The 72,089-nt window shown below is 34.1% G+C and overlaps 7 protein-coding genes across 13 annotated transcripts in view; 2 read left to right on the top strand and 5 right to left on the bottom strand.

The window, feature by feature from the left end:
• The window catches only part of LOC130809877 (cationic amino acid transporter 9, chloroplastic), an 11,301-nt gene extending 4,134 nt beyond the window's left edge, over positions 1-7,167 (top strand). Inside the window, exons 2-8 of the mRNA XM_057675722.1 lie at positions 4,177-4,586; positions 4,696-4,872; positions 4,967-5,188; positions 5,385-5,561; positions 5,650-5,886; positions 6,051-6,140; positions 6,658-7,167. Coding sequence (XP_057531705.1) covers positions 4,177-4,586; positions 4,696-4,872; positions 4,967-5,188; positions 5,385-5,561; positions 5,650-5,886; positions 6,051-6,140; positions 6,658-6,807 — 1,463 coding nt within the window. The 3' untranslated portion in view covers positions 6,808-7,167. The remainder of the gene's footprint in view (positions 1-4,176; positions 4,587-4,695; positions 4,873-4,966; positions 5,189-5,384; positions 5,562-5,649; positions 5,887-6,050; positions 6,141-6,657) is intronic.
• A 5,583-nt stretch (positions 7,168-12,750) lies between these two features.
• LOC130809875 (uncharacterized) lies at positions 12,751-17,651 on the bottom strand. Of its 3 annotated transcripts, XM_057675720.1 has the most exons (3): positions 17,122-17,651; positions 15,796-15,969; positions 12,751-14,740 (listed from the first exon to the last, which is right to left on the bottom strand). In XM_057675720.1, exons 1-3 carry the CDS (start codon positions 17,129-17,131, stop codon positions 14,508-14,510), a joined length of 417 nt encoding a protein of 138 aa, XP_057531703.1. In that variant the 5' UTR covers positions 17,132-17,651; the 3' UTR covers positions 12,751-14,507. The 3 variants fall into 3 exon arrangements, with proteins under 3 accessions (XP_057531703.1, XP_057531702.1, XP_057531701.1); XM_057675719.1 differs by lacking the exon at positions 17,122-17,651 and having other exon boundaries at positions 12,751-15,703; positions 15,796-17,079; XM_057675718.1 differs by lacking the exon at positions 17,122-17,651 and having other exon boundaries at positions 15,796-17,079.
• A 148-nt stretch (positions 17,652-17,799) lies between these two features.
• Positions 17,800-24,434, bottom strand: LOC130809876 (actin-related protein 2/3 complex subunit 5A). The gene is made up of 4 exons (XM_057675721.1): positions 24,236-24,434; positions 24,056-24,128; positions 23,851-23,951; positions 17,800-18,258 (listed from the first exon to the last, which is right to left on the bottom strand). The coding sequence occupies exons 1-4, from the start codon at positions 24,331-24,333 to the stop codon at positions 18,123-18,125; spliced, it is 408 nt and encodes a 135-aa protein (XP_057531704.1). The 5' UTR covers positions 24,334-24,434; the 3' UTR covers positions 17,800-18,122.
• Positions 24,435-43,877: 19,443 nt separating this feature from the next.
• On the bottom strand, positions 43,878-44,772 carry LOC130810832 (uncharacterized). Its single transcript, XM_057676956.1, has 2 exons — positions 44,425-44,772; positions 43,878-44,351 (listed from the first exon to the last, which is right to left on the bottom strand). The coding sequence occupies exons 1-2, from the start codon at positions 44,770-44,772 to the stop codon at positions 43,878-43,880; spliced, it is 822 nt and encodes a 273-aa protein (XP_057532939.1).
• A 92-nt stretch (positions 44,773-44,864) lies between these two features.
• Positions 44,865-46,339, bottom strand: LOC130810831 (protein ALP1-like). The gene is made up of 3 exons (XM_057676955.1): positions 45,809-46,339; positions 45,500-45,722; positions 44,865-45,419 (listed from the first exon to the last, which is right to left on the bottom strand). Exons 1-3 carry the CDS (start codon positions 46,337-46,339, stop codon positions 44,947-44,949), a joined length of 1,227 nt encoding a protein of 408 aa, XP_057532938.1. The 3' UTR covers positions 44,865-44,946.
• Positions 46,340-58,772: 12,433 nt separating this feature from the next.
• Positions 58,773-62,472, top strand: LOC130809873 (uncharacterized). The gene has a single exon (XM_057675712.1). The coding sequence runs from the start codon at positions 59,110-59,112 to the stop codon at positions 62,242-62,244; it is 3,135 nt and encodes a 1,044-aa protein (XP_057531695.1). The 5' UTR covers positions 58,773-59,109; the 3' UTR covers positions 62,245-62,472.
• Positions 62,352-68,963, bottom strand: LOC130809874 (uncharacterized). Of its 5 annotated transcripts, none has more exons than XM_057675715.1 (2): positions 68,659-68,962; positions 62,352-64,016 (listed from the first exon to the last, which is right to left on the bottom strand). In XM_057675715.1, exon 1 carries the CDS (start codon positions 68,864-68,866, stop codon positions 68,663-68,665), a length of 204 nt encoding a protein of 67 aa, XP_057531698.1. In that variant the 5' UTR covers positions 68,867-68,962; the 3' UTR covers positions 62,352-64,016; positions 68,659-68,662. The 5 variants fall into 5 exon arrangements, with proteins under 5 accessions (XP_057531698.1, XP_057531697.1, XP_057531696.1 ...); XM_057675714.1 differs by having other exon boundaries at positions 62,352-64,011; positions 68,659-68,960; XM_057675713.1 differs by having other exon boundaries at positions 62,352-64,038; positions 68,659-68,957.
• Between the last annotated feature and the right edge of the window lie 3,126 nt (positions 68,964-72,089).

Below are 72,089 nucleotides of genomic sequence, written 5' to 3'. Positions count from 1 at the left end.
ATTTGTGTGAATATAAATTAAAGTCTTTCGATGTTTGAGTCTTTAATCAATTTCTCTTAATTGTTTGTATGGAACCAAAAGAACACCAATTTCTTTAACAATAAGAAGAAGATGCAAGTTGTGAAAGAAGCTTATATGCAAAGCTTCAACAGTGGAGCCGATGATCCATAATTAATCCACCAAGACAATGGATCTTCATATTCCCTTGTTGCCATTATATGGGGTTCAATACATATACCCAGCCTTCTTGCAAATGCCCATATTTTAAGAATGCTTGGCACATCTTTTCTTTGTCCTTAAAAATTCTTTGCAAGCATGTAACTCTATTTGTTGAAATCTCTTTATCCTCATTGGGAGCAACTCTACTGGTTATATCACCTCCATCTTGTAGCCATTCTCATGATAAAATTCAAGAACCAAAGAATGTGCCAAACACTGAAGAGATGTGTTGCTCTTGTTCCACCCATCCACTATCACTTGGTGAACAAGATAAAAAAATTCAAATGGTCTATGAGCACATCTAACCCTTTATGATCAAAAATTCTTTTTTCACTTCCTTTATCCCATATGTCATAAACTAAGTGTAAAACACAAATATTGATATCAACTTCCCTTGTAAAATTCATTATTGGTCCAGTATAGCAAAGAAGGTAATTAATTGATCCCAAAATGCATGCTAACCAACAAATTCTTATGAATCTTCGATACCGAAAGTAAGAATGACAACGTGAAATTGTGTCTTACCCATGTGCAATCCGACGTATCGAGGACATATCCGGCAGCGGTATCCATACCAGCCGTATCGAACACCAGCAAGTGACATGGAATGAAACCAAACTTCCATAATGATGGTGAAAACTGAAGAATATAGGAATGATGAAATTGCCAAGGGTCGTAATAGTTTATAGCAATTTAATATTTTTAAAAATGAATTTGTTTTTTTGACACCTTACGTATTTACATTACATAGTAGTATTAAGAAACTCTTTTGCAATGGTAGTGCAAGTGAAATTATTTAAGCAATGCCAAGGGTTCAAAACTTCTCAACAATACTCAGCATATTTCTTTATGGGGTTTCATATACAACCCAATGTTCCACATTGACTCGTCACTGTTCAAGAGTACCCTAGAAGATACAAGGTAAAAAACAAGAGATGTATCTATGTAACGTAAGGAACTTGAAGATTGATGAACTTGTATTGCTATTGATACAAAAACATCACAACAGTAATCAAAGGCCCTAAGGATGACAAATTGCATGCCAAACACCAATTAATAGGACCTTCCACTCTCACACTATGTTTGGATCTCATTTTTGGAAGGAAAGGAAGGGAGAAGGAAGGGAGTGCAGGGAAGAGAAGTTGAGAGCATGGAAGATTACTTTGTTTTCCTTTCAAATCTTTCCAATATTGAAAGGATTTATTTTGTATATGCTACTATAGTTAGTGGTGGTTACATAAGCCACAATGTTGACGATGAAAAATGTAAGTCACCAAGAGAGGTGACATTTGATGTTGGGGATAAATTCGGTCCTGAGGGGGAGATAATACATACAAGAACAATATCATCCTGTGGTGATCAGCTTGATAGATTAGGAGGGCAAAGCACTACCAAGCATTAATGAGGGCATGGATGAGAAAGCAAGGGAGCACACATGCCAACTGTTGGAAGCAAGAAAGTGCGAAGAAGAAACTGGAACAAAGGCCAACTCAATCGACCATCAAGCTGCTCAATTGAGCAGAATTGCATGCATCATACACTAAGTTTTTATGATGCACGCGGTGCTCCTTGGGTCGATCCAACAAGTCTGTCAGAACTTCTTGCTTTGTGTTGCATGCGCGAATCATTTTTTGATTCTTAGGTTTACCTTCTCCAACCTTAAGTCTATAAAAAGGGTCGTAAGGGTTAGAAGAAGCAAGTCAAAGAGTACAAGAAGTATATTTGGGTTGTTGAACCTTGTGAGAGAAAGATGTATTGTATTTTGAGAGAAACTTCATAGGAGTTTATGTAAGCTCAAGAGAGCGAGTTTACATAGAGAGATTTTGTATTGTAATTATTAATTTACACTAAGAAATACAAATCTTTGTTCTTACATGTGTTCTTAGTTCTATTTTGCTCTTGTTTTCTCATCCTTTGAGTATCTAAATCCACAAAAAAGTGGTTAGGATATAGTTATCATTTGTTATATACAGTCACCTTATAAAGTACTAGTCTATTAAGGATATGAATATATGACATGGTATTCCTTGAGATGATGTAATTAAATTGAATCAATCCTTTGATTGTCTTGAAATCAGCAAAGTACATGGAAATTTGATGACATTTTCATGTATGACAAACCATAATTTATTGCCCTCTCTTAATTGTGTTAATAATAATTATCTAAAACCATACCCTCATTTTTGGTGTAAGCTTGAAGGTTTGTGCTTTGTAAACTCTTAACATTTTCTTAAGTTCTGCATAATGGAAGTGTTGACACATGATCGAACTCTCATTCAATGCAACAAAACAATAAATCAATTCTAATGCAAAACTATTTTGTGTCTAACTAATTTCTTTTGAAAAGCTTAAGGTTTTAGTCACAAAAGTTTATTACAAAAACAATTTTGTTACGAAACCCTATTTGCTGCCATAGTACCATGTGTTAGTGTTGATATAGCTTCTTGAAACAGCCCCACTTTTTATATCCATCTAGACGCATGTGCAAAGGATCGTGTTTTAGTAAAGTGCACCTTTTTTCCATATTTTAATCGAATTTAATATCTACCTCACTATTCTTGCTGGATCCATTGTCTTTGTTTCGATAGGGCTAAAGATATATAGTTTTTTGATTTTAGATTATAGTGGACTAAAGTAAATGATTCATTAAATCATGTGCACTTCTTACTTGTGTGAAATTGCACTTAATCTTTGCTACTAAGGGTTAGGCGGAAACAACCCCTTTATTAGTCTTATCACTAAAAGGGGTAAGATTGCGTACATCCGATCTCCTAAACCACACCATGGGTGGGAGCTACTTAATGGCATTGGGGCAATGGAACGTTGTTGCTTGTTGTTTCCAAGCACACTCTTTGACATAATTATAGACTATAAACCTTGAAACGAAAAAAAGTTTTTGCAATCACTATATGGAGTACATATCCTCATTTAATTTGATTTTTGACTATTGGATGTATAGACGTGAACTCAACTTTTATTTCTTTGTTTTTATAAATTTGTAGAAGTAATAGTTGGAGTAAGAGTAACCATTGCAATGAAACATTATTTCAAATGTTCTAAGTGATGATGTTTTATTTGGTTCGTATACATTAATACTTTCCATGCCCCTTATTAACATGACATAATAGCATCATCCATACTGAATTTTGCTTCCCATTATTCTAATACCAAGAATAATAAAAAAAAGTATATGTACTAGGTGATGGACAATATGTTATAGTAATGAAATATGCTATCATGCTAAATAAAGTAGTCAATAGAACTCAATGGTGGTACCATGTCAAATGACATACTTATCTACTTAAGAATTGGTAGAATGCCAACAAAAAGGTGAGGTGAGCTTTTAGTGTTTGGTCAGATTACTTTGTGGTTTGGCTACTGGGCATGGGTGGAAGAGGTGGTGATATTAGGCAGAGAACAGCCATGTCAGAGCTCTTGAGAACATGCTTGATTAGTATAGTATATGCAATATGCTAATGTGCTAAATAAAGTAGTCAATATAACTCAATAAGGACTTCCAAGTCCAACATGAAGTATGTTGTAGGTGCTAGGAAATTGTCTCTTATAATCCAATGCACCACAATATTAATCACATCTGGTTACTAAACCAATCACTATAATAAAATCCTATTTCAGGTTTTAAACTTTTTTTTAAATTTTTTTTATACTAATATGTGTTGTTATTCATGAATTTTCCTTTTTTTTTTTCTTGAACGAATGTGCATGTTTGATTGACGCTACTTTCTTTGAGCATGTAAATTGAATTGTAGTGGTTTCAAGGGGCTTTTATGATTACTGGCAGACGGACAAGGGTTTGGCTGGAATAGACTTAATAACAGTGATTGTGTTCTCACATGAGCAGTCATATATAGTACAAGAATGATGCTATTTAAGAAATTCAGGCTATGTATTTTTTGTAGAGCACAAAGCTTACTTGAATTTCATTTACTAATGCAGCGGTTATACTTTGCTTTATACTTGCTGGAGCATCATGTATACTCAATGCTCTCTGTTATGCTGAGCTATCATCTCGTTTTCCTGCTATTGTTGGAGGGGCATATTTGTATGCATACTCGGCTTTCAATGAGCTCACTGCCTTCTTGGTTTTTGCTCAACTGATGCTTGACTATCACATTGGGGCAGCTAGTATTGCAAGGAGCTTGGCCAGCTACTTCATTGCTTTACTAGAACTGATTCCCGCTATTAAGGGAAATATTCCAAGCTGGATAGGACATGGCACTGATGACTTTTTGGGTTTTTTCTCCATCAACATTTTAGCTCCTATCCTGTTGTTCATCCTTACTGTAGTTTTATGTTGGGGTGTTGGAGAATCTTCCATTGTGAACAAATTCATGACTGTCACAAAGGTACCATCTTATCTGACAGATGAACGTGTTTAGTTGATCATCGTTCTGATGACAATGAGTAAAAAAAGGCAATTGCAATTGACGCAAGTGTATTTATCGTTTGCTGTAGGTTGTTATTGTGATCGTTGTTATCATTGCTGGGGCTTTTAAGGTTGATGTATCAAATTGGGATCCTTTCGCACCTAACGGTTATGGTGCAGTTTTAACAGGAGCAACTGTTGTATTTTTTGCTTATGTTGGATTTGATGCTGTAGCTAATTCTGCTGAAGAGTCTAAAAACCCAAAGGTAATTCTTACAAAAAAGATGGATTTTAGGGCTACACTTATTTAGATATATGTATATTCTTGAATAATCTGATGTTTGGTCAATCCTTTGGAAGGATTTGCCATTGGGAATTATTGGAAGCCTTCTCATCTGCATAGTTTTATATATCGGAGTTTGCTTGGTGATCATCGGAATGGTTCCTTACAATCTTCTTGGTGAAGATGCTCCACTGGCCTCAGCATTTGCTTCCAAAGGCCTGAAATTTGTCACTGTTCTGATCAGTGTTGGTGCTGTTGCTGGGCTTACAACTACTCTTCTGGTCGGACTCTATGTTCAGGTCAATGGATGTAATATGCATAATAATAATACAGTTTTTTCATAGCAGTTACCATAGATAAAATGGATGCTACTGGCTCTTTTATGCCGTGTATGTCCTTTATCATTGGAAAGGAATATTAATGATTGATAAAAAAAGGACATTGGTCATCAACTATTAAACTAAATTAAATCTATCATTTGGCACTCATGGACAGTCTCGCTTATACCTTAGCCTTGGAAGGGACGGCTTATTACCTAAAATTCTTGCTAAAGTGAATCCCAAGCGGCACACTCCTATGAATTCTCAGATCTGGGTTGGACTTATTGCTGCTGTTATGTCAGGGCTATTCAACGTGCATGTGCTTTCTCACATTCTTTCAGTTGGGACGTTGGTATGTCACAATTTAATTATTATACATAAATTTTCAATATTATGTTCATCGCTGAATTTTCTTGGATTCTAAATTTATCTTGTTTCAGACAGGCTATTCTGTTGTGGCAGCCTGTGTTTTATCCCTCCGATTCGAAGAAAACTCCCCAAATGATGCATCAGCTAGATGGTGCTCTAAATGGGCTGAAGGTGTAATTTGGCTGGTTGTGTTAGCTTGTTGTGGTTTTGGTGCAGGAGTGCTGTATCGTTTTGGTGCTTCATACTTCTTTTTGATCATACCGTTGGTCATTGCTCTAGTTGCTTTAGTGGCTCTTTACATCCGCCAAGTATGGATTCTTATTCTTTTTTATTCAGTTTTCTTTAGCTTCAATACATATTAGCATCAGTTATTGTTTGCACCACCAACAATCCCCTTGTGAATAGCATTATAAATTTGAGCTTAATTCCTAGTCTCCATGTTATTTTATGCATCTTTGTTTTCTTTTTCAAGGTTTATTCAGATCCTCCTGGGTTTTCCTGTCCAGCAGTCCCCTTCTTGCCAGCTCTCTGCATATTTTGCAACATATTCTTGTTTGCTCAGGTTCGATGCGTCTTTTTCTAATTGCATGTTCTCATGGCTTCATTTGGTAGGTGGTAATAAATCATAAAATTGATGAGTCGTATGTAACTTGTCAAAAAATGCCTCATATCAGTGTTCATGATGTTTCATGTCCATCCCTAAAATATCTTCTTTTTTTTTTTCTGCATTTTCGCTGCCACCCTTGACTCGTAAGTAATTAATGAAGATTAACACATGTTTAATGTTGAAGCTCTATAACCATTGACATCGGTTTGGGACCTTTCTTAATCCTTACAAACGTGCACCAACAAATCCATTATTCTATTATGTAATTTTATGATCAAACTTCCATTACCATGGAAATGACATGATACGTTTAAAAATTTACACATAAATCATTCTCATTACCACCAAATAATACCGATAACCAAACAGACCATAAGCGCCATATGTAAACGCCTGTATAGAAATTGAAAAAGAAATATTAAGTCCACCTAAATGCTCCAATCCTGATAATGTTAGAAATCCTATTTTGCAGCTGCATTATGAAGCATGGGTGAGATTTATTGTTTTCAGTCTAATTACAGTGGGCATATATGCTTTCTACGGCCAGTTTCATGCCAAACCGTGTTCAGATGAAACAATGGTCTACCATAGGACCTCTCCAGGGAGTCCACATCTACGGTAAATTTTTGGCAAGTACTGATACGTGCATGCACTACATACGACAAAGCATATTGAATTCTTATGCCACTTGATTCTTGCAAATTATTGTTGATTGTCGGAGTATAAATGCATGATTTCATGCAAATATTTACTTGAATAGGTGTGTGCGATCAATGTTCTCCTACAGTTTCAAAGTCCCATATTCTGATCCTTTTGAAGGAGACTGTTGTACATTATAATCAGTAATCTTTGTATTGTTAAGTTGTTCTATCAGTCTTCTACTTGTAACAATAATCATTTATGTTTGGATCCTATACTCGGTGGCTTCTTCTTGTTAAGTTGTTCTAAGACCATTCCAAGGAGAAACCAATTTATGTGCTTAGAATGGGATCTTTCTCAATAGAAAAGCAAGTATCACTTTTCGAAAAGGTATTGAGTTTGATTCTCACATAGTCCTCTTCTTTTCTTAGTCTATGTGTAATCATATAAAAAAAAAAAAAAAAAAGAATTTATGTGCCACCTCCTTGGAGTCGATGCTCATTCAAGTTAAAGATCAAATTTTAAGTCTTAAGCACCAAACAATCAACAAAATTTGGTAGTTTTACCAAAAGAAGTTGAGGCTGGAAGCCTCCAAAATGGATATCTTGTCACACTTTGTCTTAAGCTGACACTGTTATATTAGAAAACTTGATGAAATGACTCTTGCCATTTGTTGCAAAGACTTTCATCATATGCTCAACTTTGCCATCTTGGCTGAGGAGGTTCACATTTCTTATTGTCGTGGAATACAAACTTGAAGAAGGAAGAATTCGGTGATGAAAATTCTCTCACTCTCTCTCTCTCTCTATATATATATATATATATATATATATATATATTGGCAGAATTAGGTGAAAATAACTAAAGTAATATAAACTGAAAATCAAATTGAGATGTACATACTGTAGCAAAAGGTGTACATACTATCTGATAGGGTATACATATTTTTGTAAAGGAAAATTTTCATATTATTTTCAAAAATGTCATCGGAAGATATACATCTTTTAAGCATATATATAAACCTTTTAGAAAATGTCCAATTATTTATAAAATTGCCACTGATATATGTACACCATTTAAATTTTATGTACATTTGTTTTTAGTTTTCATCACTTTAATTGATATCACACACACACACACACACACACACACACACACACATATACATACATACATACATACATACATACATACATACATACATACATACATATATATATATATATATATATATATATATATATATATATATATATATATATATATATATATATATATATATATATATATATATATATATATATATATAGGATCAAATTAGAAGGATTTTAAAATGAGAAGGGTGAGAAGGATTTTTGTTTGATTTTGTTTGGTTACTATATATACAAAAAAGGATACTATGTTATAAATTAAGAATATTTTAAAAATTATTTCATAGTTACCTTTCTGTGTAACATAATTACTTTTAAAATTATAAGTTTTTGGCTTAATCGTGACCATAGATTTGTTTTATTTTAGTGAAATCAAATGTGTAGAGTCCTTCTTACCCTTCTCATTTTCAACCCCTTTTCAATGTATCCCTCCCATATATATACATAGGAAGAAGTTCAAGTGAAAACCATCCTTATATGAGAACTGTAGAACCAATCAGCCTAATATGGTCAAGTTTCAGTGAGAACCAAGCTTATATGAGAACCGTGAAAATCAATCTCCCTGATAAAAATATGTTACTTTTTCTATAGAAAACGTGTTACTTTTGGTACAAAAAAATATTACTTTTGTTTTTAGAAAAGGCTGGTACTTATTAGCAAAAAAAGTGATAGTTTTAGAAAAAATAAATTTTTTTCAAAAAAACAAACATATTACAAAATAACACGTTTTTTCCGAAAAGTAACACCTTTTTATGTAAAAAGGAACACTTTTTTATGAGTTTTTTTTAGACTTTTTTTACTTAAAGTAACACTTTTTTGCCTAATAATATCATAAAAAACAGTAACACATTTTTAGTAATGAGTAACATCTTTTTAGTAAAAAAAAACACTTCTTTGTAAAGCAGATTGGTTCTTACGGTTTTCATTTAAGGATGGTTCTAAAGAGCTTGCCAAATACCTAAGGAGCTCCTTCGGGTAGCTTTGTTCCTGCACCACAAAGGCCTCCAAAAGGACTTAACATTTCGCCCAATCATATTTCGATATGCAGATTGGAGGTTAAACTTTCCATTCACAATATAACTATATAGCTCACTCTTATCATTAACCAAACCTCTACTTTCAACAATTTTTCAAAGCAACAAAGAGTTTCTAATTATAAGGTTATTTTTTATTTTAATTGTTTTTGTAAAATAAATAAGGTATAATTAATAGTTTAATGATTAAAATGTACCAGTATTAAAGTTATCAAAAAATTTTTTTTTTTTAATAAAATTGTGTTTGAAAAATCTAAGTTTCTAAAATTGACTTTTTTCTTACTATTATTATTCATTAATAAATAAAGTTTAATTAAAAATCAAAATTTTCATACTCAATTACTAAAAAATTTAAACGGAAAAGCATGATATATAAAAGTGACACATGGCACATTCTTTTGTTGTTTTAATAGAATATATGATGCTTGTATGATAAATAAGGCATAATTAATAGTATAATCATTAAAATTTACGAAAATCAAAGTAACCAAAAATATTTTTTTCTTAAAAAAATTGTATTTGAAAAATCAAAGTTTCTAGAATTGACTTTTTTCTTACTATTATTATTCATTAAATAAAGTTTAATTAAAAATCATATTTTCCATACTCAATTACTAAAAAGTTTAGGCGGGAAAGCATGATATGTAAAAGTAATATGTGGCACATTTTTTTTGTTGTTTTAGTAGAATGTATGATTTTCCTTTGATTAGACTTTTGTGAGTAGTTGAATTCATGTCTTGCAAGACTATGTATTGAGAAAGATTTGGTTGAATCTCTTGATTTAACACTGTTATAAGTGCTTTCGCATCGAGAAATACTCGTTAGTGAATTTTTATTTGATTTTTTTTATTATGTATAGTTGCATACTATTTTTTTTCTTTTATGACAATATAAATATCAAATTTTTTAATGTACACATTATAGTAAGGGGTCCATAACTAATCTTTCGCCCTAAACTCCTAAAAACTTAGATCAGTCCTGTCAACATGCGACAAATTGAAATAATTAAGTTTTTTTAGAAATTCCCAATCTAAGCTCCAAAAAAAACATTCCAAAACTAAGTGTCACGGTAAGTCATTATCCAAGAGAACGATTATAGACCCTAATAGGCTATAGGTTGGGCTTCAAGGGAAAACGATGCCAGAGATAACGATTTACTTCAACCTAAAAGCGTTGGTCCAATCGGCGATTTCATTTGTTTGACTATTGCATATAAATAGACAAGGATTTATATGCAATAGTCAAACAAATGAAATCGTCGATTGGACCAAAACTTTTAGGTTGAAGTAAATCGTTATCTCTGGCATCGTTTTCCCTTGAAGCCCAACCTACAGCCCATTGAAAATTTGAATAAAATAAGATGTTTTAACAACTTAATTCCAAAAATAAGTTTCGTGAAAACTTAATTCCCAAAATAAGCGTCCGTACATCCAAACCTAGCCTTGGAGTAAGTCACTGTTACTGACAGCGACTTAAAAAAAAATTATTTAACAGCGACTTAATGTGTTTTAAGTTTCCAGTTCTTAATTACTTTCTCATTCCAACCTACGAGATTAAGGAGTTGACCAGTTAACTTTAAAGTCGCTGTTACTAACAGCGACTTAAGGAGTTGACTGGTCAACTTTCTAAGTCGCTGTTAGTAATAGCGACTTATGGCTTTTATTTTTTTTATTTTTTTTTGTCTTTCGTTGTTAGTAACAGCGATTTACTCCAAGGCTAGGTTTGGATGTACGGACGCTTATTTTGGGAATTAAGTTTTCACGAAGCTTATTTTTGAAATTAAGTTGTTAAATAATCTTATTTTATTCAAATTTTCTTGGGTCCATAATCGTTGTCTTGGACAACGAATTTACCGTAACACTTAGTTTTGGAATTTTTTTCGGAGCTTAGATTGGGAATTTGTAAAAAAATCTTAATTATTTTAATTTACCTTACTATAATGTATACATTAAAAAATTTGATATTTATATTGTCATAAAAGAAAAAAAAAATGTATGCAACTATACATAAAAAAAAATCAAACAAAAATTCACTAACGAGTATTTCTCGATGCAAAAGCACTAATAACAGTGTTAAATCAAGAGATTCAACTAGAGCTGTTCAAAAAGTGACCCGACCCGAAAATCCGATCCGAAACCGAAAGTAAACTGATCCGAAAATGTGTTCCTTTTTAGGTTTATCGAATCGATATTACCCGACCTGAAGCTATACCCGAACCGGTTGACAACCGAAAATGAGAAAACTGAACCCGAGCTGTAACCGATTTTTCTAACCGACACGTAACTATTAACCGAGATTACCCAAACTTAATAGTGACCGACTCGAATCATGCTCAAAACTGAACTCGATCCGGCTAAAACCGACTTAAGCCGAACGAAGTTTAGATCGAACTGCTGTAAATCTGAGCCAATTTTTTTACATAGAAGTATGATTGACTCATATTCAATCATCTTATTAGTTATTCTAATAAAGTCATAAATATTTTAATAAAATAAATTTTATAAATACAAGGTTTCATATATTTAGAGTTAATAATCAATGGTCAATACTTATTAACTACTTTTAATCAAATTATATGAAAATTGATAGAACTTTATAATTTTAATTTCCGGTCAAACAAGTATAAGTAACAATGTAATAATGATCACTAATTGATTTGCATTTTCACTATTTTGCTTTAAGTAAATGAACCTTATCATCAATTAAAAAATGACTAACAACTTAATCTGATACTGACTCGATCAATAGTAATTAGTAATTCGTAATTCGTAGCCGAATTCTACTTGAAAAATACTCGAACCCAATCTGAATCCGGTAAAACCAAACCAATTATTAACCGATGACAACCCGAGACCGATTGAAACTCGACACGAACTTCAACCGACACCGAGCTGATGTTAACCCGATAGCTCGAATAACCGATCTTGAACCGAACCGTGACTAACTGACCCGACCCAAGTATGACCCGTTGCAACACGCATTCGAAATATAACCGATCTGAAATATAACCGAATCGAATGACACCCGTTCGAAACCGATCTGATTACCCGAATGAACATCTCTAGATTCAACCAAATCTTTCTCAATATATAGTCTTGCAAGACATGAATTAAAAATTAAATTGAACTACTCACAAAAGTCTAATCAAAGGAAAATCATACATTCTACTAAAACAACAAAAAAATGTGTCACATGTTACTTTTAAATATCATGCTTTCCCGCCTAAACTTTTCAGTAATTGAGTATGGAAAAATATAATTTTTAATTAAAATTTATTAATGAATAATAATAGTAAAAAAAACAGTCAATTCTAGAAACTTTGATTTTTCAAATACAATTTTTTTAAGAAAAAAATATTTTTGGTAACTTTGATTTTCGTAAATTTTAATGATTAAACTATTAATTATACCTTATTTATCATACAATCATCATATATTCTATTAAAACAACAAAAGAATGTGCCATGTGTCACTTTTATATATCATGCTTTTCGTTTAAATTTATTAGTAATTGAGTATGAAAATTTTGATTTTTAATTAAACTTTATTTCTTAATGAAAAATAGTAATAAGAAAAAAGTCAATTTTAGAAACTTTGATTTTTCAGATACAATTTTATTAAGAAAATATTTTTTTTTGGTAACTTTGATTCAAGTTAATCATTAAACTATTAATTATACCTTATTTATTATACAAAAACAATTAAAATAAAAAATTTATTTGTTAACAAAAAATAACCTTAGAATAAGAAACTCTTGGATGCTTTGAAAGATTGTTGAAAGTAGAGGTTTGGTTAATAATAAGAGTGATTTGAATAGTTATGTTGTGAATGGGAAGTTTAACCTCCAAACTGCATATCAAAATATGATTGGGCGAAATATTAAGCCCTTTTGGAGGCCTCTGTGGTGCAGGAATAGAGCTACCCCAAGGAGCTCCTTATGTCTTTGGCAAGCTCTTTAGGACAAGCTCCCTACTATTGATCAACTCAGAAAATAGGGAATGACTTGGGACCCTTTATCAAGTTTCTAGATCTGAAAGTTTATTAATAAGTCTAGGGACCATATTTTAGTAAGTGTAGTTTCACGAAGGCTATCCAGGCTGCTCTCCTTCACTTCATTTTTGGTATTCAGTGGCGTGGGGACATTAAGCTTGACATGGAGTACATGAGCAGGATAAGTAAGCGCAAAAGTATGTGGTCTACCATCATCTCTATGTGTTGGTCTGAGTTGGTTTTTCATGTCTGGATGCAGAAGAACATTAGAATTTTTGGTGGACAACATCTTTTCAATCAGCAGGTTGCTAAGTCCATTATCTTTCATGTTGCTGCTCGTATTGATAATAGATGGAAGGATAATCTGGTGTGTACTTGATTTGGGTTTTCCTGTTGTTGTCTCTTTGTATGGTAGCTTTTGATTTGGTGTTGTTTGTTTGTTTGTTTGGTTTCTTCCTTTTGAGGTTTGAGGTTTAGAGTTATAAAATCTCTTAACTTCCAGACATAAAAAACTCTTAAAATATATATTAATATCCAGAATAACATTGATATTCGTCAACATAATTATTCAGTTTACTTCAATATTTACAAATAATAACTAAAATCTTATCTAGAAAAATTTTACAATGAAAATTATAATAAAGAAAATTATAATTAGAGCATGTCATCAACAAAGTGTTTGTGTATGGATATAAAGAAGAAAGTTTGTAATAATGTTTGTAGAATAATTTAGCCTCTGTTTAGCAAACCTTAAATTCATATGTTTTCTCAAATTAATCAATTTACTTAGGAAAGAAAAACTTTCATTAGTAAAAATTATTTTTTATCATTTAGTAATAATCGTTTTAGCTAGTAAAATATAGTTATGATCAATTATAATGGTTAGTTTAAAAACATAAACATTTATATTTAATAATTTTTTATATAAATTAAATTAATGAACTGATACATCCATGCATTGCACCAGATATATACTAGTAGGCATGGCCACGGTCCGGGTTGGTCCGGTTCCGTTCCGGTTCCATTTGGAACCTGTCGCGAACGGTTCCGGTTCCGGTTCCGGTTCCGGGCGGTTCCGGGCGGTTCCTTGGCGGTTCATGAGGCGGTTACGGGGTTCCAACTCACGGGACGGGCGGGTCGGACCATCGGTTCCATTTTTATTTTTTCTTTAAATATTTATATAATAAAAAAATACTATAATATCGCGGACGTACCTTTGATGATTACTTGATTATTAGCGAAATTCATTGCATGTCAAGTTGTCATCGTTATTGAAATATTTACTAAAAAGAATGGAAAAAAATAAATTAATAAGAAACGAATCAATGATAATGTCAATAAAGATGATTAATAAAAAAAGAGGGAGAAAATGGACTTGAACCTAGTACCCAAATGAATACTAAGCTGCCTACGTATCCCGAAGGAATCAAAGCCCACGTAGTTCTTTGTCATACCTTTTATTTATAGTTGTTGAATGTTGATTTATCGTTGTCGCTTGTCGGATTGATCCTATTCATCTTCGTCATCATCATGTGGTTGATTAGATGCTTCCGCTGACTCTCCTCCTGACGATGATGCAGATGTATCCATCATCATCCATGGATCATCATCGTCGTCTTGATCATCATCATTCCTTAGTCCTTGTGTTCGAATCTCCGCTTGATCCCAATCTTTTTTGCAAACACATATTTGAATACTATGTGGAGCAAGACGAGATCGCTTTTCTTCCAAAACTCTTCTACCTGCACTAAAAGCAGACTCCGACGCAATTGTTGACGCGGGAATTGCAAGGATATCCTTTGCAATTCTCGATAAAATGGGAAATTTAACAGATTTTTCTTTCCACCACTCCAAAATATTGTAGATACTTTGGTCTATTTCAAAGTGGTGTTTAAGATAACTATCTAGTTCTAAATATGAGGTCGAGGAAGAAGAAGATGATCCTACAAAACTATCATCTTGAGTCATTATGTTAGCTATTACCGAATTATAGTAAGAGGGACGTGCCGAAACGCTAGCACACCTAGACATATCGCGTTTCGGGTTATATACACTAGCGTAAAAATCATAGAGTTCTGCTAATATTTTTTACATGTTCCTACATAATTATGTACATCAGTAGACGGGCGATCTAACGATTGGTAATAAAATCCTATTACTTTAGTAAGGACCTCGGTTTTAAAACGTGGGTCCAAAATGGTTGCGGTTCCATAAATATAAGGAAAATCGGTAAAATATGCTTGCCATTTTTCCATCATATCTACAAGAATCGGCCTCAATTTTGGGTTAGTATCTTCATGTGTATATTTAAGGAGATGATAAAAAATAGTAATACATTCACTTATTACTAAGTGAACGTTCGGTTCATAAACATAAGAAAAAATCTTAGTCGCGTGGTCATACGCTTCTAATATGTTATGTACACCTATAGCTAATTCCCAAGTGTCATCAGCTCTGAAACTATCTGTACACTCACTATATAGTTGTGTTATTACTGGGCGATAAGCAATCGCCTTTCTTAATAAATCGTTGGTTGAGTCCCAATGTGTAGGAGTATCTAATGACCAATACACTTTTTTAAGTGCATAAGAAAATATCTGGATTCTCGGTTGGTTCTTTTGTGAAATACGACCACACATGTGAAACAGCTCTACCACTAGGAGGTGGCATTGCCGGAAAAGGTTGTCTTACTGGTTCATCTTCATCTAAATAAATAATTTAAAATTATAAAACTATAATTAAATAAATAAATAATTTAAAGTTTAATTAATTTGAAGAATAAAATTATAAAACTAACCGATAGTTTGGAAATTGACTCGTTTACCACGAGCTTGTCTTTGTTGTTGTTGTTCTCCTTGTTCTTCATGTGATCTTGTTGATGACTGTCGAGATATATTTATCCCAATTGGGGTCGTTGGTTCCTCTTCTTGTTCTTCTTCTTCATCAATTTGTATTTCTCTTTCCACTTCTTCTGCATAATTATGTAACTCTGGGTCGTACCCTTCCGGATAATTATGTTCATAATTATAATTACTAATGGAAGGTGTTGTTGATACCGACGGAGTAGAAGTGGCCTTTCTTTTGGAGGAACTGGAACCTCCCAATGATTTTGCCACTTTAGTAACTTTTTTTGTGGCTTTTTTCAAAAATGAAGACATGATTGATAATATTGAAGTAATAATAGAAATATAGAATTAAGAAATAAATAATTAATTAATTATGTAACTAACTAAATTAAGAAATAATTAAAAGACTAATTATGTAATTAAGAGAATAATTGCGTAATTAAAGAATTAAGCAGAGAGAGTAAGTAGAGAGAGTAGGAGAAGAGATGAGTTGTGAATGAAAATGATTGAAAGTGATGAGTATATATAGAGGAGAATGCAACGGCTAGTTAACGGTAACAAAACGGTCATATTTTGGCGAACCGGTTCCATGGAACCGGTTCAACCGGACCGGTCCCGGTTCCGGTTCCACACCGTTGAGCCGGTTCAACCAGACCGGTTCCGGTTCCGGTTCCATGGAACCGTTGGGCCGGTTCTCCCGGACCGGTTCCGGTTCCAAACCGCGGGTTTTTTACCCGGTTTACGACGGTTTTTTCCGGCGGTTTCACGGTTTCGCGGTTCGGGGCGGTTCGGAACCTGTCGCAAACGGTTCCGGTTCCGGATTCGGTTCCAAGCGGTTCGGGACCGGTTCGGTTCCGGGTAACCCGCCCCGTGGCCATGCCTATATACTAGTTACTAATAAACTATCAAGAGAGAGTTCACACATGATAAATATTAATAACTGACATTAAAATTTTTAAAAAGAAACACTTGACATCAATTAGGTTCTCTTTGACCATTTGAAAGAAAAATTCCATCAAATCAACATTAGGTAACACTCAAAAGCAAGCAATTCAAAATTTAATAAAGGTACTTGCGCCGCCATAATTCCTAAAATTCACAAGTTTAACAATAATTTTGTATTAAAAGATATAGCTTTTATATTTTTTCAATTTACAAACTAAATATGTTAATGAATTAGGAATTTATGAATATGATTAACAATAACAATCAAGTGATAGAATCATAGACATAAATTCAAAATCAAAGTAAATTGATGAATTAAAAAAAGGACATACTTTTGTCCATTGATAAGGCGTTTGGAGGCAGTGGACAATAAGACTGCGACAGCAGCAATGAAGGACAGATGATCGACGGTGATGGTTGTTGGTCGACAATAAAAAACGGTTGATGTCATCAGTTGATCGAAATAATATTGTTATTTGATTCTGCTGTGTCAGAGAGAAAATTGAGTGTTTGATGATGTACATAGGTTTAGGTATGTTGGGTGGACCTTGGACACAGACCCAACCCCTATTGTCATATTAAAGAAAAGAACATCAAATTTGAGCAACCTATCTTACTTACGGGTAAACTCAATCAGCACTATATCAATATTGTGTCGGTTAATAAGTAAATCAAGTTGTAAAATCAACAAATATAAAATAATATCCTAAGCAAAAACTGAGTGATTATTCAATGATCTCAATAACAATGTAGCAGTACACTTGCTACTACTAATAATATCTATCATCATCATCATCACACATAATATATCTCCGCTCATAAAAATTATGATCAGAGTCTAGCAAAAGTTGGATGATGACAGACCACATCCTTATCACAAGGATAATTAAAGAGGTGATATGATAGATGAGGGTGCGGCTAGTGAGACTCTCATCATCGACTACTAATAAGTTTACAACATGGAAATGCTAAAGATCAAGGCACGCCTGGTCGCTTACCAAGTAGTATTACTTAAAACATTGAGTTGAAGGATAAATATTAGTGTAATTCATTGTATATGTATAGAAAAAGTGATTAACGAACATAAAAGTAATCAACCTTGAATTGAAGGTGATTAGGTGACATGTACTAAACATCTAATCGGAATGTATTCTTTTATACAAAGACTAGAACTTCTCGTGTCCAATAAGACTGTTTCTGTATACAATATAACAAGAAGACATTCATATCCAATTTCTGAGAAGAGAGAACATGAGTGTGAAAGAGATACCGTAGAATCAAGGGAATATATTTCTAGCTGAAGGTACTCTTAAGAGCCTCGAGTAGGGTTGAATCACACTGTATTATGTGTATCAGCAAGACAACGAAGTATGCATCCAAGACCAGCTCGCTGAGTTAGTTTTTCATGTATTCTGAGGCATTGTTCACATGTCGGACGATCTCCAGTTGATAAACCACGGTACAAGTACCTACAATTTAAAAAAGGACGAAAAGCCTGGGTTACAAATTAACAATACAAATTTATTTCCCTTGTACGTGGTTTCCATAACTTTAATCTAAACATCAAGCTTTGAACTTTTAAAATTGTATACTTTAAAATCGAGGGCAAATAATATGATCAAAACTAACAGTCTGTTTGGTTTATGGTACTTCATGGTGATAATGAGAATGATTTGGAGAGTGAATTTTCATGAAATGTACCGCATCCAAGGCATATGCGTGATTGTTACAGCTGGTACACAAAAAGCTGGAACCATTCAGAAGTATTGTAACAAATTGAGCAACAATGGAAAAGTAAATTAGCACATGCAATTTTCTCGTGTTCGAATAAACTTCCCGATTGCAAAAGGACGGAGTAATGGGCAAGAAGAAAAAAAAAGGGTTTCATGGAGCATAGTGCAAAAGTAAGGCCACGTCGCATCACAAGTGTTGTAAAGGTGTAAAGGTTTTCAGAAAAAAGGAACTAATGGTCACAACAATATCAGAGCCTTAATCCCAAAAGATTGGGGTTGGCTACATGAACCAATATATCATTTCCAATGATTGTCTACATGGATTTTTCATCTCCATTCATTTCGATTTTCTACCGTATGAATTTGTAAGTCGAGATCTTACATATATTTTTTTTCACTATTGTCCTCTCAGTCATATTTTTCTTTTTTCACCCTCTTTTAAGTCTCATGAGCTCCAACATTCTATTTTCCTTACTAGTTAGCTAATACTTTGTCTTTGCACATGCTGAAACAATCTTAAACGATTTTCTTTCATCCTTTCATCAATATTTGCAACTTATAAACCCTTTTCTTATATCTTCGTTTCGCCTTTGATCCCTTAAGATACGTCAACTCATCCATTGAAACATTGGCATTTACACTACTCCCATCTTTCTACTATGATCCTTTCTAAAAGCTTAACATCCTGATCCATATAGTAGCATTAGTCTAATCGTCGTTCGATAAAGCTAGCCCTTCAACTTTGAGGGCACACCTTGATCATAAAATACTCCAGTCGTTCTCCATTTTTGCCACTCACACTTAATTCTATAGGTCACATTTGTTGGATGTTCCCACTACTCTAAAATATGAACTCAAGGTATTTAAAGTATCCACTTGAAGCGATTTTTTTCTCTTCTAACTTTATATTGTCGCTCGTTATTTTTGTGCTAAAACTACACTTCATGTACTCTGTTTTGCTTCGACTTAATATGAAAAATCATGACTCCAACTCTTGTCTCCATCGTTCTAACTTAGCATTTATCATCACTTTGGTCTCATCTACCAAAACAATGTCAGCAACGAAAATCATGCACCAAGGCACGTCTCCCTGACCCATTTTGTCTCTTGTAGAGCATTTGACACCACACTTGGGATGTGTGGTACGTCGTTTCTGGATGACGTCCTAGTATAAGTAACTAGTCATTGCTCATTTAACACCACACTCGGGCAATGAGGCGCCTCATTTATTACGACCAAGCAACCTTTGCATACTTTTCACTACATCTAGGCCTAAGAAGCGCGACGCGCTGCTGAGTAGGACACGCCCCCACGAGAATTGCATTTTGGTTCAAGATCATGGGATGTAACTAATTTTACTGAGTTAGTTGTTACTAACCTACCGCTCACCCTTCTCCTTCATTCGGGCTTAGGATTGACAATAAGCGACAAACACTCACGGGCGGAGTTTTAAATGAATCACGTTGTAAAGGTTTTCAAAAAAAACATACTAGTGATGAGGTATTGACTAAAAACCATTGATTCCCTTATTTTTGCCATTTCCAAATCAAATAAGAAATATGTTTTTCTCTTTCCTATTAGAGCGTCCCCTATATCACATAAAAATTTTCCTATCCTTCAAGCCCAACCCAAGTTTGCTCACCAACTTCCCTTTGTGCCTACATTCACCTTCTTGTCGTTCAACCATTCTTCACGCACAACTAGCTCCGCTTCAGGCTTATAGCTATCTTCCTTTAGCTTCACCTACAAATCACAAAACTCAAGCAAGTATCAATAAGTCTTCTTTTTAGCTAATGTGTACTATACACCTAGGTCATACCATATAAATTATTTCCTTCAAGGGAGGTACTTGTATTACCAAGCTAATAAACAATCCTTGAGCTACGTTTAGATCTCTTCTTCCTTCTACCCTGTAATCTTAACCAACCACTGTAGGATGTTTAGACTTCCATTTCGTTCCTTACAATTTTAATTTATCACTGCAAGCACGACACAGTCAACATAAGTATATACTTGACCCATTCTATAAGCCTACTAGAACCTATCCTCACAAATATCATGTCAACTAAGAGAGTTAGATGAAAATGCATCAAGAAGACTCACTGCGGGATAATAACCAACATATGGAGGGAAAAAACATCTTTATCCTCAATAGTTTCAAAAAATAAAAAAATGAAAGAAAATGAATTTTAACCTAGTTGTTCTCCAATAATAAAAAATCTATTGGAGTCATTTTGGTTATATGACAATATCTAACAATAATTCATAGGAGGCACTATTTAGTAATGGTAATTCTTATGTCTTAAGAGGGTAGAAAAAACATAAGTTTACACAAGCGTATATGAGCTATCTTCACAAGGTTTAAAATAGATTTATGGCACCTTGTTTTCGATTCTCCATCTTAAAATATGGTGCCCATCTTGATATCAATTGTCAAAGTTCTCGATCCTACAGGTTTTTTGATATAGTAGTGCTGATGTTTCTAATGCTACATTCTACTCCTTTCATTATCTAATGTTCTTTCTATTTTGAATATTGCACTTTAAAGAGATAGAAATTTAAATACAGATTTTGAGAGATATATAGAGGATAAAATATATCCACGTGAGATCTTGTTAGAATCTTCTTAATGTATAGTTCTTTAACATATATTTTTTTAATAATTTTTTATGATACATATATAGAGATATTAAAGCTCAAAAATTACTTTGAAAAATGTACAAAATGTAACTAAACGAAAAGAATAAAAAAGAATGGAATCCGATTCAGGAGAAGATGTGAGTGGTTGTATTATCTCCGTGTTTTGACTAATAGTGTTTCTTTAGCTAACCTACAAGTTCTAGTGCTTAAAAACCTCAATAGTTTCAATGAATGCTACATGATTGCTACATATATTAGCCAATCTCATTGGTAAAATAAGGCTACTTCTAATATATTAAGCAATTCATCCAAAAATCTATGGCATCATCTATATTACAAACCAAGATGTCATTCTCTAAAAATAATTATTTCTAGTTTATTAGGTAGGGATGATAATGGGTCGGACTCGTCTCGAATTATCCACCCTCTAACTTTGCTCCGGATAAAACTCGGATTATGTTTTCCAGTCCACCTCCACTCGAAGTCGGATTATGCATACTCCAACTTTGCTCCGACTTAGACTCTCGAAACTCCTATGGAATTCGGATTATTATCAAGCTTTATTCTTATCGATATTATACTAATGATTAAACAAATTAAAAACTAATAGAGTAGCCTTTCACATACAACTTAACAAAAAAAATATATCCTTCAAATTTTAGAATCCAATGAGAATTTTTAGAATCGTATGGCATCCTAGAATCGCAACTACAATTGTACTATTCAACCGATTCTAAAAATACTCCAAAAAAATTCTAAATTAGGCCTTAGCCCACCCAAATCAACTATATCCTTGGACTTTTATTTATACTTTTTTTTTTCTTTCTAATGATTAAATTGAGACTTTTGACCATAATAAGACTTTTTTATAAATAGCACGCGTAGAAGTTGGGATTCTTAGCTTTTTAATAAAAATCTTGCTACCTGAGAGCTATTTATTTAGCTAGATTACCAGTTGAGACTTGATTTCATTTTGTGTTTTTAACTTATAAATGATTTAATTGGTGTTCATAATTATTAGGGCTTTAAAAATGCTACAATATAATGAGGCTTTAGTAAACCTATTACAAGATCACTCTACTTAGCTTACTTAATCTAATAAGGATCATTGTTAGTATATCTACTTGTGTTTGTTTTACTCAATTATTGATTAATGTATATCTTTTTTTGTCAATTCATAAAAATAATAGAAAAATGAAAACAAATAAAAAGTATATATGTATTTTTTGAATAATAACAGTTTTTAAATATTAAATGATTTTTAAGCGTTCTTTTACAATAAAAATGACTAAAGAATATACAAAAGCAATTACAATTCTTAATTTTGCGAAATTTTTGAATCATTGGATTCTACGATCTAATTTTGAGAGTTGTTTTCGATTTGAGTCAATTTACGCTTTTAACCTTGGCCATAATTCACCTTACTTCTCTTTTCAATTATGAAACCTAAAACATTGCATTTAGACTTTGAGTATTATAATTACATTCAATTCGAAGTTGGGTGTCGGGTCGAATCGGAGTCGGAGTCTGGTCGGAGTATCGGATTTATTATGAAGTCCAACTCCAGTCCATCTCTAAATCAGACTCTGACTATGTAATCGAATTCAAAGTCGGATACTATTTTTCTCATACTCGACTTGGATTAAATTACTCAGAACGGGTCGAATCAGGGGCAGATTCAAACTGAATTTCCATCCCTATTACTAGAAGTTATTTCCTATTGTAGGCAATCACATGTGAGACCCATCAAATGATACTTCGCCTTAAGCTCTTTTGTACACTTCAAAACGAGGTCTGCAGCTTGCTAAAGCATAGATAGTCAAGCCTAGACTGGTTAAGGTGAGTACATTGTGTCACAAATCCCCTTTCAGTCATTTTTGATCTTCATGAAAATGAGTTCACAATTCTATGTCCATCATAGAAAAGATGGACTAGTCAAGACGCAATAATACATGTCGAATTATGTAAGATTGTTTCCAACTGTTTTATGTGACAATTAATCCAACTTCCCATGGAAATCCATCATCAAGATTACAAATCTTCTGTGAGTTCCAATATAGATTCTATAGACATATAGGTGGTCCACTTCAGTAGAAAAATTGGATGAAAAATAACCATTTTTTCTCCATGTTTCGATAGATACATGCATTACAAGGATGTATAAATTTATTTTTAGTGTAAGTTTTTATGAAATATATAATGTCGATGAAACTTTAATAGCAAAACGGTTTTTTTTGTTCACAAGTTTTTATCACCATCTAATACCATCTCTAAACGGTAATGCAATAGAATGAATTTTGTTAAGAAAATGAGATGATTGAAGTAAAGTAAGCATGATCATGAAGCTTGGCTAGAGATTTTTCACCAAAATTACACAATCTTTTCATTACCATTCCACCATTTTATGTCAACAATCAAACATGCCATAAGTAGTTTTAGTGCTAATAAACCTAACATGTTATGTTACTACAATACTCCTACTCACACAACATGTCGAAGTGTTAGTTCCTCTGATCCCAGCTCGTGAACAAGACACATTTTGGCATCAACGTAAATAATATTCATGGATCTGCAATTTAGATAGCTAAAATGCACAAATTTACTCCATGATGAAACTGTTTGAAGCCAACAAATTATAAAAATAGAGATTATAATTTTTAAAAAGGTTACCAAAAGAAAGTTTCTTACTTCATTAAAATGTCATAATACTCAGAATCTAAGGAAGTCATCAGCCCATCAACGTCTTTAATCGCCATTATTGCTCTATGCACTGCTATCCAATTTGCAGACTGACCACAAATTTTCCCCCAAATTAGGGAAACGAAATCCAATTAAATAGAACCCTAGAACTAAATAATAAATCAGATAAAACCCAGAAAAATTAAATTCAGACCTTGCAGCGATCATCTTTAGTAATGGCAGCCGAACCTTCAAGAGCTGTTTTGAGTGCTTCCACGGGTTTATACCTAATTTAACAATTTGAACCCAGAATTAGCAAATAAGATCAATGATGGTAAAAACTTGAAAAAGTCTGAAGACGAAAACTTAGAAAAGAAAACAAAGGTATACATACTGTTTGAGTAAACTTTCGATCTTGCGAGATTTATGCTCAATTCTAGTGATGATGGCTTCTGCATTTTCAGCTTCAATGAAATCATCGTCCCCTGCCATTGTTTTTTCGTCGTTTTTCTTTAAAAGTGCGACTTCAAAAGTATGACTCACTTTATTTACGTTTACACTTGGATTTTTCAACTCATTACCTTCTGTTCTGCCTTTTTCAAATTTAGGAAATTTAATTGTCCGATGGTCTAATAAAGTTTTTTTTTTATTACAAAAATTTGTAAATAACATTTTCAATTATTGTTTATTTACTCAAAACATCCTTAATTATTATTTAATCTTGTGTATCCCTAAAAAATAGAATATTTAATCTTATATACCCCCAACTATTTCTCATTAAGACAAAATACTCAAAATAATCAGTTAAAAGTGTTTAATGATAAGTATATTAATACTTGAAGGTATATATAGTTAAATAATACTTCTTCTGTTCTATAATACTTACTACTGATAATAAGATTTTTCCACAAAATATGTCATATTCAGTATCAAGTATTATGGAACGGAGGAAGTAGTTGAGGATATTTTGAATCACTAAGCAATGAGAGTATTATTTACAAATTTTCTTTTTTATTATAGGAAAAAACTTGTATATTACGAAGTTTGTCGAAATGTTAATATTAAATTTTTTTTTTCACATGATATCAACAAGGTTTTGGTTTTATGTTAATAAAAATCTTAGCAGAACAGATAAAAATTTGTTAAAAATTAACAAAAAAACTATTTTTTTTAATATATTTTGAATTTTAAAAAAGAACCTGAAAAGCTTGTAATAACTTTCCACCCAATTAAGCATCCCTTGTCCAACACAAACCCAACTTCACCCAACAAATCACCTCTTGAACAACCCCCATACCCTCAGCTCAACTAACACTATGTTTGGCTTGAGCACTACAGATTTTCTTCTAAAAATTCTTTAAACTCATTTAGCAATTGTAACAGACTCAAAATTCTTAATATTCCAATTAATTATTCCGAATTTTCAATTTAAATTTCTAATCCTTTGATGATCTATTTCAATCCATCTTTAATTCCTAAATCTTTTTCGATTTTGTAATTTCTTTCAAATATTAAACTTTAAAATATTATTTTGTTTAAAATCTTTTTATAAGCACTAAAATATGGAGTATCTTATTATTTTATAGTACGAAAAGTAAAATTTTATTATTATATTCACGATTTTGTAAAATGTTACGTTTTAACTTTTTTCCTTAAACTAACATTACTACTTATTATTTTAACCTTATAACTTTAATTTAATTATTTATACATAAAAATGAGTCGTATTTTAATTATTAACTTTAAGTATAGTTTAAGCAAAATTTTCTAAGTAAACTACATATTTTCATGATCAAATTTACCCATTATTTTAAAGTGTATTCACTTGTACATACTAAAACAAAAATTTGATGAAGCAAAATCCTTTCTATAGTAACCCATAATGTTCATCACTTACACAAGCTATCACCATTTCCTTACACAAGCTATCCTTCTTCTACACTCCAAACTCTTACACATTCACTTACACACTCCAACTCTTACACATTCACTTACACACTCTGAATCACTTACACAAGTTAACCTTCTTCTATATTTCTAACACTCTTTTTCATACAATCTAATGAACAGAAAAGTTTTCCAAACCCATTATAAATACCCCTTAGCCATGAGATCACTTACTCCACCATCATCAAATCTTTTTAACATTCTTTCTTACTTTTTCACTTCATTAAAATCTTACTACCCTAAAACCTTTATTATATTAGTTGAAGAAATTCAAGAAGATGGAGCTTAGAAAAATCTTTATTTAGCTTATATCATCATCATTTTAGAACGTTATTGTGTTATTACTTTGGGTACTTAATGTATCATTATTATTGGAGTTTGGATTTATTTATTTTGGGAGCTTAGAAGATCATCATTATTTTGAGAGTTTTGATTAATTATCTTTGGAGCATTATTATCTATCTTGGAGGATCTTATTTCTTATTATTTTCCTAATTAGTACTTAGTACTAATCGTTGGTGTTAGTATGCTATAATTTCTTACCCTACCTTTTTTTGTGGAATTTAACATTATATTTACTTTATAATATGCAAAGTATGAAATATGCTAATATGTTGTAGTAGGAAGTTAGTTTAATAAATTTATGATCAAACTTAGTACTAATTCTTGGTGTTAGTATGTAAAACTTTATTAATATGTTTATGTTAGCCTTCAAATTAGTTTATAAGGTAGTAAGTTATTTTATGAACTTATTTTTTATTAAGTATGGTTATATTAAGAATATTGTTATTATACTTTATTTTGAGATTTAAGTTCTTAAGGTTATAATAAATTTCTAAGTTATTGCGTAAAAGTTTTTATTTTTGTAAGTTGTTATGTTAATTATTTAAATCTAGGATTTAGTATGATAAATTAAATTAAGTCGTTCTTTTTATTTGAAAAGGGTCCAAAGCACTCATAGATCATTCGACCACTATCATATAAAAAAAAGAGAGTTTGATTTACTATTTTTAAATAATACAACTATTTTTTGTGATAATAATAAAATAACAATTTAAAAAGATATTTTTGAGAAATTTTTATAAGTTATTAAATGTTGAAGTGTTTTTCTTGAATATATGAGATTTCACAATAAACGTAACTTTTAATCACTATTTAGTACAAATATATTTTATTTGCTAACTATTTGACCAGAATTTATGTAAAATGATGTAAAAGTATTTTTAGCATACTTGCCGCTAAAACTATGTGTGAAATATTGATTTTGTGAGATTACAAGTTTTACTTGTTTTATAATTAAAAATAACTTTTGTGAAAATTTTAAGTTTGACTTGTTTTAAAACTAGAAATATTGATTTTTGTGAAATTATAAGTTTTATTTGTTTTATAACTAGAATGTTCATTTTTGCAAACCTATAAGTTTACTTATTTTTCTAAACTTGAAATATTGATTTTTGGTGAACTTGTAGAATTTTGGAAAATTATCCAAATGATGCAATTTTAACTTGAATTTTAAATAGAATATTTGATTTTTTTTTGAAGAGAATAAAGTTTTATTTATTGTAAAGTTGGAAATGTTTATTTTGGGAACTTATTTAAAGAGAAATAGATTTTAGTAGCTACTTGTGGAAAATATTAATTTGGAGACTATTGATAGAATATTAAGTTATTAGTGTGAATTTAGCGAACTATTAAAAATAAAGTTATAAATAAAATTTAATGTGTAAAAATTTAATAATGAATGTATAAAGACATAAAGGTTAATTTTACGTTATGATTAAGAATTTTATTAAATAAAGAGGTTATCACCTAAGTTGATCAAAGTCAAAGTCAAAGTCAAATTGTAGTAATAAAAATGTGATGTACTTGTATGAATGAATATTGATTGAATGACCCTGATAGTAAGGTAATGTCGAACTATGGACCGGCATGTAAAATCTTGGTGCCGTGTTGACCGCACGTAAAATGCGGTGTAAGATAGGGGTTAGCTACCTATCTTGTAGAGCTCGAACATAAATTGTATTGGAGGGGTGACAACTCCCACCACAGTTAGTTAGGACTATAGTCCTCACCTAACCAAACCCTTACACATATCAGGTGTCATATTGATGTGCTTGTTGATCAGTGATAAACTTGATTAGTGTTGATGCTATGATGCATGGTACGGTTATGAGTATCAACCAAATGAACTTACTTAAGTGTTAAGATTACCGAATTGTATAAGTGACAGTAACGTACTTCTGTCAGGATTGAGAATGGTATCTTAATGACTTAAAAGTATGTAACAGAAAAAGAATATGGTAAAAGTATACGGTGGTGTCAATTAATTATAAGTTCGTACTTAAATTATTATTTTGTAAATGTAGCATATAATTTCCGTATTTTGAGCTAGACAGGAAATTATGCTCGGCGTTAAGTGCTGACCGATTCAATCGGCTATCATCCGTATCATGAATGGCAGTATTTTGCAAGATTTAGTTCAGGTTCTGCAATCAGGCCGCAACAATTACTACTTATCGAGAACTTAGCTGCTTTTTGTATCTTTATTGATGACTTGATGATGATGTATTTTTTTTTCATTCTAAACAAACAATATCTCTTATCAGATGTAATATTTTACTTTTGTTAAGCAGTTTCAGTTTTTATGATTTAAAGTTTTTAACAGTTCGACATTTTGAGACTTCCGTAATATTTTTGTATTAAACATTATTATTATATGTTAATTATGTATCGAGATTGCTGCTCATGCTACAGCAATAATGTGAACACTACAGTTAAATCTGACTTTAACACAATAGATTTTTCCTCAAAATATTGTCACCCAGTTTTTACCATTTTTATTTACACTATCGCCCACCCAATTTCTCACAATCACCTTTTTATTTTCTCAAATTCTTGGATCAGTTATTTGTATTCACTAGTGGAAAAAACCTCATTTGCTGCGGTTTTTTGGCCACAATATGCTGCGGTTTTGGCCCCAAGCATTAGCGATAACAGTAGATGGTCTATTTTAAATGCTGCGGTTTAAACCGCAGTAGAAAAGGGCACCAAATGCTGCGGGCAACAAGAGAACCGCAACAAATGTGGAAAACTATATGCTGCGGTCCACAAAAAACCGTAGCATATAGTTTAAGACTATATGCTGCGGTTTTTTGGTGGACCGCAGCATAAATTTTACTACTATATGTTGCGGTTTTCTTGTGGCCCGCAGCATATATTATAATTTAAGAACGTAACAAATACTTACAGCATCTATATTTTCGACTCCAACCTCCTTCACGGATTTTAAAATATCGTCCATGTATTTCAGCGTGTAGTACTCGCAATCAACGGAATTAGAAGGTTGTCGAAAGCACTAAGAGAAAATAGATGTTAGTGCCAAAAAAGCTTAAAAACACATAAAATCGCAACTTAACATGTAATTTCTAACATATGACTATGATTTTCAATACTAACAACTTCAACACAATAATATATACCAAATAGTGTTGTGTGCCAAGTTTCGTGCAAAACAAACCAAGTTTGAGCTACTTTATGCGCGAAAGTGCCAAAAAAGCTTAAAAACGCATAAAATCGCAACTTAACACGTAATTTCTAGCATATGACTATGATTTTCAATTCTAACCACTTCAACACAATAATATATACCAAATAGTGTTGTGTGCCAAGTTTCGTGCAAAACAAACCAAGTTTGAGCTACTTTATGCGCGAAAGCCAAAAATACTTAAAAACGCATAAAATCGCAACTTAACACGTAATTTCTAGCATATGACTATGATTTTCAATTATAACCACTTCAACACAATAATATATATCAAATAGTGTTGTGTGCCAAGTTTCGTGCAAAACAAACCAAGTTTGAGCTACTTTATGCGCAAAAGTGCCAAAACACTTAAAAACCCGTAAAATCGCAACTTAACACGTAATTTCTAGCATATGACTATGATTTTCAATTCTAACCACTTTAACACAATAATATATATCAAATAGTGTTGTGTGCCAAGTTTCGTGCAAAACAAACCAAGTTCGAGCTACTTTATGCGCGAAAGTGCCAAAAAAGCTTAAAAATGCATAAAATCGCAACTTAACACGTAATTTCTAGCATATGACTATGATTTTCAATTCTAACCACTTCAACACAATAATATATACCAAATAGTGTTGTGTGCCATGTTTCGTGCAAAACAAACCAATTTTGAGCTACTTTATGGGTGAAAGTGCCAAAAACACTTAAAAACGCATAAAATCGCAACTTAACACGTAATTTCTAGCATATGACTATGATTTTCAATTCTAACCACTTCAACAAAATAATATATATATCAAATATTGTTGTGTGCCAAGTTTTGTGCAAAACAAACCAAGTTTGAGCTATTTTATACGCAAAAGTGCCAAAAATACTTAAAAACCCGTAAAATCGCAACTTAACACGTAATTTCTAGCATATGACTATGATTTTCAATTCTAACCACTTCAACACAATAATATATACCAAATAGTATTGTGCGCCAAGTTTCGTACAAAACAAACCAAGTTTGAGCTACTTTATGCGCTAAAAAACCCATAAAATCGAATAGTGTTGCATTGTTTACCTTTACTGCTGTCCATTTCGGAAATGTGGCTCTCGATATAGATCCCATTTGTCCACGCACTTTCTTCATTGTGCTGAAACGCACGAGAATAGTAATACTATAATATATATATATATATATATATATATATATATATATATATATATATATATATATATATATATATATATATATATATATATATATATATATATATATATATATATATATCACTTAATTAAATCAAATTGGTAAAATAATTAATATTACGTACGCATTCAACAACGCTTTGAATTTTGTGTTGCGAGGCGGGCTTTAAGGTTTTTGTAATGAGTCGAAGACGTGCACAGTGTTCGTTAAAGGACAAAGACCAAAATTATCCAATGCAAACTACAAACGCAAAGTTAAAATCAACAAATTAGCGATTATGTGAACTTAAAAATCAAAAGATAAGTTCAATTTCAAATATAAAACTTACTCTTCCACATATGGAGCCAGAATGAACGTGTGTTTAGATGCAAGGGAATTAGTCAAAGCAGTCTCAATGTATGCTTTGGCGTCATCTGGATTATTTACACTTTTAGTACCCGAAATCGACTCTGGAAAAAACCATCCAATTTTTATTGGAGGTTCGCAAGAATTGAGCTCCTCATAAGCCGCACTAAGTCACGGATAAGAAAATTTTGTCAGTAATTCGGTTATTAAAACAATTAAACAATAATGCCTAACTTGTAAGATGATGAAGATTACCTCATGTAGACATGGATAAGAGCTACGTTTAACATGTCTCCTCTCAAAAATTGCCCAATGTCACTAGGACCAATAATTATTAATGGGCTCTCTAGAAAGCAGAATTGTTCCTTCTGCAGGTTTAGAATGATTAGGTCTTCCTCATTTATGCGAGATGCACTAGTGTGCAGCCATTTGCAATCTTGAGAGAGATTTTTTAGCTTCACATCAGTCAAAATTGGAGTGCTTGGCATCTACTTGGACCCAGTCGACACCTTTGCCGAGGAACCGATCTCTCTCCTAAATCTCTTTGGACTCTTTTGCTATTTCAATTTATACAATTAAATTAGTGTAAGCATGCAATTAAAAAAATAAAAATAAATAAGGTACAAATGATTATTACCATGTTAGTGAATCGGACCCAAGCATATGGCTATGTGACGAAATTACCTAGGGCGTCTGATAGTTTCTCAAGGCTCCATTTTGGCATTGGAACAGGAAGTGAGAAATCTTCAAACCCCTTTAGAATAGTTTCCACGGTCACACTGATGTGGCCACTTGTAACAGGCATCGATTGCACTGTTTGGCCCTCTTTGGTTGGCTGGGCCACACCATATGCAACCTCAGTTAAGTCGCCATCACTAGCAACACCCAACTAAGGCAGCAAAAGAGAACAAGGAGTCGCCTCCTGAAAATTGTTAAGTTTAATATAATAAGCATCATAATAAAATATTAAAAAGTGTTGCAATTTAAATTAATAAGTGCTTATATATTTAAAAACTATGTACCTGTACCACTGGCTCCGGAGTTGGCTCCGGATTTTGAGCAACGGAGTACATGGTCTCCGATGTGGGGTTTTGGGTTTTGCTCTTCAGGGGTAGTAATGGGCTGGGGTCCTATGGGGGTAATGGGCTCGACCGAAGCATTAGGATCCTTATGTTGACTTTCCTAATCTTCAACAATCAGGTTTGCCAAGTCAACAATGGGTGCTCCCATCTTCTGCAACACGAGTGCCAGTTTGGCGAGAACGTCCTTCGTAATTTTTGCTCAGAGGGTTGCTACTTCATCAGGTGGCATCGTTTGGGATTGAGTAGCAACACACTCTTAGCCGAATGCCTTCTGTAACCCCATGCGGACGCCTCCTTTTTCGACTACCCGCCCACTATGGTCTTTCCCTAAGACCATATGCAATGCGTCAACATTGCCTCTTGGGGTGAACTCCCCTGTAGCTTCTTTTTCCTTCCAGCTCATCTGTTCAAATAAAAAGTGACATATATAACAATTAGTATAAGTAATTCAAAGCCAAAGAATACAAAACAAATCAAGAATATACTTAATAATTTCAAAACTCACCACAGCATCAGCAACCTTTTTCGTTCCCAATCATTAATGGTAAATTTACCACTTGCATCTCGAGAATGAAGCCCGCAATACCAATCTCGCACCCGATCTTCAGCAGGAGTATTCACGGATGTAGAGGTAGTCGTAAATGAGGGCGTGGATGGACTTTGATTGGGGTATAAACCCGTATCCACCCACTCTTTTCGAATCGCATCGTGCATTTTTGGGCCCAAGCGATGGTAAAACTTCCTTTTGCTTACTGAGTCAGAAGCTTTACCACGATTTTCCTAATTAATCAATAGAAATCAAATGTCATATATTAGTTTAATGATTGAATCAAAAGAAGTAAATTCAAATCAAAAACTATAATATAATATGAAATACTTACAACTTCAATGGGAGTTGTTCTTTTGGCAACAAAAGCCTCCCATTCCCTCTTCGATATGTGACCCCATATTTCGTAGGGCATCTTCGAAGGTGCTTGCCCTCCACCTTCGTTTCCCGTTTTGACCTTTTTGGTCGTACGGGCATGCTTTTTCGTGATCCAGCTAGTTACTAGCTTGGATTTGAAATCTCTGAATCTTTCAGCAACAACTGAAAGAAACACATTCTTCTTCTCCTCATCGCTTTCGATGTGAAAAAGATTCTACAAAAAAAATAATATTTATTAATGTCAATTAAATTAATTTTAAAATGAAACTAAATGAATAAAAATAGTAAAGTTTCTTACCACAGTATCATTCCATAGAGAGTTCTTCAAACCCTATGGAACCTCGTTCCATGCATGCAATTTGGAAATCTTGCTGATACATAGGCCCACTTATTTTCCATATTGCCTACGCCATATTCCGTAGGGTTGACCCAATGCATTGTATTCTAAATGCATGGGTTCCTTGACTTTGAGGTTTTTCGTAGGACCTCGCCCTTTTCTTTTCTTACTGGTAGTGGGAGCATCCATTGGTGGGACGTCTTCAGTCTTAAAATCATTGTCAAGTGGTGGAGCGTCTTCAGCCATACGCTCTTATCTCACAATTTGATCCTTTTCAGTGTCGTAACTATGATGCTCATTATCCGAGGTCTCAATCTCGGGGACAATTTCGTCTCTGAATAGATGCATTGTATATCAGTACCTGAAAGAGTATGAATAGAAATATATTAGAACATGAGCTAAGTAATATTAAGAATATGACTATGATTTACAATTCTAATACGTTCAAAACAATAATATATATCAAATAGTGTTGTGTGCAAAGTTTCATGCAAAACAAACTTAAAAAAGCTTAAAATTCATACCTTGTGAATCACTTAATTCAAATGTATTCATTTTGTGTGATTTACACGCATATGACCAACATCTACATCATCTTGATCCACTAATTTTGGATTGATAAAGGGAGGGGAGTCTTCAAAAGCTTCATATTCTTTCTCATCCTCAACGTCACCTATACCAAGGATGCTTCTTTTTCCCGGTATAATAATAGACCATTTTTTGTCAGACAGGTCTACAATGTAGAATACTTGCTTGGCTTGTGTGGCTAGTATGAATGGCTCTTCACTATCATGCAAACGAGCTAAGTCTATAAGAGTGAATCCACAAGGGTCATCATTTTTTATGCATCGTCGATTATTATCTACCCACTTACATTTGAAAAGACCAATATTGAAAGTAGAGTAGTCAAGCTCCCATATTTCATGTACCCGCCCGTAGTATACCAATTTAACATCAATCGGCGCTTGATCCTTCGCACTCGCGTAAAATGTAGATAACGCTAAAATAGAAACCTCACTATTCTGTAGATAAGATGATTTCTTGTCTTGACCCTCAGTCCAAAATGTGAAGCCATTACATCGTAACCCTCATATTTGTTGACATCATCACGAGGACCAAAAGCTAACCACTTAACACTTTCGGATACGCCCTTGAGTTCTTCGCATATTACTCAATTATGAAACCAATTAATAAACGTCTTGTTATGCAACTGCATCAATGCCCTATCCCCTTTAGAAGGATGTTTTGCGCGCAATATATCAAAATGCTCACTCAAAAAAGGATGAACTTCCGGAATATGATGCAACACATACAAGTGTGCTTGTAGAAGGTTGTCTCGAGGAGGTGTGACAGATTTGGAGCCAATTGTTCCTTTTCCCTCAAGCCTTCCTTCATGTCTAGAGGTGGGAAGTCCAAGCGAAATAATCGGCTATAAAGTTACTAATCTCATCGCTCACAGTGCCTTGAATCATACTCCCCACGGGTTGTGCTGGATTCCTCACCTTGTTTTGTAAAATACCCATGTGTCTTTCAAAAATGATAACACCATCTTAAAAAAACTGGACCTAAAAGCTTGATCTCACGAACGACATGGACAATAAGATGAACCATTATGTCAAAGAAAGAAGGTGGAGAATACATCTCAAACTTGCATAATGTTACAATCACTTCGAGTTGAAGAGCATCAAGTTTAAAGGGATCAAGAACTTTACTACAAATTGTGTTGAAGAACGAACATAGCTTGGTAATAGCATATCTCACATGTTTTGGCAGTATTCTACGGATTGCAATTGGTAAGAACACTTGCATCATTACATGGCAATCGTGAGATTTCATGCTTCCCAACTTCAGTTCACCATTTAGGCTCACAAATCTCTTCATGTTGGATGAGTACCCAGACGGAACCTTAATGCCATACAAAGACTCACAAAATGTCCGGTTCTCTGCTTTGGACAATGTGTAGCAAGCTGGAGGCAAATAAACTTTGTCATTACTCATCTTCTTCTTACCGCCCTTTCCCTTGTTACTACCACCACCTTCATCAGCTCTATCTCTTTTCTTACTCACCTTAACATGTGCCCACAACTCCGGACGAAGACCCTTACATTCAAACCAATCTCGCACGGCCTTAACATCCTTTGTCTTACCCGGAATGCTCATGAGAGTCCCGAGTATGGCAACACATACATTTTTCTCTATATGCATAACGTCAAGACAATGCCTAACCTAAGGAAGCTTCCAAAAGATTGATTCTTTTTTCCATAATCGGTCTTCACCCCCTTGCACTTGCCCTGTTTTACCAAATACAGTCTCAACTCCCTTAACCTGTTCATAAACCTCATAACCGGTCAACGGTCGACGAGCTACACGGTCCTCAACCTCCCCGTTGAACATCTTCTTCTTCTTACAATGTGATCTCGTGGGAGGAACTTTCGATGGTGCATGAATACGTGTTTGCACTTAGTAATCCACGTGGATTCCATTTCATCGATACATATTGGGCATGCTTTCTTCCCTTTGTTCTTATACCCCGATAAGTTGCCATATGAAGGAAAATCATTAACGGTGCATAAAAGCATTGCATGCAAGGTGAACTCCTCATTAGCATATGATCAAACACGGAAACACCTTCATCCCACATCTTTCTCAAATCCTCAACGAGAGGTGCAAGATATACATCTATGTCATTGCCAAGTTGTTTAGGACCCGAGATAAGAAGCGAAAGCATAACGCTTCATACACAACCTAGGTGGAAAGTTATAGATCACTAAAGGTATCGGCCAAGTACTATGTTGAGAACTAAGATTGCTGAATGGGTTCATTCCATCCGTACACAGCCCGAGCCTTAAATTACGAACCTCATCCCCAAAAGTCTTATTGTAACACCCAGATATTTTCCCGATATTTTCTTCCCGATATATTTAATAATTCACTAGTAATATTATTTCTATATATATATTTTATTTATTATTGGGCTTGGTCATGAGATTTGCAATCCTTTTTGGCAATTAGAATTATTTGGGCCCAAACTTTTCCTTAACCCATCTTTTCTTTTCAAAAAAAAAAAAAATAGGAGGGACTCTTGGTGTAGCTTGTAACTCCCTTAGGGTAATGAAGGATCAAGGCATTAATCCCATATAATTAACCCTTCTTAATTCCTTAATCATTTTCATTTTGACATCATTTCATTTCTAAAGTTTCCAAGGACAAAAAAAAAAAACATATCCTTTCAAAATTCCTCCTAATCCACATTCCTAACTCCATTACATTTGATCATTAGGTGTTTTCCTTTACAATTGTAAGTGTACTTCTTAATCTATGTTGATTCTTAAGTTTTAATTTAAAATTCTATGATTATTATATGTTTTATCTTATAATTCATGTTTAATTTAAGAATTTAAAATTTCATGTATGATTTTGGGATGTATTTTTCTATCTTAATTGATGAAGAATGTTTCTTTTTAGAGTTTTTAGATATGCATATATGTGAAGAATAGGATTGGTTTATGTGATGGGTGATTTTGAAATTTATATATAAAAATGAATGTTCATGTAAAAAAAAATGTGTATGGTTAAAGAAATTATTGTTGAACAAAGAATTTAATCTCAAAGATAGTTCATAAGAATTATATAAATTTGGTCATTGATATTTAATAGGCAATGTACCATTTGAAATTCATTTGTTGATGGAATTTTGGTGAATCCCGTAGGGTTAGAAAAATGTTAAAAAAAATCTGTTTTTGGGACACTTTTTGGTTTTGAAATTAGGTTAAAAATACTTATACTATGTTATAAATTATGGAAATAGGTACCCGGGGGTTTTGATGCCTTCCGGACGCAACGGTGAAGTCAGATTTTCAGTTTGACAGTTTTAAGTTGTGTTTCTGGACAGATTATGTATGCTGTCCTGTTTTGTGTGTTTACCATGTTATAGTATGTGATGGATGTTCATGATATGTGTGGTATTCTAGGTGTGGGTGTAATTGTATATGTGTGTTATGGATGATTTGAGGAAAATGTGTATGTGTGCTTATTTCCCGAATACGATTGAACCTTGTAGGAAGTCGATTCGTGACCGGGAATTGATTAAGACGCTTGTGAATTGGTTATCTTGCTTAAGGTATGTACACGCAGCGTGGTTCGCATTAGTCCGATGTATCATATAATAATGGTATACAAAAGTAAGGCATGGATATATAGTACGGATAATGTTATCTTTCGAATAAATAATTTTTATACATTGTTTTGATAAGCAGAGGTAGTATGACCTCACTAACTTTAAAGTGGACGTAGTATGACGTCAATTGGTGGAAAAGGATTACTCGCGGTATATGAGGGCATTATGAGCCACCGCGGGGGTATGCATACTTAACCATAGGCACCGAAGTAAGGCAAGTGTCTATGGTAGAGACTTGCTTAGGGGTTAGCTCCCCCTAATGTATTGTCTCACTTATGGAGATTGGAGTGTACCGGCAGTATGGCTGGATAGTACAGCAGTATGGCTGACTAATCTTTACATGAAAACAATTATTCTTAATTAGCATGATCGAAGCTTACAGTTCTGTGAATTGTCAGCTATTAAATTAAAACTTACTCTTGTGTTATTATTTATTTGATATGCGACGATTGCTGACGTGTACTTTTGGTCTTAACGACTCTGCGATGATGTTGTTTCCTATCTGGGCAATGACTAGCAGTAAGTTAAGTTGCAGGTCTGGGGAGTGAGGATTGTCCCTTGGAGAAATAAACCGTTAGGATACAGAAGTCTTGATAAGAACTTCTAATAAAGTTTAAAGAATATTTGGTTTTATGAGGCGATTTTGTTCTCAAGTTGTAATAAGTTGATTTAATTTTTCGTTCTTATCCGCTGCTAAGAATTTCTTATATCTAGTAGTTCATAATAACACTAATAAAACTCGATCCGCAAGCTTCCCATAATTTCAAATCCGTTTTTAACTGCCTTCTAACATCCTGGTTTGACTAGGACGATATACACTGGTTTTTAAAAGGTCATCTTCTCTTTTCGTACGATCCGAGTTATTCCGAGATGTTACACTTATGCAACCTATCAATACTCTTCCACTCTGGAGAATTAGATCGATGTGTGAGCAAGTGACCTTTCTTCACCCAATCTGCATGCCATCTTAAATTTAACGCATCTTTCTTTATAGAAAACAAGCGCTTGAATCTTGGTATTATTGGAAGATACCACAATACCTTAGCCGGGGGCCCTTTAGCATCCCGAGCCCCTTTACGCTTGTAGCGCGATAACCCACACCTAGGACACTCTTCTAAGTTCTCGTTTTCATTCCAATACAACACACAATCATTCGGACATGCATGAATCTTTTGGTACTCTAAGCCGAAAGGACACATGAGCTTTTTGGCATAATATGTCGACTTTGGAAGTTCATTTCCCTCAGGAAGCATCTCACCTAACGCTTCTAATAACATTGTGAAACTAGCGTCACTCCAATTGAACTTTGACTTAATGTTGAAAATTGTCAACACTGCTATTAGTTTGGTGAACTTTGTACATCCAGGGTACAAAGGCTTTTGAGAAGCCTCTGTCAACAAGTCAACAACACGAGGACGTTTTCCTAACTCATCCTTGACTCCCTCCATCATCTCATCAACACGATCCACATCTCTTCGACATTCTCTTCATCTGTCTCATACCCATCAACATAATCTACTACATCCTCATTGACATCAGCCACATTATTGACGTCCTCAACAGCACTTTTCTCTTTGTAAACTCCTTCCTCACCATGCTAAACCCAAACATGATATTAAGGCCTAAACCCACGTCGAAGTATGTGCTCCCTAAGGATATCAACACTATCTACCTTTGATACATTGCCACTAGTGACACATGGGCAATAAAAACCAACTCCCCCCGTCCTAACTTGATGTTCAACCGCAATACTACAAAATTGTAATACGTCATCAATAAATTCCGATGATTCAATGCTTTCATACATCCAAGAATGATCTTTTGTCATCCTAATTAGTGTGATTAATAATAAACCATCATAATCTATAAATTGTTCAAAAAATATGCATATTCTAATAAGAAGATTGTTTTAACCCAAATAATAATAAATTTAACCATAAACAACCCTAATTAAACCTAATTCACAAACTATAAAAAAATTATGATAAATTTAAAACTTAAAACCCACAACTACATACACATAAGAAATTACTTAAAATATAACAAAACATGAAATGTATGATAAATTTAAAACTTAAAAACAACAACTACATACACATTGATAATTTATGATAAATTTAAACCTAATTTACATAATCAAAATGAAAATTATACCTTGAATTTTTCGTGGGGTAAGCAACAGATGATGAAGAGCAAAAACAACTAGAATTTGAAGTGCAGCAGCAGATATTAATTATTAGTAAAAAAAAATTTCGTGGGTTTAAAACTTCGTGCGTTTGAAGAAGAACAAGAAGCAGCAAACGATGAAGAAAGAACAAGAAAAGCAAGAATAGCAGAAAATTTCGTGGGTTAAAAACTGTGGGTTTGAAGAAGATGATTATAGCTTGAAGAAGTTTAAAACAGTAGGTTGAAGAAACAGTCGTGCGTTTGAAGAAGGGTTTGAAGAAGATGACAGTAAGTTGAAGGGTTTGAAACAGAAGAAAGGTTTTGTAACGTTATATAATGGCGCGTTTTTAAAAGGTTAAATGTTGTGGGCACCAACACAACCGCAGCATTTGAGCATCCATAATATTATTTGCTGTGGGCAACATAACAAACCGCAATATTTGTTGAAGCTATATGCTGCGGGTAATACAAAATCGCAGCAATTAAGGATCAAAAATATTTTTTGCTGCGGTTATCTAAAAAAACCGCAGCATTTGTTGACTTTTTTTTTTCTAATTCTTTTTCCTATTTATTGCTGCATATATTAAAAAACCGTAGCAAATGATTAGCAGCAGATACGTTTTTTTTCCACTAGTGATTTAATACCCTACAATTTGCAATTTTAGGGTTTTAGTTTAATTAATTAATCACATTCAAGATCTTTAATTAGTTACGTAGCCTTTTAGATTTAGAGTTAATTTTTGACATAAAAGCGAATAGATAAAGAAGATGACATGCATGACATAAGCATTTTGAATCTGAGGATAGTTACGATGATCACACGTCTCATCATTATCAACTTCAATGGTAGGGAATGGTAGAGGATGGATGGGTATAATGGTTTGATTTTTTATAGTGTTGTTTTAATTTTATTTTAGATTATTCATTGTTAATTAATTTAGGCTTTTAAACATATAACCATATTGCTAGTTATATGGTATCTGATCCGAGGTAAATAGGATATCCGAATTTTGAACAACCAATTTATGTGGATCAGAACCAGATCACGATTTTCACTAACTGAAAAAATAGATATCCAAATATCCAGATCAAATATGATCTGGTATCTAGTTTCTAACACCCGTAGCTACCATATTGAATTCCCCGTTATTTTTTTTAAGGGTCGTTTACCTACTACAACCTTGAAGTTTAGGCCTCTTATAATAAACAATCTTGAAGTTTTTCTTTTATTTTTTTTTATTTTTTTATTTTTTTTATTTTTTACAAACAACACCTTCAAATTACCAAACACGACATCGATACAACCACTACATCGAATGACCTGCTAAATGACCGTTGATCAAGGCAAATGACCTTTGACTTTGAATGAAATTCATTAATCTAACTTAATTACCCAATTACCCTCAAATAAACCCTTCTTCCCCAACCTTTCTATAACCGTTCCCAATCACTATCATTCTCCCACCCCAACACCACCACCACACCATTAAAACCTCTCCTTTAATGAGTATTTTTCTTAGATTGATGGGTATTTTTAAGTAATAAAGGAGGAATTTTGTGAGTAATAATTTCTTATAATTTTCTCAATCACAATTGTCTATTACAGAGAGTACCCAAAATCTTTGAGATTTTTTCAGATCATTCTTTTTGGCGAAAAGTAATGCATGAACAGACAAGCAAGACTTACGTGAAAATTCCAAATCTAAACCCTCAATTGTTTCTTGAATCCTCTCAACATCTTCATTTAAATCCCCGAAAAAATCAACCACAACATTTTTAATCTAAATATTCCCATTTTTACTCTTGATTGAATCAGAAACTTCGTTAAGTTTTTCAGGATTTCTACCCACTAAGATTAGATTGGGTCCTTTTTTAGCTAATTGAAAGGAAAAACTTTTATCAATACCAATAGTAGGACCAGTAACAACGCCCAAGAACCATATTTCGTCATGAGAGTATTATGGCTTTGAGGGAAATTTTGACATATCAGGGTTCGTATGTTGGTGTATCGATGACTGATTCTAGCTCCCATGGTGGTGGTTAGGCATTGGGGAGTGTGAGTGAGAAGGGTAATTTATCTGTGAAGAGAGATAGAGATAGAGGAATTGACTTGAATTTGGATGTTCATGAGGATAGGTGTATGGAGGGTTCAAAAAGGGTGAAGGTTGAAGTCACACAACCAGATACTGTGCAAATAGGTTATAAGGTGAAGCAAAATTCGAGCTCTCTAATTTACTGATATTGTTGTTTATGAAGTTATTAAAGGAGGGGTTTTAATGCTGGTGGTGGTAGTGGTGGTGTTGAGGTGGGAAAATGATGGTGATTGGGGAGGGGTAGAGAGAGGTTGGGGAAGGAGGATTTAATTGGGGGTAATATGGTAATTAGTTTAGATTAATAAATTTAACTGAAAGTCAAAAGTCATTTACCTTGGTCAACGATCATTTAGCAGGTCATTAGGTGAAGTGGTTGTATTAATGTCGTGTTTGGTAATTTAAAGGTTGTTATTTTTAAAAAAAAAACTTCAAGATTGTTTATTGTAAAAGGCCTAAACTTCAAGGCAATAATTGATAATTAATCCTATTTTTAAAGATCTTTCCTTTGTCTTATGTAATCTTTTAATAGACGTTCAATATTAAGTTGCTTAAATAATGGGTGAATTTTTTTTAAATGTAAAATTTAATGTATTAAATCTTACTTTTTTTCCAATTGATTTGTGCCTCATTTCTATCCTTTATCTTCCTCTAAAATTATTCTTTGTCTTCATCTTCATCTCTCTTTTATCTTTTCTATTCTTCTCTAATACATGAATTCCTAACAAAACCTTATTGAACTTCATCCAAAAGTTTACACAGTGTGAATTCTAGAGCAGTTTAGTGTCATTTTCTGTTGAATGCCAAGCGGCTTATTCCTTCTTGCAAGAAGCGGTCTAAATTTTGGGAAAAAAAAATCTTCGCATAGCCTCATTGACCAGTAAGTTTCAAATTTAATTACTTTGATTCATTTTGATTGTTTTGTTTATAGAATTCAACATCACAATTTCAAAATGAAGATTGTTCGATCTTCTTATTGGAGAAAATATTCTAGATTATTTAAAGGAGAAGATGTGTTATCAAAAATGGCAAAATTGGACAAGATACCCCAAACCTTCACAAATTTGTTTAATCGTTGAAGATCAAGATAGGAATATGGGCAAAGAAAATGATGGGATTTTCTGATGTACCGCCTCTAGGCTCTAGAGGTAACAAATAATATACACTCCATCTTGATGCAGTTTTAATGGTTTAAATTGTAATAGACTAAGGGAATGGTGTACGATAACATCTGTGGTGTTTATCTTAGTATTATAGGCATGGTGTGTAAGGTGTAGATTTAACCGTGCTCTGAGTCTCTTTCTGGTTTGTCGGTGATAGAACAATACGATATGTCTCTTGGATCTTGCATAGCCCATCCCTATGCTATTTCTGGGTGGCCTGTATCGTGTTCCCCTTAACCTATGGTTTTTTCCCCTACTAGAGTTCTTATGCCGGCGGATGGGATGTGACCTGGATACAGTGTGCTTCCCCCCTTTCTTATATATTATTCCTAATTCTAAAAAAAAAAAGAAGGGTGTGATGCTAATAAAGAAGAAGAATATAAATGCCAAGGCTGAACTCAATGCATTGCGCTATAAAGTATTGAAATTAGATACTAGAGTGAATATTTTGACAATCCTATTGGCATTGGGTTTCTTTATATTGTTGATTATGATAATGAAACAAGATGTGATTAAGAAAATTGAATTTATGCTAATGTAAGGTTCATCCCTTTTAGGGTCCGTTTGGTTCAGTGAGCAGGATTGGAATGGTATGGAACCCCATACCAGGATGGTATGGATTCAGAACCCCATACCAGACTAAAACTGTTTGGTTCAATCCTGTAATAGATATTCAATCCATTCACACTATTTGGTTCAATTATGGAATGGATTCTCTGTCCAGTTTATATATATATATATATAGATGCATACATACATTTATTAAACACACAAATACATACACACAAAGTACTAGTTCAATACATTTTCACTCAAAATGGTGTCAATACATCTCTACACAAAAAGTTTCCAATATATGTTTTTGACAACCGAACACAAAGTCTAGATAATTTATAAGTTAAGCATTTTCATTACATCACTTGCCCATGTTAGGATGAATGAGGTTGATTATAAAATCTTTCTTCCACTCATCATCCGGGCATTGGTAAAAGAGTGAGAGTTCACTTGGATTGGAAGCCAACCTCTTGGAAGCTTCCATTACTTCAAATCTTGTCAATCCTTCTATGCGAAGCAATTCACTAACTATTTTTTTTTTTTTTGATTTTCCTCAACTTCTTCACTAGCCATGATACCTTGCTCATGTAGTTGTGTAGTAGAGAAGGCACTTGCAATGGTAGACATGTGCTTGTTCATCTCATTCATATGATTTGAAAAGCTAGAAGACATATTGTTAAAAGAAGAAGTTAAGTCCACAACCTCCGGCTTCTTCCTTTTCCTTCCTTGTTCATTTGGAGCCTTTTCTTTTTTGGCTTTCTTTGAAGAAGGTTCACTTGGAGTTGATTGTTTTGATTGGTTGACGGAATCATTATCATCAAATTCATCATCTTTATCACTACCACCCTTATCTAGTTCAATGGTCTCTTTCTCTTGATTGTCAATAGCTTCGACAAAAGTCTCAGATTGCACTCCAGTAGCTCGATCGGCACCAAAGATAACTGACAGTTGATCATAAAATGGAAAAGGAACATTCCATAATCCTTGAGCATTTCTGTGTTGCTGAAATTAAACAAGAATTTCAATAAAACAAGAATTTCTAACAAATTGTAAACAAGTCAAAGAATTTGTGTACCTTACAAAATTCTTCATAAGATTGCCTTTCACAAACAATCATATTCTTTTCATTATCCCAAGAAAAACCAGAAGTGCAAAACATTTCAGTTAGCACATTATATTTATCCTTAAACCATTTGATTTTTGATTCAATATGGGGAATAGCTTTCAACCCACACCCAGGAAACTTCTCATTCAATTTCTCCTCTAACTTATTCTTGAAACCACCTTTGAAACTCCCATCAGCTTTCCATGAAGGATCGGCACTCATCTCCAACAAACCATTAATCAAACACTCTTCCTCAGATTTATTCCATGATCGCTTGTTTTTCCCTCTTCCACTTTGAACAAATTGACCAACATTCATCCTATACAACAATGATGTATTAAAAAAAAGATTACCAAATAAGGCTATTTTCTTATTTGCAAGATAAAATAAATAATCCAATTACACCATAAAAAAATATCTCAACACCATAAAATTCGATTACATCATAAAAAGGAACACCCAAACATAAGTCCAAATAAACTAAACAAACATTTATGTTTGGCTACTATGCCTAAGTCTCCAATTATTAAACATATTTTGTGCTAAGTTATTCCGACAAGTTGTCCAAGCATCCGTAGTAGCTATTTGAGTAATCAACTCAACTTCATCATCTAGGCCCTCATCATCACTTTCACCCTCTTCACTATCGAAATCCCAATACATTGTGTAATCTGTTGGCATATGTTTTCGAATAAGATTGTGTAATAGTACACATGCTTGAACTATACGCCCATGAGTACGTATTGGAAAGAAGGATGGGGTCCTAAGAATACCCCACCTTCCTTTTAATAGTCCAAAACATCTCTCAATAACATTCCTTGCCTTAGAATGTTTCATGTTGAAGTACTCTTCCGCACTAATTGGTTGTCGGTCCCCCCACTCTTTAAGGTGATATCGATGACCTCTATATGGTGCTAAAAACCCTTCACAATTCGTGTATCCTGCATCTACCAAATAGTAGGAACCTTGACATATGGAAAAAAAAAGGTTATGACATTGCTTATTGGACTCCACAATATAAAATCTAAATTCTAAGTATGATTACCTTGTGGCACTTTTAAACCATTAGGCCTAGTAATAGCATCTCGAAGGACACGACCATCATGAGCGGATCCTTCCCAACCAGGTTGAACATATATGAACTCCAAATTAGGGTTACATACACCTAACACATTAGCAATAGAACCTTTCCTTGTCCGATATCTTGCTCTATCCTCACTTGGCACATGAACACTAATATGAGTGCCATCTAAGGCTCCTAAATAATTCTACAAAAAAAAGTTAATAGGGATAAGTTTTACAATAAACAAAGTGGATAGATTTTTAAATAATATAGATGAAATTATGTTATTACCTTAAAACATTTCCATCTATCCACTTCACAATCTTCTGTTATAGGTGTTGGCTTTTTTAGCAAGTGAGTATGTAGTTTTAACACGGCAAGAAGACATCGGTGGAAGTTTCTACTAACACTTTCTCCACTTCGAAAGAAATAACTTCTAATTGTCCTATTTTTCAAATGATGTGCCAAAGTGTACAAGAACATAGCTACAATTTCCTCCAAAGACATATTTCGAGTGCCATTTAAACCACCGACATCTCTGACCATCTCACAAAGGACATAAAAGGTTTTTCTATTCACACGAAGTTCACTTTTGCATACTATATCACTATCCTTGATTAGTGCATCCAAATGATTTTGTCTAAGGTGTTTCTTCTCACTTTTGCTATAGCGTGGTCGTTCAATTTCATAAACAATTACACCCATCATACACATCACCAAGTACATGAGTGTGACGATATTGTTAACAACCATGAGAAGTAGTAGTAATTCAATTTGTCTCTTCTTCCTTATTCTTACTATGGCTAATTGAGATGGAATCATTTCTGTGAATGTATATATGCATCATCATATTAATCTAGCAATCATTACTATGGCTAATTGACATTGTTAACAAACTGAGCATTTGAATTGGAGGCAGCCTAGATTGGTATGCAAGCACATTTTAAGATTAACCACAACCCTGGATGCTCACAACCCATATGCCAGATAAAGTTGACTCAATTGTGGTACAACTTGGATAATTTCAAGCAAAAAAAAAATGAATTGATTAATGTTAGATGTATTATCGAATCTCGAAGATAGCATAAAAAAAACAACAAAAACCATGGAAAGACAGCATCTTTGATGGATTTGTTAGGTATTAATGTATCATCTTCATAAAAGAAAATAGATGGAAAACATGGGAAAAATTGAAGAACACCAGAATATAGAACTTTAATAAGAAGATAAGAGGAAGAATTGGGAGCAACAGAGAAGACATGAAAGAAAATAGGTCCAGTACAATCAAAACAAAGCAATCAAAAGATAACAAAGCAATCAAAAGAAAAAATCAGCAAACATCCAGTACAAAAAATTGGTCCTTTAATCGAATGAAATAGCAATCAAAACATCAAAACAAAGCAATCTCCAGTACAATGAGTTTGATCGAATTGATTAACAAAGATTGTTTAAAGATTAACAAAGCAATCTATAGCAAATTAACAATTGAAATTAAAATTTCTAGGGAAAGAAAGAAAAAAAAAGGTATATACTTTGGTGGTTATGGGCGGTGCATTTGCCGGTCTGCGGGAGTACTGTTGGTTACTACCATCTGGACGCTGGAGGAGAGGATGGAATGGAGGAGACTGAACTGCTGGCGGAGAGGATGGAATGGAGAAAGAACAGAGTACGGGGAAACCGAAGAACCGAAGAACAGAGGGTGCAGGAGGTCACCGGTGAGAACAGGGAAAGAAAAACAGAAGGTTGAAGAAGATTGAAGGAGGCGGAAGAAGATTGAAGAACAGGGAAAGAAAATTTCAGATTGAAGGAAGAGAGGGATTTTTAAGAAGGAAGAGTGAATTAGGGTTTGTATATGGGGGGAATGGAGTTTGAAACTTGGGGGGGTAGGAGGGTATGGGATTCTAAGGAATGGAATGGTATGAGAATCCTTTGGGTATGAGATCCCAATGTAAAAATGCATAACCAAACATTGGAATGGGTTGTGATACCATTCCATACCAATAAAATTAACCAACCAAACATGCCCTTAGTGTCGTTGTTAATGTAATATTTTGAATGAAATGTAATGTTTATCTATAAAATGAAAAGAAAACTATGTACAGATAAAATTCTCTTTCATTTGGTTCCAAATACCACAAAGTTCACATACTGGTTTTTTTTACAGTTACTATTATATAATAAGTTAAAAAATATAAAGATGCTTAAACATGTTTGTTTATGTTTATCATTAGAGAGTAAGTTCTTATTTAATTGTGGTTTGGTGTTAAATATTTATAACATTCAATAAGTAACATTTCTAAATTTTCGACTCTTTAAACGAAATTAAAATCGGCAAGGACAAGAGAAAATTCAGGTGTTACTAAACCATTTTGAAACATTACTAATCTAAACTATTTGAGAAAAAGTCTATGATAATTTAAAAAAGTTCAATCAGAAATTCAGCAACATCTACCTTGAAAACTAAGTTGTAAAATCAAAGGCACTATCAGCCTCATAAAACCCATGGCGGAATGATCATCACCTATTTCTCTATTGACATGCTGAGCATGGATCAGATTTCCAATATAAACGCTTGAGCTTGGAGAAAGAAAAGGAACGAAAAATTATTCAAATCATATAAACCACAAAAACAGTGCAGCGGAAATAACTTAATACAAAAGGTAGTCAAACTCCCCCACCAAAAAAGGAACATATACAACCAACAAACTAAGTTGCACAAAGAATTGAAATCTTCAATGATTGTTGTAAAATTTAACGAACGCGCTCATACCCCCAGTATACAATGTAAAAAGAACTCTAATGCCTGTTATGCCTATCTATAATTTTCCTCCTACTCAACATAAGACCAGATGTCATATACATCATAGCAGGACCATCATAAAAAGAGTCATAGTCAAGAAAACAAAACATGTACACGTCAGTAACTAACAACATATTATAATAATGTTAATAAACCAATAAATAGTTCAGTGCACCACGATAAGAGATGATCATATTAACACTCTCTAAATACTACCCTCAAACTCTTCTCATTGTTCAATTCTTCTCATTGTCATCAAGGGAAAACTTTCAACCTTTTTCCTTTTCTCAATTCATAACACCTTTCTAAGGTACACATGATACCGCCTTGATTGAAAGCATTATTGGACAACCCAACGCCAATGCAAAAGTGTGAACGCATGTAGCTTATAAACTTTAAAAATATGTGACTAGAGGTCACAATATTGAAGGTTATAATGCCCACATGGTAACACCTCATCTAACGACGGTGACGACTATGTCGGTGCCCTATAGCAAAGCATAACTATACCCCTGTACAACGATCATATATAGATGATCAATGTCTTCGGGAACTAAACCAACTAAGGCACCAAACCAGTGAAGTAAAAACTAAGACCAAGGGCAGAGACGACCATGTTGGCGTCCAATGGCAAAGTATGATCACACCCTTGTACAACGACCAATTATAGATGATCCATTCCTCCAATAACTAAACTAATTGAGATACCCGTCTAGTGGAGTCACGCTAATAAAATATTCTTTGATATTTCATTAATAGGGAATCATTCTTGTCCAACTAAACATAATTTTATACTTTCTTGCTAAGGAAACCATTATCGCTTCAATTAAACATACTCATAAATAAGCATATTCTTTCTAATCCTTACCACTAATAGGATTATCGCCTCATGAATTCTATATTGTTCCAAGCTCGAGGGTAACATACTAACATAACATCATCATAATCAATAACTCGTATAAATTTCATGCAATAAGCATCCATAATTCAAGAATAAAACATACATTCACCATATTAATGTAACTAGGAAAAACAAGATCCATTCACAAGTTAGTTATTGCGTGTCCGTACCTAAAATTATTAGCACTCTACATAAGTCAAAACAATCACCAATAGTGGTTTTAAAACCCTCCTATGAACTAAGCACCTACCAAGTTTAAATTAGGGCTTATAAGTCTATTCATCTCATTAAGAGCTATTTAGTACTATAGATCCATTCATCTATAGTTTTAACAAATTAACACATATGCAAGCACTCATTAACACATACTTAAGCTTTGCTTATAAAACAGAATGCTACTCTAGTACATAACTTGTAAGGCTAACTTCCCAAATAAATTCAATGATAAATTATATTATAAGGAGAATTATGTTGTGAATAAATTAGAGATGTGATAATCCAAATCGAAATATTAATACGATTCACATTATATGAGTATTATTATACATATAGTAAGGATATAAATGCAACTAAGGCTCGTTATTCTAAAGATCGGAATAATACACAATAATATCAATAATGACAAGCCAACTAAATATTTCCTATAGCAATTCTAATTAATTTCAACATCTATAAGTTCTCATGATTTTCTATTAATAATGCTTCGAAACCGTTATTAGGTCAAATGAAGTGCATTGAGTCTTTACTCTTTACCCATCCAATATCAATTTAACAACTCATTTAAATAAAGTAACACGACATTTCAACATAAAACTATAAGGAAAAATGAAAGAAGAAGAAGGGCTCACAAAGCTATCATAAACATAAAACTCCACTAAAACACTAAAAGTAGTACATGCTACTATTATTTTCATCCTTAATATAAATTATATTCCATCCATGTTCGTTTCACCATTACTACTCTTACGAATAATAAATTTGAATAAATTTATGCTCAATTCACAATTATTTTCACTCCCAATTCAAACCCTAGTATAAAACATGCTTAAATCACCGTTTTAATTCTTACCTGATAAATTACTATAATTAAGAATATTGTGTAAATGTTCTTATTTTGTATGATATTGTGTATTACTCCCTCCAATTCAGCACTAACGTCCCATTTCTATATTAAGTCAGTTCACCATTAATGTCCCATTTCCTATTTAATGATTTTTTTTCCATTTTACCCTTATTAAAGTAAGTAAATAACCCTTTACCCCTTATTAAAGTAAATAAATAACCCTTACTTTTGGTTTACTTTATCTAATTACATCTATTCCTTACATTTGTAGTGGTCCCCAATGTATTTCTTAATATTTGTGCAAAACCAATATGGGACTTTAGTGGTGAATAAGAGGGAGTATCTTGTTTCCTTATTTACAATATCTCTCTTATATGTTGTTGATGCTTGGAATCGCATAGAAAATAATAAACATAACAATAAAACTTCACTAATTCTCCGTCTTGAGGCTAAATTCAATAATCTCTCTCTTTCCCAATGTGATATTGCACTGAACTCAAAAACCTCGCTACTAGCCTTAATAATCTTAGTACTACCATCACCGATAATCGTTTAGCCCTTTAAGTTTTTTATGGCTTAACCTTTGACTACTGAACCTTTCAATCTTCTATGCAACACATGACCCCTCTTCCTTCTTTTGACTTTTTCCATTACATGCTAGATTTAGAAGAACACACGAATAATAAAGACCCTCTTTTATCTCAAGATTCGGCTCTCGTTACCGATCAAAGAGCCTTTTTTCCACCTCCTCAGGAAAATTCTTACTCTCGTGCCGCCGCTAATAATCTGGATGGTCGTCACTACCAACCGTCGTGATGGCCGCCAAAATCGCAGCAACTACCCGCCATCTTCAAGCCATCAACAATCAACTACTGGTCACGTTCCAACCGCCATAATACTTTAGTGCATGCCCAACTCATTCTCTTTATCCATTGCAAAACTCATCTTAGGCTTACTGGGCTCCTCAAACTTGGAATCAAGCTCCTTGTCCCTTTCTAACACAAGCTCTTTATTATTGGGTTATGCTTTAACGGATATAGATCAAGCCAACATACTCTTTCGTTGACTTCTCCAAATGAGCAATACTATATGGATACTAGTGCTACATCATCTCATATGACTCACTCTCTAGGTACTTTACTTAAATATTTTCCGTTAAAGCATCTTAAAAATAATGTTATTGTTGTTGGTTATGGCCATATGATTCGGTTCAAGTCACTGACACTTATCATCCCTTCCCCTACCCATCCTCTTCTTCTAAAAAATGTACAACATGCTCCTAAGCTACTTGAAAATATCATTTCTGTTCATAAATTTACTCATGATAATATGGTCTCTGTTGAGTTTGATCCTTTTGGATTTTCTGTGAAGGTTTTGGGCACGGGGAACATACTTTGAGGTCTAATAGCACTAATGATCTTTGTCCCTTAAAATCGACACGTGGAGTTTCAACCTCATCATTATCCAATCCATCAACCTTTTCTGCTGTGTATCTAGCATTGGGCATTAACGCTTAGGACATTCGGGAAACGCTATTTTGGATTCCTTATGTTTTTCATCAAATGTAAAAAATCCATCATTTGTTTGCCTTTCTTTTCCTCTAGGCAAACATGTTAAATTATCTTTGATACTTTTATGTCCTTTAGTTCTCGAACTTTTGAAATAGTATATTGATTTATGGACTTCTCACATTTCAAGTCCTTCCGGTTACAAATATTTTGTTTTTTTCTTGATAACTATACAAATTTTTGTGGGCATTTTCATTATTTCTCAAATCTCAAGTTTATGATATATTTGTCAACTTTAGAAGATTTATTAATTCATACCCAATTTGATCTTGACATCAGATTTTTTCAATGATCATAGAGGTGAATTTGACAATAGCCCATTTCAATAATTTTTTGTAAATCATGGCATTACAATCCACTTTTCTTTCCTGTACACTTTTTCTTAAAATGAAAAATCCGAAAGAAAATTTGTTCAATATTCGTACTTTATTGTGCCATCCTTATCTCCCCCACTTCCTTTTGGCTTCACGCCTTAAGTACTGTTATACATTTTCTTAATATACTACATTCTGAAATTCTTGGTAATTCAACTCCTACAGACATACTCTATGGCAAAGCTCCTTCTTACAATCATCTTCGGGTTTTGGGTTGTTTACACTTTCTTTAAATCCCTTCCACCAAAATTCACAAATTTCAACCCTGCTCAACTCCATGTGTCTTTTTAGGATATTCATACTCTCATTAAGGATATAATTTCTATGACCTATCTTTTCACAAAATTATGATCTATAGTCATCTTATATTTGATGAGACGAATTTTCCTTTCTTTCTAACATCCCATTATTCCCCGCGTCGTTATAAATTTTTGGATGATTCTTTATCTTTTCCTCTACTCATAGAAACTTCCCACATACAATAGCCACTTCCATACATAATGGGCCAGCAACACGCAACCCATCTCCCCAACCCAAAAGCCCCCCTCAAATTCCTTTCTTCATTCCTACTAGGCTTATATTACCTATCACATTCCCCACCTCCCATCCGCAAAATCCCACTCTCCAATCTAGGCCTGCTTCGCGTGACCTAGACCCTATTTCCCCCACGATATATATTAACTTTTCTTCTTCCTCTGGGCTTAGTTGCCCAGTCAGCCCCATTCTTCACCGAAGCCCTACCCCATACCAACCACCTCTTCTATGATCACATAATTCCGGCATCACCACTCGTAGCCAGCATAACATCTTTAAGCCCAACCCAAAATAATCTTTTCAAGCCTTATTTGTCTCCTACTCTCCTATTCCATAAAATCCTATTAATGCTCTTCGTGATCTAAATTGAAAACAAGCTATAAAGGAAGAATATGATGCTTTAATTGAAAATCACATATGGGATCTTGTGCCTCGACCTCTTGATACTAATGTTATTTGCTCTTTATGGATTTTTAAAGTTAAAACTAATTATGATGGGTAATTTCAAAGATACATAGCATGGTTAGTGGGCGATGGTAAATCTCAGAGAGAAGGTGTTGATTGTGATGAAACTTTCAGCCTTGTTGTTAAACCTGCATATATTCAGCTTATCTTAAGTATTGATCTTCTTAATTCATGGTCCATTCATCAGTTAGATGTTAAAAATTATTTTCTTCATGGTTATCTAAATGAAATAGTTTATATACATCAACCTTTGGGTGTCCGTGAGCGACTATCCAGATTATGTTTGTTTTCTCCAGAAATTTCTTCATGGCCTCAAACAAGTCTTTCGTGCTTGGAATCAACGGTTTGCCAATTTTGTCACTATTATTGGTTTTTGTAACAACATTTTAGATAACTCTCTTTTTATTTATTGTCATGGATTGGATATTGCATACCTCCTTCTTTATGTAGATGACATAATTCTTACTGTATATTCTAATTCAATCTATTATGTCAAAGTTGAGCTCTGAATTTGCCATGAAAGACTTAGGTCCTCTTAGCTTTTTTTAGGTATTGCTTCCCCTACATCTACGGATCTTTTGGTATCCCAACAAATATGCTGAGATTCTTGAGAAAGCGGGTATGTCACAGTGCAAGTCTGCTCATACTCTTGTTGCTACAATGGGGAAACTAAAGACTACTTTTGGTTCTTTTTATGACAATCCAACTTTGTATCATTGCTTGGTCGGTGCCTTCTAATATTTTACTTTTACACAACCATATATCTCCTATGATGTTTAGCAGGTTTGTCTTTTCATACATATCCCCGAGTTGAACATATGACCGTTATTCATTTTATTCTTTGGTATGTACTAGGTACTCTTGATCATGGTTTGCACCTTTACAAATCCTTTGTCTCTTCTCTCTTGTCTTACACAGGTGCTGATTGGGGTGGATGTCCTGACACACGCCGTTCTACTTTTGGAAACTGTGTCTTATTGGGTGATAATCTTATTTCTTGATCTTCTAAATAACAACCTACTGTCACTAGATCCAGTACTAAGTCTAAATACCGGGGTGTCACCAATGTTGTTTTTGAAACTTGTTGGCTATGTAATTTGCTTCATGAGCTATATTGTCCTTTTCCTCCAGCCACTCTTGTTTATTGTGATAATGTTAGTGTTGTTCATCTGTCCGGCAATCTTGTTCATCATCAACACACAAAACATAATATTAAATGTGTTAAATTCGTGCTCTTCATGTTCCTTCTCGATATAAATTGCCGACGTTTTCACCAAGGGACTTCCTAAAGTTCTCTTCGATGATTTTTGATCTTGTCTCAGTTTTCGTTAACCTCTCGATTTAACTGTGAGGGTGTGATAGATTCAGGGGCGGATCCAAGATTTAAAGTTCCATGGGGCACCAGCAAATTGACAAAATTTTAAGAAAAATTTACGGCAATTTAGTTTTATTTGTATGCCGAAATTTCTTTTTTTTAAGAAAAACCCTTTGGGGCACGTGCCAATGGGTGTCCACGAATAGATTCGCCCCTGGATAGATTATAATATCTCTCTTGTATTTATTGCATTATCAATGAAGAGAAATCAAGTCATTCATTTCTAATATTACCCTCAACAAAAATCAATACATTTTACTCATATTTAAGAAGAAGTATGAAATTTATTACACAAATCAAAGAAATAACAAACTAGAAGTAAGGATGAAGAAAAGTAGGAGTAGCTCACAAAAACATGGAGGAAGAAGAAGTTGTGTTTCATGGATGTTTGAGGCAATTCAAAACAATCCCTGGTGGTTACTGCCGCGTGAGAGTAAGGAGAAGTAATGACACTGGTGCTGGTAAAAGGCAGCAGTATGTGGCAACAATGAAGGAGATAAGTGAGACATGAGCAAGGAAAGGTTTTAGAGTGAAATAAGAAGGAAAAAGAATGAAATAAAAATGGGTAGAAGTAGTATATATTGCATTTCATCCCATTTAAGCCCTTACATAAATTGGGTATTTTTACTTTCATGACCTAGTTTAACTTGGCCTACTATATAAATAACATAAATTCTTGTGAGATCTCTAATTGGGCTGATCTATTATATATTTTTTAAAATATTATAAGTAAGTATTAAGAATGATGTAAGTAGATATTCAAGATATTGAAAGTAGGTATTAATAATACGGTAACTAAGCATTAAGGATAATATAAATTGACATTAAGAATATGGTAAGTAAACATTAATCTTTAATAGGCTGGTTTGAGATACGTCTCTCAGGACACTAACTGTATAAATAATATCGTTTTTTATCTAGTTGGGGAAAATCCAACACATTATTAATTAAGTATTTTGCAAATTAACTATTTTAATAACATAATTGTCTATTTCATATAAAATATAAATACTAAATAAATAAATATCGTTTAATTATTTTTAATGTGGCATATTTTTAGTTTTGTTGTCATTTAAATTAATTAAAATATACATATCATGGTGTAATATAATTAATAGGGTGTTACACAATAGGTTAGCAAGTTATGTGATTTGATGAATGAAACCTTATTAAGTGAGATAAGTGAGAGTTTTGGTATACGAAATTGAACAAAAATTCATCCAATTTATTAGAATTTGTGTCTTTAACCTCTTGAGGCATAAGAATGGAAATACACGATCCTGCTCAAGTGAACAATGTATTAACGATTTGTTTCTACAGTTTAACCTCAGATTTTAGAAATAGATTTTAACATCAATATGGATGACAAATGATGACAAATTTAATATTAAGTGACTTAAGAAATTTACAATTACACACATGAATGATAAAAATTAGTTAAAATTGAGAGAGAAATAAGTTTTAAAATAAGATTTTTAAAAATGATTACTAAAAAATGTTAAATCAATAAAATATGGAGTATAAACAGCTAGTCTCCTAAGAAACCGTCTCTTATAGAGACAGTTCTCCAGGCCCGGGCCACTAACATTTTACAATTAAAAAACAAATGCACGCATTATACTTGGTTTAATCTATTTGAAGTTAGTGTTTTTACCTATTGAAGTTGGCATTTTAGCCAATTCGACTTGGTAATTTAACCTATTAAATTTTGTATTTGGAGTTGGTGTTTTAATATGTTAAGTTGTTCACCAATTAAAGTTGGTATTTTAACTTATTAAAGTTGGTGTTTTAATCAATTGTAGTTGGTAAAATCAACAACTATAAAATACCAACTTCAACAGCTTAAATCACCAACTTTACTAGGTTAAAACACCAACTTTAATAAGTTAAATCACCACCCTAAACAAGTCAAAATAACAACTTAAAGTAGCATAAAACACCAACTTAAACAGGTTAAAATACCAGATTCAATATGTTAACAACTTAATATGTTAAAATACCACTTCAAACAGGTTGAAATACTAACTTTAAAATAATGACTTCAATACGTTAAAATACCAATTTTAATAGATTAACAATTAAACATGTTAAAACAAAAACTCCAAATAGATTCACATACCAACTTTAATAAGTCAACACACCAATTTGAATATGTTAAAATACTAACTTAAATATGTTAAAATGCAACTCTAAAAATGTTAATGCATACTCCCTCCTATTTACCTTAAGAGTCCCATTTGACTTTTCACGAATGTTAAGGAGTCAAAAGTGGGACCTTAAGAGTAGGAAAGAGAGTGGTATTATGAGTTTTTAATGTAAGGGAGGAAAATTAATATGGGTAACTGAGGGTATAATTGAAAATAGGATAAAGCTACTAAGGGCATAAAAGTCAAAAACCAATACCAAAAAAAAAAATGAGACAATTAAGATGACTTGAACATAAAAGAAAATGGGACACATAAGCTGAATAAGAGGGAGTATATTAAAACACGCATTTGTTAATTTTTTTTAGGAATATTTACCCAGAATAATCCAACCTATTCACGATTTTCCTACAATAATTCCAACTATCGATTAACCATGAATAATCCCAACTATTGACTCACTTAACCTGTGCTGTTGTTGCTCTTGTTTTTACCGGTGCAATAGGTAATTTTCTGGCATTTAGTCAATAGTTGGGATTATTGTATGAAAATCGTAAATAGGTTGGATTATTCTGGGTAAATTTTTCATTTTTTAAAATATTTATCTTTTTTTTATATTCAAAATGACTTGCTACAATAGGTAGCAGGTCACCCGGGTGTACCCAAGGCAAAGACCCTCCTAAGTTCGGATTATTCATGGTTAATCGATAGTTGAGATTATTGTAGGAAAATCGTGAATAAGTTGGATTATTCTGGGTAAATTTTCCTTTTTTTTAATGATATACTAGAGGCATCTCTCAAAAAAAAGTGTTAAATAAAAACTAAGCAAGCGAGTACTTCTATTATGTAGGTAGATGCGTAGGATAACAATTCAACCGAATGTCTATCACTGTTGATTAGACCTGGGAAAACGGTCGGTCGGTCGGGTTTTGGGTCGGATCAATTTCGGTCAGGTCATTTTCGGGTCGGGTCAGTTTCGGATCAGGTCAGTTTCAGGTCGGATCACTCTGGGTTTCGGGTAGGTTCGGATTGACCCAACGGGTTACCATAAAACATTAGAATATCCAATCGACTAATTCAACATAAAAAAAAATCATTAAAATGTCTAAAAAAAATCATTAGAGAAATTACATGTACGATTTTCAAAAAATAGTTGGTATGTCAGGTTCATTTAAGTGCAAGAAAAATAGGGGAATTAATACTTATTTTGAAAGACTTGTAAGATACGCGCTTTATAAAAGTTATTTTGTTTATTATAATTGTAACGTTAGATAAAAATGACGTTAAAATTATCACAATTTTCATGTTGGAAAGATATACAACTAACTAAGTACTTATTTCGTCTTATAAGATACGCGTTTTATAATTTAGGGTAGCGACATTCGTTTTTTGAAAAGCTCATTCAAACGTGCGAAACGTTCGTATAAATTATATTGATTTGCTTACTGAAATGTAGAAGAATTAAAAACTCATTTGACTGATTTAACAAGATATATGTATTCAATTAAGATGATTATAACGTCCTGTTTTTAAAGAAAAATAATTACGATGGCTAAAAAGACGTTAAATACGTGTTTTTTGAGATCTATTGATGAGTTTTAGGGTTCAAGTGATATACTCAATATGTTGAGATACTTTGAAAACTAAAATTTTATTTGAAATGAATTCTAACATTGAAATTACTCTAAAAATTGATATTAAATCTGTCAAAACGGGTCGGTTTTCGGTCGGGTCATTTTCGGTCGGGTAATTATCGGGTCGGTCATGTTTCGGATTAAGTCGCTTTCGGGTCGGTCGGTTTCGGGTTTTGTCGGGTCGGGTCCCGGGTTCATTTTCGGGTCGGATCAAATTTTCCCAGGTCTACTGTTGATGGAGCCTACGTCCTAAGCACAACGTTACCGTGAAGAAAAATACTCTTATTTGGACGTGAAGAACAAAAAAGTAGGAGTGAGAATATAAGGAAACTGAAACATTTTTTATAAGAATCCAAAGACATACTCCTACTTGTAGTCCAAAACCACGAAAACACGATATTCAAAAAAGTAATGCATGTCTACTAAGATTTAAATAATCATAAATGAGCGGCACCCTTTTCAAACATGCACACTATTAGACATTTAGTAGTAGATAGTAGTAGTGTTTTCCCCTGTAAATCCGGCCCCTTCTACTCAATCATACACTCTCCTTTTCTCACATTTTCTTCTTCACTCTCTTTTCTCACTTGTTTTTAGGCTTACCACTATTAGTAGTTAGTACTTCACCCTAAATTCAGGGTTAATCTACCAACTCACACAAGCCTAACATAAGAAGTAAGAACATACATTCAGCTTCAAATTTATCCATTTTTAAGAATTAAGATCAATGACCAATGGAAGAACAACATTCAACTAAATTTAGGAAAACCCATTTTGCTAATCAACAATGTAATGCTGAATTTCAAGCAATTAGTAGAAATAAAGGTAAGTCTTGCTCAAGTTTCCTTCTTAAATTCTTTCTGGTTGCTCTCTTTCTCTCTCTACTCCCTCTGTTTCCTTCTGATCCTCCTGAATTTATAAGCCACACTATTTTTGCCAAGTCTTGGGAACTCATTCATCTTCTTATTATTGGTATTCTTCTCTCCTATGGCTTGTTTTCTCGTCCTAAAACCCATCAAACCCCTCTTAAAACCCATCTTTCTCAACCATATGCATCCAATCTTCTTCATCATTCTTCTATTTTTGATTATGAGGAAGATAACCCACCTGGGGTTTCTTGTAAAAATGCAATTCCAACCAAAAGTTTTAATCTTTCAAGTTATAGGACAGGAGATTTGAGGGGAGAGGGGGAGAATTGTAAAAACTTTGATGAGAAACCTTTGGGGTTACCAGTTAGAAGTTTGAGGTCAAGAGTAGTGGAAAGTGATGGTGAAGAAGAAGAAAAAGAGTGTACTACTGAATGTGAATCTGGATCTGAATCTGATATGAGTGGTGAAAACTTTACTAATACAAGTATGCCAAATAATGAAAAAGTAGAAGAAAATGCATGGAAGAGTGATTTTTTTAGGGCAGAAACTGGTAAATTTGAAGCAAAACAGGCGAAGTTTGAGTCTTTTAGGTCACCTACACAGGAAGGTTCATCTTGTCAGAAATTCACTGGGTTCTGTTCTTGGTTGCCAGAGTCACCTAATATGGTGGAAAGAGAAATTTTATGGAGGGAAAATAATTTTTACATGCCCTTTACAAATTTTACACAAGCTAATGATTTTAATTTGCTAAACCCCCAAACTAGTAGTACAGACTATTTCATGCCTTCAGCTGCTGTTCCCGCTTCAGTACCATTTTCTACTAGTGATTTTGCATCTGGGTTCAGAAAATATAATCATGTAAAAGGACATTGGGGTGATACAGATTCTGGGTTTTGCATGCCTTCAACTTCTGTTCCATCTCCAATGTCAGTTCCTGGCCCTGCTACTGATTTTGGATTTAGGTCTAGAAGATACAATTATGAGGCTGAAAATTGGTGTAAATCACCAAACTTGCAAGATGGAATTTTTGGTAGGGGAAACCCAAATCTTTTCATGCCTTTAGATGCATTTCCACCTTCCATGCCTGCTTCTGCAATTGGTTTTGATTCAAGTCATCTCAAGAAAAAGGATGGGATGCGGTCAGAAAGCAATAAAGATACCCCTCATTTAGATGATCTGCTTTCAGGTAAAAAACTGATATCATTTCCTGTTAATGGCAATTCATCTATTGAAGCATCAAGGAATGCAGATTTCAACCAAAACTTGTTCATGAATAATATTGAAGGTTTTCCTTCAGTACCATCTCCTGTTAATGATTTTGCTGGTGCGAGTGTCAATCAAGACGTGTTTATGAACACAATTCAAGCTCTGCCCTCAGTACCATCTCCTGTGAATGAGGTTACTGCATCAGTTAAAGCATCAAGAAGTTCGAGTTCCAATCAAGACTTTTTCGTGAACACAACTCAAGTTCTGCCATCAGTGCCATCTCGTGTTGCTGGGTTTTCTGCATCAAGTAGCGCAAGATGCAATCAAGACATTTTCACAAACACAACTGAGGTTCTGCCTTCAGTCCCATCTCCTATTAATGAGACTACGGCATCAGTAAAAGCATCAAAGAGTGCAAGTTTCAATCAAGACTTCTCCATGAACACAATTGATGTTCTGCCCTCAGTATCATCTCCTGCTAAAACTGCATCAGTTAAAGCATCAAGGAGTGCAAGATTAAATCAAGGCTTTCACACGAACGCAACTGAAGTTCTGTCTTCAGTACCATCTCCTAGTGTTGAGTCTGCTGCATCAGGTAAACCATCAAGGAACGCAAGATTAAAACAAGGAGCTTTTGTAAAGAAGGAAGAGGAGAAATCAGAGCAGGATAATATGGGAAGTTTAGGAGAGGGGAGTAGTAGTTATGCCCCGTATTGTGTTAAGCCAATTGCAATCCCTGCTGCAAAGGCTGACGTATCCTGGAAGAAGAATGAGAAAAAATCAGCACCAGAGAGATGGGACGATGACTGTTTTGTAATACAATCATCAGAAATTAACTCCACCAGCAATTCAGTGCAAGCAAACCCATCATCTCTTGAGCTCAGTTATTCTTCAGAAACACTGTCTTCAGCAAGATCAAGCAGTAGAATTTCATTTCATGAGCAAAAACCACTGCAGGAACTTCTGGAAGAAAATGTTCAATGGAGTGCACCAACAAACAACTCTGTGATAGAAGACTTGAATGGAGAGAATGATTCCTATAAGCCATCCCCGCCTTCACCACCACCTCAAGTTCAAACACGAAGTCATGTAGTTGATTCCAGTATTAAGGCCCTTGATATTCAGACATTGGTTAGCAATGATGATCAAAGATCACCTCCTACATCAGAGGGAAGGAAAGCTTTATCAAAGGCATCCCATTCTCGAAGATTTAGTTGTGGTTCCTTCTTTGATAGAGATCTAAGGAAGAGCTTCAAGGATGAAGCAAAGGAAGCGAACAGGAAAACCAAGGGAGATGATCAATTTGCAAGAGGAAGCAAGTGTGGTTGCTTAATGTTGGATGTGAAACCAACACTGAATAAGACAGACTCAAAGGGAAAATCTGTAAGAACAATTAGGCCAAAAGAGATCTCTCATGATCGGCAAAAGAACGATCACAATGAACAGAAACTCGAGGAATACAATGAAGGGGAAAGAAAAGGAGAGAAGCAGGAAGTGGTGGTAATACAAATTGGAATTAAAGAAAAAAGATCGAATTCCAATGGTCGAAGAGGTGAAAAGCTTCAAAAAAGTGGTGAAACCTCCATTGTTGTGGGATTGAGCTCAAACAAAAACTCAAATGGAACAGCTGTTGTCCCTGTTGTTAATGATGTTACAGAGGAGGAAAATGATAGTGAAATTGATAAGAAGGCTGATGAATTCATTGCCAAGTTTAAGGAGCAAATTAGACTGCAAAAAGTTGGAGCAAAAGGTGATTCTAGGAGGCATAATCAGAAATCTTTGTATCATACTTGAATCTGTTATTGCAGTTGACTCTGCACAAAAGATTCCTTTTTTATTTTACATCAATAGTGGGTTCCTAAAATGTTCCACAGCAAGTTTGCATAAATCCATTTACTTTTCATTGATATTGCAGCATCTCTTAACAGTTAACTCCCATTCTCCAGCTTCATGCTTTAGCAGTTTTCTCTGTTGAAAAAAATACTAGTAGTTTCAAATATATGAAATATTTTTTGCTTGTGATCTGAATTGAATTTCAATGTTCCAGATGATCATCTGTCAATGCTTTGAATCAGTGAGTAAGTGCAGATGGAGAATAACTCCTGGGCAAAAATAACCTTAGCTATGTCCTGGGTCATGGCTTACAAATCTTGTTTAAAGTCACAGTAAGTGTCAAATATTGGGCCCATGCGGTCTGTGGATGATAAAAAGCTAGAAAATCACCATTTTTCAAAAACAGAAGGCAACCCAAGACAAAGTTAGCAGATGTAGATTTTAATTGATCTGATCTATGATATACTCGTATATTGACACAATGACATTACTAAGTCCTCTGGGGTCGGCTCTAAGGCTCTATATTTCATACTAGAAACAGAACGTATGGATAATTGTTAGAAGGATACTTCCTACAATAGGTGCCATCTGATTGGCAGAAGCAGAACGTAAGCGCAAACAAAGAATGCTTGCTGTGTGATTCACTCTCACTCAACTTGAAAACTCTGCAGACTTCAATACACTTTTGTGCTTCACTCATACTAAACTAATTGGACATTAATCTAGTTGCTCCACTTACAACAAGAACATTTTTATTCGTCTGTAGCTTGCACTTTCTACACACGAGAATGAAGAATCTGTTCTGGAATAATAACTCAACACCATGTTATAGTGATGTGGCTGCATGAACTAAGTTCAATTTTACAGACCAAATGTGCCATTTTCAACATAAATCATACTTTTATTGAGAATAAATATTTATGGGAGAAATAAAAGTCAAACTATGAATACAGCTATTAGAGACTAAAATTAAGAGAATATAATTGTTGTCAAGGGCAAGAAATAGGTCCTCAATTTTGAGTCAATATTTATTCTAGTGGGATGGTGGAGAAATATTTGCCTCCTACTGTACCAAAAGATGACAATTTACCCATTTCTTCATAGTTCATCCTTCTTATACCATTGTGAAGTATAATCTTTACTTCATCTCCCCTTTTAAACCCATCTCTTCCTACCTTTAATTTTCAAGGTTTGACTTTTATTTCCCCTTAAATGTTTATTCTCACTAAAGGCAGACTTTAGATTAATTCTTTCTGGCACAAGCACAACCATAATATATGAACAATTGTCAAAATAAATAATAGCAATCATCAGATAAATAATGGTGCTTTTAATTCAAATCAATCCCATGAAAAAGAGTTATAGGCTCTAAGATGACAAAAACAATACAGGGACAAAATTTCAGCATCAGCGCATAAAGAAAAAATCCCATATATTTGAGGTACAACTTAACCAGTTGCTGGAAGTTATATTTATCATTCAACTAACCTCATCAGTATTCAGTAGTAATGAGCTACTGTCAAATTAAAAAATCTACCTCCAGAAGCATTCCAAGCAGCGCATTTGTGAGACGACTCAATAGACATAAGATGTTCATCAAAGTTCACAATTGTACTGGCTTCATGTTTGTATTTCTACAAGCTGACATTCACAATTATGAACCATTCTCGCATGTTATTTGGTTTCATTAGAGTGATAAAGGTTGCAACTCCAGCAAGACTCACTACTCTGCACTTTAAGAGTCAGCATGTTACTCTGCAATTCAAAGAAAGTTCCAACTTATGCACACTCAATGTCATAGGAGACATGAGATCGTAAAAATTTACTTGTAAAAATTATAGAGTATTTGAAAAGCAGAATATTGCCTACAGACGAAAGTTTCCATCCAGAATCCAAACTAAGCCATTGTTTCTTCGGCGTTGTCTGTGAACATAACATAATAGGGAAGGACACTAAATTCCCATAAGGTATTACAGGCCAATCACTAATACAAAACTCTCACATTACTCCTGTTTTAGCAATTAAGGTTGCTAGCCTACCTAGCCTACAATTGAACAATAAACTTGTTCACTATTGTTTCTTAGCTCGAGATGAAAGAGTCACAATTGTCTGATACAAAGGCGTAATTGGTTGTACCTTGAAAGATGAGGCCGTCTCTGCCAAACTCTAGAGCAATCTGCCGGATAAAGGTGTCTTTGTCAAGGGAGAGACAGGCTCAAACTTGAAAGAACATTAATAAGAAGCATGGAAGGAAAAGCACTTAAGTCAAAGAAAGTAAGGGATGGTGTTAAATGCCTTTGTATGAGACATTAGTTGCTTCAGTGGTCTATCAAGTTACATTTAGGGGTCGTTTGGTATTGAGATTACAAATGTAAGGAAATGGAATTGGTTAAGAAAGGGAAATATTAAGGTTAGGCCTTATTGTTATTACTTGCTTAATATAAGAATATAAATTTGAATTACACATTTAGATTCCCCTACTTCTGTTTCATATGAACATGGAAAGGTCAATAATTCATAATTCAAATATAAGTTGCATATTATTATCATTATATTATTATATTGATTCCCTTATTTGTTTGGAGTATTTTTCTAATTTTTTGCCAAACTTGTATTTTAAGATCAGCAGTGTATACTTAGAGTTTTAAGAAAATGTTTAAAAAAGTTGACCATCAACATAATAAAAAAACATCACATTGATATATATGGTCAACTACATCATAGAATACAAAAACGAAAAACATCACAATGAAAAGATAAGTGAAATTTCCAACGGCTTTGTCAACTCCATTTCTTGAACAGGAGCTCCAAAAAGCTACAAACTTTTACGAATTATCAAAAGCATTAGATTTGCTAAATATTGCAGTCTAATTGATTGAACTTTCATAAAAAATTTCGAACTTCCAATGGATAAATGATAATAACAATATTGATGTTGAGGAGAGTAATTGGATGTATTAGAGAGTGAAAGATTGGCAGCAGTTGCTAGAGGGAGAGATTGAGCATGAAGGAGGAAAGGATGAGACTTGTTCTTTGAAAAGGGAAACAAAACTGCTTCCTCACAATTCTTGAGTAGTAACAAAACAGGGACGACTGTTATGCTATAGAAACTAATTCCTTCTCATATTTTCATACCAAAACCCAAAATAATGGTGATACATGGAAAAGTTCCGTTTCCGCTCCTTAAAAGTACCCTACCAAACGACTCCTTAGTAAGTGATCAAAACAAATGTGTTGATATAATTTGAATAATTAGCAAGTTACCACCTTCAAACTAAGGGATTTTGCGAATTATAGCCTCAATGTTTTTTTTGTCCAACAACCACCAAAGTCTTTTAAGTCTACACCATTTAAGCCAGATCAACAGATTCCAACTGATTACCTTTGACTTTCTAATTTTTTGATTTTATTAAAAAAACAAAAAACCTCCCAGGCCACCCTGTTCCTACAAAACCCCTTCCCTAGCCACCCCATTCCCGGCAATCCACCCCTCCCTATGGCTCCTCCCTACACCCCACCCATCCCAGGATAACCCCCTTCCTAAAACCCCTCCCCCTACGACCCACAAGCTAGAACCCCCTCCCCACAATTCACTTCTCAAAAAAACCCTCCCCCATGACCCCCTTGCCTGAAACCACAGTCAACACTAGCAATTAAAAAAGGTGATGGTAATTTTAGAGATTAATTTTGTGGGTTTCGAAAAGCTGTTTTTGATGGTTGACCTGGGTTCTAACAGTTGATTGAGAAGGTTTTAAAGGCCAACAAAGATGATGATAGCCTCGTGGGTGGAATAGAGCTTGTTGCCAAAAGTAGGGTTTCGTTGTAGTGGATTTAGGGTTGCAGGCAGGGGGTCTGGAAGTATACATTGCAGGGGGAGGCGGTTGAAGGGAGGGGCTGTAGGGAGAGGGTTTTAGGGAAGGGGTAAGGTGGTGTAAAGGGTGGTGGGAGGGTAGGTTGGTGTAAAGGGTTGTTGTAGGTTTTTTTAATAAAATCAAAAAATTTTAAACTCAAAGGTAATTAGGGATGATCAATAGTCATTAGGAGGTTATTTAGCCGAAATCCGGCAAGCTCACCTGAATAGTGTAGGCTTTGATACTTAGGTGACTGTAGTTTGCAAAAATAAATAAATAAATAAATACCCTAGTTTTAAGGCTGTCATTTGCAAATTATTTTCGTTGGTAGAAATTCTTCAATTGATAAACTTGATTTAGAGAAGTCGGCCAACTTCTGAGAATAAGATCACACTCAAGTGACATTTGAAGCCCAAAGAGCAGCATATTAACAAATGAGACTTTTAGTATGGTTTTGAGACCTTTAGTACCATTAAAGACTTTTAGTACGTGAATTAATAAGTTCATGTATTAAGTTCAGATTAATTAAACATACATGAACAGTTAGGAGTTATGGTAAGGTGAAAGGCCAAAGGTTCTTACTCTTCAATGGTTGCAGTTATTATTTGGCATCTTTCAATCCCTATATAAAGGAATCTTGTACTTGTTGTTTTACACAACAAACACAATCACTCTATTACTTTAATATTTTTCTCTACAACCTCTTTTGTCTCAAGTCTCTGCTTCCCTCCAACATCCTCGTATTAATCACCCTACAACATTATCGCATATTTTCTTGTTAGATGCATATGTTATTTTCAGGTTCTATATAATTGAACGACATTGTGGCCTCCCTAGCCCTACATCCTTAATCAATTTTTTCAACTGCTTTACCAAAATCTATTACCTTACATTACCATATATCACAAATCACAAGATCAAGCCATAATATCCAGAAAGTTGGACGAGTCAATCTCAACTATACTAGAACATTTGTTATCCTGATTGCACTTGATGTGTCAAAAAAAGCTTAATTTAGTCTTCTAGGAAGTCCCAAGAGAGCATCTTCACGGAATCCAATACAACAAATATATGTTCCCTAATTATGGAATTCAGACTAGTGCTATAAATGCCACAGAAACTAAAGTCCCTTACAAGTACAACCAAATAATAGAGTCTAGACAGGAAACTATGTGAGAGAACAATCTTGTTTTATTTTATTTAGGGATCAAGCTTCACTAATATTGCCAACCGGAAAAATACCAAGAAATTTGAAATACTAGAGTCTAGACCGGAAGTTGTGAGAGAACAGTCCTTTCTATTTTTATTTAAGCATCAAGTTTCATTGATATTTCCAACTGGAAAAACACCATTAAATTTGACATTCTTCTTTGGCAACTTTGGGCTGGGGGTAGGCTTTCACGTATTGATTTGGTTGCATCAAACCTCAACCGGAGGGGAATAGATTCTAACTTTTCTACATTGTTGAGCTCTCCTTGACATCTAGTCATAGTCAGATACACAAGCCTTAGGTGAGGTAGTAGCATTATTGTCATTAAGTTTTCTGCGACAGTAGTTAACATAAGAAAAGGCTCAATCAAGGCTGAGACGAGATAAGGTTTATCAAAATCACTATGGTCATCTCCAACCATTCAGACAACACGTGACATAACTCACTGTGATCAAAAATCATTGGTGCCTCAATCTCTAAGATGCTTCAACCTTAAGATGATACCATCTTTGTGTTTAGGTCTGTACGATTTAAATATCAGAACTTTATCCAATGATGTGCATATTTTCGAAATCACAGACGCATGATGAAGTATCATCTTAGAAATTGATACACTAAAATCTTGTTCTTCCCTATTACGTTCATAGATAATCTACAAATAAATTAAAGGTTGAATTGGAGCTCCAATTGACTGTCCATTGAGTATTAAGATCTAATCAGTCCATTGAGTATGATAGTAATATCCTTGTTCTACACATGAATTTTGTCGAACACGTTGATATTTTATTTCTATAATCTTCCAGCTTGTTGTACACCCTTTATTCATTTCCATTCTAATCGTGGACCAATCCAATTCCTCCATTCTCCATCTCCCATAAGAAAACTTGTCCATGCAATCGGTGGTTAAACTATACCCAAATCCTTATGACAAGGGTGTAAACCCTAATCTTACTGCCTAGTGCTTAACCATTTCACAGGATAAAATTAAAAACAAGGAAGCTACATAGCTCAACAATATCTCAATATCGTTAAATAAGATCATCAACGAAATTCAATGGCAATCTACAAGTTAACCATATCCCACATGAAAAATCTCACAAATTCACAAAGCCCATGAAACAATTGATTCATACTGGCAAAAAAAAAAGAAAAAAGAAAAACCCCTACAATTCATCAACTGGATCATCAAACAAATTCAATGACTATCTACAAAATTGACCATACCCTATATAGAATATACCTCAAATTCAGAAAGCCATCAAACAACTGTATCACACAGATATGGAAAGCCAATTTTACAAAACAAGAACGTACCTCTTCATGAATTGGAGCTGTTGGAATACTGCTTGAGAAGACCAGAAAGAGACGCACAATGGGTAGAATCATAGTTGCACAATTCACAGCAATTTTGAAGTTTCTGAATAACATGGATGCATTTTTGAGGATTGAAATTGTTCTTGGATAAACAAGCTTGAATGTCACATGCTTGCTTCTTGCATGGTTCTTTGTTATCCTTGGCCATCACAATTTTACAATGAGAAAACTGTAATCAATAGAAACGTTGATTTATTTTTGAAGGTTTGGGGTTAGAGTTTGACACGATCATTAGGCGGTTCAGCTTTAAATTAGACGGCCATGTTATTAGAAACATCGATTCAAAATTAGCTTGTACATGTCTCAATTGAATTTGTATTATTTTTTTTTGACAAATTCTTAATTAAGACCGTTTCACAAACGGCTTAATATTGGCGTGGCCCAATAGTAAAGGTAGAGGTAAAGGACACTCCTATTATCCCGCATAAAGTAGGGTTTAGGTGGAGGATTTTCTTTTTCTTGAAAGATGCAGACAAATCATACTCGTTTTCCAATGATATTTTCTTAAAAAAACTTAGGAAAAACAATAATTTATAAAACTGTAGTTCGGTTTTGTAAAACTGAAACAAAAACCCTTTAAAAAAAATTGTTACTATTACTTCAGAAAATATACATTTGGTTATTCGGTCATTCCACGCATCTACATGCCATCTATGTCGTACGAGGTAGTTCTTGTCCACAGTCCTCCGATCGATCCCATGTAGTTGTGGTTGGATGTCACAGGCTTGCGAAATGGCCTGCTTCAAACCGAATTGACGCATGACACGATCCGGGAGATGTAGCTCGACGATGTCAAAGCAAATAAGTGGACAACGCGATCTCCAAATCTCGTGGCCCGATGTACATATGTGCGGCAGAGCGTCCATCTTAGCCGCTGTGTAAGGTTGCCATGTCATCTGTAATAGAAATGAATATGCTCAGTAATATATACAATTTATTCATAACTAATACAAATAGTAAATGTTAATAACCTGCTCATCCCGTTGTCGATCAAGTGCGTCTCTGTAGTAGACGAGAATATGTGGGGAGTGGGATCTCGAAAGATATACGCGAAGCCAGCTGCAAACAAATAAACATTGTTTAACATTTTCATGTATCATAAAATAGTGAAATTATGAATTTGAATAGTGAATTGAGTGTTGCTACCTTACTGCTAAAGGATCCATCCCGTGCCGATGCTGTGACCCTAACACCGGTTCAAAATCATCCGCGTCATCTTCTTGATCATGTTGCCCATCGGGTCGAATCGTCCGAATAATGGGCCTCCCTATATGAATGTGCTCCCATGATCATATCTGTAACAACATCAAGCAGCCACCAATGTCCTTGGCACCCTTACGAGATGCTCGACATAAGTTACGATATAGATACGCTAGGGTAGCACTTCCCCAACTGTACTCATCTATGTGTTCCAAGTCTCCCAGTAGAGGGAGATAGATCAACTGTATAGAGTTGCCGCTCTTGTCTGGAAACAAGATGCATCCAAACAGGTACAAGATGTAAGCTCGCGCATGTCTATCAACCGTCACATCATCTGCGTCATCCTCAAGCGCGCTAAAATGCTCTCGGAGCCAAGTCAGCTTCAATGACGATCCAACGATGATCTTTGGCTGTGTGGGGTCTTGAGAGTTTTCAGGCCACACCCCTAGTAGCTCATGAACTAATGTTGGCCAATTTCTCTCTCCATGACTTATCACTGCTTGTCCTTCAATGGGCAGTCCCATTATAACTGCCACATTTTGCAACATGATCGTTGCCTCGCCAATTGTGAGGTGGAAGGTATGAGTCTCCGGCCTCCACCTCTCCACCAATACAGTGATAAGAGCTCGATCGAGCTCTAAGCCCCCGCCCAACAACCTATGAATGTATCTGAAACCAGCTAGTTCGACTACCTCCAATACCCTGTCATCCACCTCCCACTGTAACGTACTCGCCTGGTAGTGCTGACGAGTAACCAATTGGGCAATGGAGCCCTCCCACGCAGCTACGATCCTGTGTGTCGCCTGAAGCGTAAGCACTGATGGATCAACTGGGCCCGACATCGCCATGATCGCTGTTACATACATAAGTGTTATAAAAATCATATGAATATTATCAGACTCAACATGTTATTACAAAATTAAAAAAAAAACATACTTTGTTGACCTTCGAGGGCATGTTTTCTTATTATGACCACTAAATCCACAAAAGCTACATGTGTTACAAGGATGATTGACTTCACCTTATTTTTGGCCAACCAAGCTCTCTCATATGTGATAACAAATCCGTATTTATTTTTTTTAAAATTAACGATTGACTTCACCTTAAACGCTGGATCAACTCTGATCATATCCACGATAAGATCAGCAACAAATTCAGAAGTAAGGAGGGGATGGTCATTACTGTAATGTACTGAGCAATCTTGATTATGACCCTTATATCGCACAATCTTAAATGATCCCGTTGCGGTCATAACAGCTCGCATCCTCCATTCACAACCTATATCCGACGCATTAGTGCATTGGATAACGTACTTTGAAGGCTCCGACTCAATTACACGGAAGTTTCTATTGTTAGAAATAGCCCATGCTTTAACATTCTTCTTAAGGTGGTCTAAGGAGCTAAACTCTTGCCCTATCCTAAAGTCTCCATTTTCATTCATGGAGTTGTCATCGTTCCAGGTCATCCAGGCATCAATCAGTCTTTGATCAACCTCATTAATTCTAAGCCAATCTTGAGATGGAGCACCATCTCTAATTGCTGCATCTAGAGCTTCTCTTTTTTCATCATCCTCTTCTGAATCAGAATCAATATGCTCATCCTCCTGATCTAAAGAGTCAACCTCGTTCGCATTAAGCCTACCCAAGTTACTCGTGGAAAAGGTGTTCATTACACCACCACCAATGCCCCGTGAATGAGTTGGAAAACTCATCCAAGTGCTCATTAACGTAATTTAGGTTACTTAACATTTCTGTGAATGTATCATGGCGTACACTAGGACCTGATTCTGGAAGTTCCATGCTAGTCATGACTTCCCTCGCATTATCCAAATTTGCAACCAATTCAACATAAACCTCCATTGCCGTTCCAGGGGCTTGTGATGCCGCATAAGCAAGAGTACTTATGCTTTCATCATTCTTAATCGGGACTAACACATTTTTCCCAGTCACCGGGTATTTCATCTCCATTTTTAACATAAAAGAGTTGCGATCACAACCAATTACATCATAGACTTTGCTAACAAACACATCAAAAGTCGTATTTCGACGATGGATAAACATCACTGTATTTAATCCTCCATTATACCCAACATCGGATCCAGTATAACTTACTTTCCCACCCCAATACACTATAACGGGATAATGATCCATATTCTGCAAATACAAATATAT

Source organism: Amaranthus tricolor, chromosome 4, assembly GCF_026212465.1.
Source record: "Amaranthus tricolor cultivar Red isolate AtriRed21 chromosome 4, ASM2621246v1, whole genome shotgun sequence".
Taxonomy (NCBI): domain Eukaryota; kingdom Viridiplantae; phylum Streptophyta; class Magnoliopsida; order Caryophyllales; family Amaranthaceae; genus Amaranthus; species Amaranthus tricolor.
The sequence above is the reverse complement of the archived record's forward strand: the minus strand, read 5'-3'. Positions and strand labels throughout refer to the sequence as shown.

Bases quoted from the DNA above. Each gene is read 5' to 3' on its own strand.
- LOC130809875 (XM_057675718.1), bottom strand. From the start codon at position 16,156: ATGTCTTCATTTTTGAAAAAAGCCACAAAAAAAGTTACTAAAGTGGCA. The intron at 14,741-15,795 runs GTTAGTTTTATA...CTTTTAGTGCAG, and splicing joins AGTCAATTTCCAAACTATCG to GTAGAAGAGTTTTGGAAGAA.
- LOC130810832 (XM_057676956.1), bottom strand. From the start codon at position 44,772: ATGAATGTTGGTCAATTTGTTCAAAGTGGAAGAGGGAAAAACAAGCGA. The intron at 44,352-44,424 runs GTACACAAATTC...GTTTAATTTCAG, and splicing joins CTTATGAAGAATTTTGTAAG to CAACACAGAAATGCTCAAGG.
- LOC130809874 (XM_057675716.1), bottom strand. From the start codon at position 68,866: ATGGCCAAGGATAACAAAGAACCATGCAAGAAGCAAGCATGTGACATT.
- LOC130809876 (XM_057675721.1), bottom strand. From the start codon at position 24,333: ATGGCAGGGGACGATGATTTCATTGAAGCTGAAAATGCAGAAGCCATC. The intron at 24,129-24,235 runs GTATGTATACCT...TTGTTAAATTAG, and splicing joins ATCGAAAGTTTACTCAAACA to GTATAAACCCGTGGAAGCAC. The intron at 18,259-23,850 runs GTAAGAAACTTT...TTTAAATTGTAG, and splicing joins TATTATGACATTTTAATGAA to GTACTTGTACCGTGGTTTAT.
- LOC130810831 (XM_057676955.1), bottom strand. From the start codon at position 46,339: ATGATTCCATCTCAATTAGCCATAGTAAGAATAAGGAAGAAGAGACAA. The intron at 45,723-45,808 runs GTAATAACATAA...TTTTTTTTGTAG, and splicing joins ATAGATGGAAATGTTTTAAG to AATTATTTAGGAGCCTTAGA. The intron at 45,420-45,499 runs GTAATCATACTT...CCATATGTCAAG, and splicing joins TGGTTTAAAAGTGCCACAAG to GTTCCTACTATTTGGTAGAT.
- LOC130809873 (XM_057675712.1), top strand. From the start codon at position 59,110: ATGGAAGAACAACATTCAACTAAATTTAGGAAAACCCATTTTGCTAAT.